At 47.1% G+C, this 72089-nt stretch overlaps 1 protein-coding gene across 5 annotated transcripts; it reads right to left on the reverse strand.

Annotated features, from left to right (window-relative positions):
• Positions 1-4402: 4402 nt before the first annotated feature.
• On the reverse strand, positions 4403-36941 carry LOC142466722 (uncharacterized). Of its 5 annotated transcripts, none has more exons than XM_075572049.1 (7): positions 36612-36941; positions 32139-32321; positions 25180-25296; positions 17509-17558; positions 16642-16831; positions 7891-8091; positions 4403-6166 (listed from the first exon to the last, which is right to left on the reverse strand). In XM_075572049.1, exons 6-7 carry the CDS (start codon positions 7967-7969, stop codon positions 4797-4799), a joined length of 1449 nt encoding a protein of 482 aa, XP_075428164.1. In that variant the 5' UTR covers positions 7970-8091; positions 16642-16831; positions 17509-17558; positions 25180-25296; positions 32139-32321; positions 36612-36941; the 3' UTR covers positions 4403-4796. The 5 variants fall into 5 exon arrangements, with proteins under 5 accessions (XP_075428164.1, XP_075428163.1, XP_075428162.1 ...); XM_075572048.1 differs by having other exon boundaries at positions 17498-17558; XM_075572047.1 differs by lacking the exon at positions 17509-17558.
• Between the last annotated feature and the right edge of the window lie 35148 nt (positions 36942-72089).

Here is a 72089-nt window from a genome sequence, read left to right on the forward strand (position 1 = left end):
TCTCTCCGTCCCCCTACCCCCCCCTTTTTTTTTAAAATTATTATCATTTTACCTCTGTCCCTCACAATACGAATGACGATTTCCTCTCACGTGGTTAAGTAGGGCTCGAAAAACCACGTGGGCTTGTTATGCTTACGTTATTTTACATTTAATGCTACCCAGTTCAATATGCATCTGATTTGTTTTTTATGTATACCATGCATTTATTCACTAATAAAATACAAGTTATAAAAAAAAAAAGGTGAACACAGCAATATAGTACAATTAACAGGCAAGAAGGTAACACTTACTTAGGGTTGGGGAATGGAGAAGTATCAGCTAGCAATTCTCCAGCAATCCGGTGACATTCAAGATGGAATCAGAAGAACAACTAAAAACTGTAGGGTTGACACAGTTTATATACCTTTGTAACCCTATTCTTAACATTGAATACAGACTATTGGTGAACAATTATCTGTATCAAAACCCTAACGTGGAGACAAAATGTAACCCATGCCCCCCAGCTAGTTAGCCCATGCGTACTGGGACTCTGAGGGTCTTATTTCTGTAGCCACATAATTAAATCAGGGGCGACGACCAGTCTACCAAATGAAGTATCTGGCAGGATCTTCATTGTTTGTAGGTGTAAATATAACACTTACAAACCACTCCAGTTTGATGCTTCTCTGCCCTCAGGTAAACAATTAGAGTGGCAGAGTCTTTTGATCAGTACTTGGTTCCTAGTGTAAACAATCAGGGCTGTTAACTTTTGATCACAGGGCTTATGCTAAATCATCCAGCTGCCCTTCCTGACCTATTAGCATAGCAGATGGAGTCTGCATTTTCAGAGCAGATCCAAAATACCATATACACTTTAATATCTTCTCATATTAATAAGTTCCGTTCTGGTGGACCCAGTGGGTCGAAATTTGCCAGTTTTTAATGCCTACAGTGACTCTAAATATTGGCCAAATTTCAACTCTCTGCGACCTCCAGAACCGGAGATACAGAAATGCACTTTAAAACATTAAAATACAGGATTATAATGAAACATGGGAACAGGGGAACATACATTTTCCTGACATGACAAGGTGTAAGCCACATTCCTGGACCGCAGTCCAGTTAACCCCTTGCCTCCCTGGTGAGGTCAGGGGGTGGCCATCTGGGGTGCAACCCCTTTAATACCGGGCCAACCCCCCTCTCCCTCTACACACACTTCAAATGCTCAGTGTCTGCTGCTCAACCCCTGGAAAGGATCTTCCCACGATCCTCAAGAAAACATAGGTAGAAAGAGAGACAGAGGGGCGCAGACAAGGGTCAGAGTTAATGTCAGACCAGTAGTTGAAAACACATACAATAGTAAACCAATGGATAAGAGCACAGGGGTGATAAGAGTATAACGTAATATGTACTCACACGGGCCTGTGTGGTACTCGGTAGTACTATAGGTATCTTTATTTTCTTTCCCTCCTTCTTGCTAGTCAGTCATGCTCCTTCTGCCTCTGTACATCTTGGATGGGCCACATGTAGTGGAAGACAGCACCACACAGATGAATAAAAATAAGTTTATTTGTCAAAGAATGTGAGACAACAATTCACTCACATGTAAAAAACTGCTCAGGGACGCCGACATCAACCTCCCGCTCTCCGGTGCAGTGTGCTCCTGTTCGCCGCGTCCAGTCTACAGGACTGTTCACCGTCAGTGCAGGCTCCTGACGAAGGATTCAATTATCCGAAACGCGTTGTGTGTGCAGAGACCTGGACCAGAAGTTGTGTGTCTGCTCTAGGACGCCCGTAGCTGGCGCCTGCACTGACGGTGAACAGTCCTGTAGACCGGACGCGGCGAACAGGAGCACACTGCATCGGAGAGCGAGAGGTTGCCGTCGGCGTCCCTGAGCAGTTTTTTACAAGTTAGTGAATTGTTGTCTCACATTCTTTGCCAAATAAACATATTTTTATTCATCTGTGTGGCGCTGTCTTCCACTACATGCGCCCTTGTGTGCTGTCTTGTTTTTGCTGCACGGCTGTCCAGTGAAAACACCTTATATATCTTACCTCTAAGGGATAAGCACCATCTACTCCAACCCCACGTGAGTGACAGCTGCCTTACTGACATATATACTGTGTATATATATATATATATATATATATATATATATAAAAGGAATTTCAGTAGCGCCACTCGTGAATTCAAGTATCAATAGAAATAATTAAATATAAATTATTAAAGTGCAATTGTTATGTGCAATATAACGCAATATAAATCAATCTAAAAGATATGACAAACAGTAAATTTGGGTATGAAAAAATATATATAAAAAAAGGAAATAAAGTGATATAAGAAATGTGCTAATAATCAAACAGGGAAAAAATGGGGAGAGGATACAAAAATAGAGTAAAGTCCAACCCTTGATGGAAATCTAGTGTAAAGTCAATGATGATGTATGATGCTGTTCAGGGATCCACGGCTGCTCTCAGAAGGAATAACCAATTCCAACAGGAAAACTATAGAAAAAGAAGAACAGAGAGCGCACCTCCCATAGTGTAAAACAGTACATTTAATCAATAAAAAGCACAAGGGGATTAAGGATACTCACAAGGATAGGAGTTAAAAAGGCAATTTGTGATATATACTGCTGCGGCCAAGTTTATTCGAGCATTTGCCCGTTCTTGGCCGCAGCAGTAGCCTGGCGCGCGCCCGAGAGTGACGGGCGCGCGCCGAAGCAGCGGAAGAGCGCCCTCCGATCGGGGCGCTCTCCCTACCGCTGCCGGGTCCGCCGGGTCCCCCGGAACCCCCTGCCGCCGTCACCCACATCGCGGGACACCAGGGCTCCCTCGGGTAGCCCTGGACGCGCGTGCAGGGGGCGCAGGCTCCCGAAGACGCGTGACCGCGCGTCATAGCACGCCGAGGGGCGGCCACTAGCAAGCCGGGAAATCTCCCGGCTTGCGGATCTGGCCGCACTGCAATTAAGTGTGTCGGCAGTGTATAATCACCACCAGCAAAGCCACACCGTCCAGGAACACATCTGATTGGTATAGGGTCCCTCCGGTGTATCTGCAGCAGTAGTAGGTGATAGGGAACAAGCTCTCTCAGCGTCCGTGCAGTATAGAGATTTTTCAGCCTCTCCGGCCGTAAAGCGCACACTGCGTGATGACGTAATGTCGTGGTTGCCTCCCTGACTACTACTACTACTGCTGCAGATACACCGGAGGGACCCTATACCAATCAGATGTGTTCCTGGACGGTGTGGCTTTGCTGGTGGTGATTATATATATCACAAATTGCCTTTTTAACTCCTATCCTTGTGAGTGTCCTTAATCCCCTTGTGCTTTTTATTGATTAAATGTACTGTTTTACACTATGGGAGGTGCGCTCTCTGTTCTTCTTTATATATATATATATATATATATATATATATATATATATATATATATATTTATATTTGTGTCAAAAGGAGTGCTACTGAGCATGGCTAAATGTATACAACAAAAGACAGAAATGCCCAATGCTGTATCCAATGTGAAAAAATATATAGTAAAATACTTAATTACTATTCTCGTGAGTAAAGGTTATTTAATTAAACCCTTTGGCCAAAGCGCTATAAGCCTGCTGCCACATCACGGCATGACCAGTAAAGTAAGTTAATGTGACAATTCTCATTTACCTCAGCTGGAGGGAGAATGACCGCAGTGGGTCTGTCTAACACAGAAACATGAAAAACCTTCTACTTTAAAAAGTGGGGTGACCTTTAACCCTGGGAGGAGGGGACACTAACCTTTTTAAAGTGGAAGGTTTTTCATGTTTCTATGTTGGACAGACCCACTGCCCAACTCTACCCTGGCCCCAGTCAGTATCAAATCATTAATAACCACAGAATGATGCTAAACAGCATTAGCACTTTTAACCCACTGTCGCCATGCTGCGACAGCATAAAACACTAAATATAGTATATAAAGCTATTATAATTATAACACATAGGGATGGGAGTGGGGCAGCCATGTGTCCCACACCTGCCTGGTAACACAAAGCTCACTTTCCCGACAAAACGAAACTAGCCCCAAACAAAACCCAGAGGTGAGCGAGGGGCTTCCAGTCCTGGGCTCTCCCACAATCCCATGGTCCCCCAGTCCTGTGCCCCCCCCCCCCAAAGTCCTGTACCCCCTCCCCCCCCCAGTCCCTTCACCTTTATTATGAAAGCCATCACAACCCTCTTACCCTAAAACCCCCTACCCCAAGCACTTACCCTAAACCCCTTCAATTAACCCCATCCACAAAACAGTAATAAAACTTACATTAGAAGTGGCTGGTGGCGGAGGGTCCATCTGCGGCCTAATAGCGACTGCAAATTGGTCGCGGCGAAACTATTCCAATTCACAGCTAAGTGAGGCTACAGACAGCTCCAGCATAATGTGGAATGCACATTTTATTAGGACAAACAGCATCGAAATCTAAAACATTATTAAGAACAACATTTTTCTTTAAATAAAACTACAATAAAAATGATACAAATAACCTGCATTTAAAACGTTACAACTTTTTAACATTTTAAAATGCTCGTTTTATGTCACATACGCTAAATTACAATGAAAAGTGACTTTAGTTTAACACAGATACACGTGTACACTTATATGTGAGCATCTTAGTTACTGGTTATCCCTAAACATACCTTGCTTTAGAGATAGGTCTCTCAACTGTGTGTGTCCTCTTGTGTCTCCTCAGGTTGGCTGACACACTAAATCCCTTCCCACATTCCCCACATACATGCGGTCTCTCCCCTGTGTGTGTCCTCTTGTGTTTGTCCAGGCTGGATGAAACACTAAATCCCTTCCCGCATTCCCCACATACATGCGGTCTCTCCCCTGTGTGTCCTCTTGTGTTTGTTCAGACTGGATAAGTCCCTAAATCCCTTCCCACATTCCCCACATTCATGCGGTCTCTCCCCTGTGTGTGTCCTCATGTGTGTGTTCAGGCTAGATGACACACGAAATCCCTTCCCACATTCCCCACATACATGCGGTCTCTCCCCTGTGTGTGTCCTCTTGTGTGTGTCTAGGCTGGATGACACACTAAATCCCTTCCCGCATTCCCCACATACATGCGGTCTCTCCCCTGTGTGTGTCCTATTGTGTGTTTTCAGGCTGGATAAGTCCCTAAATCCCTTCCCACATTCCCCACATACATGCGGTTTCTCCCCTGTGTGTGTCCTCTTGTGTGTGTTCAAGTTGAATAAATTACTAAATCCCTTCCCACATTCCCCACATACATGCGGTCTCTCCCCTGTGTGTGTCCTCTTGTGTGTGTTCAAGTTGAATAAATTACTAAATCCCTTCCCACATTCCCCACATAAATGCGGTCTTTCCCCTGTGTGTGTCCTCTTGTGTTTGTTCAGACTGGATAAGTCGCTAAATCCCTTCCCACATTCCCCACATACATGCGGTCTCTCCCCTGTGTGTGTCCTCTTGTGTGTGTTCAAGTTGAATAAATTACCAAATCCCTTCCCACATTCCCCACATACATGCGGTCTTTCCCCTGTGTGTGTCCTCTTGTGTTTGTTCAGACTGGATAAGTCCCTAAATCCCTTCCCACATTCCCCACATACATGCGGTCTCTCCCCTGTGTGTGTCCTCTTGTGTGTGTTCAAGTTGAATAAATTACTAAATCCCTTCCCACATTCCCCACATACATGCGGTCTCTCCCCTGTGTGTTTTCTCTTGTGTGTGTTCAGACTCGATAACTGACTATATCCCTTCCCACATTCCCCACATACATGCGGTCTCTCCCCTGTGTGTGTCCTCATGTGTGTGTTCAGGCAGGATAAGTAACTAAATCCCTTCCCACATTCCCCACAAACATGCGGTCTCGCCCCTGTGTGTGTCGTCTTCTGTAGGTTCTGGTCTGATAACCAAGTCAGACTCTTCCCACTTTCTCCAATATCTTTTCCTCTGGCAGCAGTTAATATATATATTTTGGAATGAGAAGCAGTTACATTGTTTACTAATTGCCTTGACTGGTTGAAAGATGCATTTTCTGTCATATTTATTGAAATGTTGCAAGATTGTTCTGTCCTCATCTTTTCCATATTCTCATTTGGGTGTTTGAACTTCAGATGTTTGAGGAGGTAATCCTGACTTCTAAAAGCAACCTTGCAGTGTTGGCATGGGTGGATTATTGGTGCTTGTCTTTGTACTAGACGAGACAAAAAAGTCACAGTTACACAAACTGTCTTACAAAAGGCCATGCAGGAGAGGTAAGTTGGCATATCACAGAAAGTTCAGGATGAAAGTAAACTGTAGATATACATTGTAAAAATGAAGGGTTTAGCACAACATGTGCAGCATTAGGGCCGGGAGAGTAGATGTAGTGGATCATACATTTAAAGTGGATCATATTATTTAACGATTTTAAAGGAAATCTCACTAGCTGCAAAACACAAATTAAAGTGGCAGACATATTTTCAAATCCTTTGATAGATAGTAAGTTGATAGTTTCAGTTGTGAAGTATAATTAAAAAAATATTTGTACCATGAATAGAATATGTGTCTCATTAAAACCTCACATATCGAGCGGCGCATGCGCGAGGCTGAGGTGGGTGGCAGCATAAACTGAGTGCTCCATCCCCCACCTCCTAAAAAACAATAAAAAAGCAGCAAGTAACCCGCATAAAACCAGAAAAAGTTACAGAAGCACAGCGGCAACCCCCGCAATGGCCCCGCTGAACCCCCCCTCCCAAAAAAAGGAGGGGGATCTCCGAAATTATATCTGGGCCGATCTGCCTCATGGAGCGCCGGGGCAGGAATGGCGACAGAATCAGCAGCAGGATCAGAATCAGACGGTGAAGAAGACCCCCCAGGAGAGCCGGCACAGCTACCGGTTCGCCGGTGTGACTTTGACCGGCTGTACCGAGATATGAAGGCACTAATCCATGTAGAGATGCAGGATTTGAAAAAGAAGGTGCATGGCCTGGGGGAAAGAACAGGGGCCCTGGAGGATAAAATGATGACCACCTCGAAACACATGAAAAATGCAGACAAAAGAGCAGCATAGATGCAGACACAAATCAATGAACTCACAGACCGACAAGAGGATGCGGAAAACAGGGATCGCCGCAACAACATCAGAGTTCGCGGCATCCCTGAGGCTATCACGGACGTGGAGGGATTTGTGACCAGGTGGCTCAAATCACTGCTCCGGAGTTGCCGTCTGCCGAATTACAGATGGACCGGTGCCACAGGGCCCTCAGAAGCCGCCCTGCAGCAACGGAGCAGCCACGCGATGTCATCGCTAGGCTGCACCATTACAAGACCAGGGATACGGTCTTTCACAAAGCAAAAACTGAGGGTTCCTGCCGCTTTGAGGGAACATCCATGCAACTGTTCCAGGACCTCTCTCCGGTCACCCTGGCCAGACGATGGAAGCTACAACCCGTCACCAAGGTGCGAAGAGACCGGGAGATCCGCTATAGGTGGACCTTCCCGTTTGGCCTGCTGGTAATAAAAAACGGGAAGGCCATCTCTATGAAAGAAATTGAAGAAAGCGAGGACTTCCGAAACAAACTGGGGGTGAAAGAGGGCCCTGCAAGAAGCCCCAGGAGAGACCAACCGGAGGAGCCGGAGTGGAGGACAGCCGGTCCGTCCAAACCCAGCCGGGATCCGGTGGACCCAGAAGGGAACTGAACTATACACTAGTGCATACACACTGAAAATAAAGTTGTTGGGCTATAGTTTTCCCGGTTCTGGAACCTTATATCGACATTCCCAAAGAAAATCCCCTTACACCGAATTCCCCAGCTGATTCCGAACCTCGAGTTAACAAGCGGAATCCCCACATGAGCCTCATACCAAAGAAGCACACGATAAACCTAAAAAGCAAGGGAAAGACAAAAGCAAAAGTCACCAACATGAAGTTCCTACCTGGAGATGGAATGGCGGCCAGCGGTGGAACGCATGACGGCCAAGATGGCGCTGCAGCACCAGCCAGACCGCGTGGCATCTTCCCGGAAGCAGAGCCTACCCTGTCAGGAGAACTGGTAAGGAGACTTCTTCCTCCGCGGGCTCCACCAGGGAAAATGGCGTCCACCGGAAGGACGTCACAGGAAGCGGAGCGGCCGCCATCTTGGAGGAGGAAAAGCAGCAAAAGCACAGAACGTCATCCTGCGGCGACGGGATCAGCCGAGATTTCGCAGACAAACATGGAGGCACCCTGACAGTAGCCAGGAGCCCGAGCTGCAGCAAAGAGGGACATGAGAGGTCCCGGACAAAACCTACAAAACAGAGCCTCTTTGGTTGGACAATTAACATGTTCCAACGTTTCCCCTGCAATATTGAGCCCCAGAATTATTCTTTACACAGCTAATACCAAAGTTGCCTTTTCTGCCATGCGTAATATGCCCATGGCTCAAATGCCAAGCAACTTCGGTGCAAATAATAGCGCTGCCTCTTTCAGCAACCATGGCCCTACAGAAGTGGTGGAAAGGATAGAATACCAGAGAGGAGATAAGCAGCAGGGGAGGGGCCAGGAGGGATAAAGGTTAGAAAGGTGATAGTGGCAGGAGAGGATGGGACAAAAATAGTTACCCCCCGCTAGTAGCCGCGCCTGGGAATAGGGCGCAACGGGACCACAAGCATTAAAATAAAAGGGGTCTGAAACACTAAAGAATGGGAAACACAGCGCCACCCGAGTGATCTTCAGGGGGGGGCAGGGGGAATGTATATGATAATAGGAGGCTGTGAAGCAGCGAAGTAGCTGGACACAGATGTGGGGGATGAGTAGAAATACGGCAATACGGGGTACTAGAGGCGGGAGTGAAGGGAAGTCGATTACCCATAGTTAACAGGTTAATGTTAAAAATAAAGTTGAGGGAGAGTTGGTTTGCGGTTGATTTGCAGCTTAGCTTAGCTCAGGTAAAGAAGGGGGGGGGAGGGCGCTGCCCTCCGCACCTGCCTTGAGCATGAGTCTCCACATGGGCACAGGGGGGAAACCCTATCTGGGGCTCATGAAAGTCCCCACTGGGCCAGCCACGAGGGGCGGGAGAGGGGGAGGGAGAGCCATCCCGGACTCTGCCCAGGCTGAACGCCCAGGAGAGGCAGAGAAAGCGATATGGGGAGTTGGTTCTTCCCCATGCGCCGGATGTTCAATAAAGTTAAATTTATGTGTTGTGATGAGTGTCTATGTGCTCCCCCTGTGTATTTCCCTTTGTTTCCCTGGGCTGCAGTTAATAAATTTGGAACGCACAAACCGGAGCTCGAAGAAGAGAGGAGTGTGCAGGGTACATCTACTCACCTGGACGATACATCACACTGGCGATCTAAAAGAGGTTTGGATTTCCACACATGGGTAGGGAAATTGTGATCCTTTCACACAATGTGAAAGGCTTTAATAGCCCAGGGAAGAAAAAACTGGCCATGATGGACTATAAAAAAACTGACCCGGATTCCAACCTCTAACTAATTTTGAAAGACTATGCAGGAAAGGATATTACTGTAAAGGGCTGATTTCAGAAATATATATGGGCCTGGCGCGATCAGCGGGCTGTTCCCCACATAGCTATATGACCAAATGGGCAGAATATCTGAATACAGAGATCGATCGAGAAGACTGGGAAGACATTTGGGAGGTAGCTGCCAAAACGTCAATCTGCACCACGATCAAAGAGAATATCTATAAAATTCTATTTCATTGGTACCTAACCCCGAGCAGGCTGGCCCAGATCTTCCCCGGGTCCCCGGATTTGTGCTGGAGGGGATGCGGGCAAAAAGGAGATATGGTTCATATTTGGTGGAGTTGCCCAAAAATTCAGGTATTCTGGGTCATGATACAAACATTGATCAGAGAATACCTAGGGGTGGAGGTTGAGGTGGAACCATTGACCATGGTGCTGGCCAAGCCAATAGATGAATTAGGAACGGCAGAAAGTAAGATGATCACTCATGTAATGACGACTGCCCGCTGTGTTATTGCAGCTGCCTGGAAAAAGGTGAACGCGCCTTCTAGGCAGACGGTCCTACGGAGACTAAGGGAAATAAAGATGATGGAGCTCCTCACAGCACAGTTGAATCAAAAAACTGACAAATTTCATAAAATTTGGGAAATATGGCCAGGAAATTAGGGACCCAAGAGAAATAAACACAGAAAGACCAGACAAATGGGCTCTTCTCCCCCCCCCTTCCACCCCTCCCCCCCCCTTCCACCCCTCCCCCCCCATCTTTGTCTTCTTTCCTATGCTCTTCTCTTTCCTTTGTTAAGTTCATGAGAGACGCTTACGGAAGCGGCTGCTTCCCTAACACAACCGGAAATAAGAAGATAGACCACACTTGCTCAAAGACCGTGTTATAGGATTTTTTTTTATTTAAGTAGCGCTGACAAACTGTGAATGCTTTTTGCTGTATGGACAAGCGACACTGTTAAAACATCACATGTATTCCAAGATCATATATTTGTTATGTCTCTCCAAAATAATAAAAAAAAATTGAAACAAAAAAAAACTGACCCGGACATCTTAATGCTACAACAGACACACTTTTCTAAAGATAGCTCCCCGAAATACATTGATTATAAATATAAAAAATGGTTCTCGGCCTCTGCTAGAAAGAAAAAAAGAGGAGTAGCTATATTATTTCATGATAGATTACCACTAACAGTTCACACAGTCAAAAAAGACAAAAACGGCCGGTACTTGATCATCCAAGGGGAATTACAGGGTCAACCTATCACCGTTGCAAATGTATATGCCCCGAGTGATAATGCAGAGGCTTTCCTAGAGAAATTCTTCTCCGTACTCAGCAAACTGGCACAGGGGTGTGTTGTCCTTGGGTGGGACATTAATCAGACTCTTGACCCGCTGCTGGATAGATGCACCCCTGGGGGCCACAGCCGGTCAAAAGTCAGGACAGCGTGGAACAGAGGACTGAGAACTAATAATCTCTTGGATGTTTGGCGTGAGCAACATTATGACGAAAAGAGTTTCACATTTTATTCCCACCCACACGACAGATACAGTAGGATTGACTACCTCTTTGTATCTAGCAGAATGGTTTCGCAGATCTCCCACTCGGGAATCCATGATATTTCGTAGTCAGATCATGCACCGGTCGAGCTGCGGTGCACGAGATTCAGTCTAGACAGACCAGGAGCGAACTGGAAACTTAACGAGGTATTGTTAAAAATCCCCGAAATCTCACAAAAAGTGGGGGACAGAATCAGGGTATACTTTCAGGAGAACATGGGAAGTGTGGTTTCACAGTCCACCCTATGGGAAGCCCATAAGGCTACTCTGAGAGGAGAGCTCATAGGGATCGCGAGTAAGCGGAAGAGGGAGAAGGACAAAAAAATTACCCAATTAAAATCAGAGCTGTCGGTCCTATCCGCCCTTCATAAAGATAACAAAAATGCAGTGACCCTCAAGGAGTGGCTGGACACCAAAACTAAACTAAATTTACTGCTGTCCTCCCGTGCTGAGAAGGAGCTGTCTTGGTCGAAGCGGAAATTTTACGAAAAGGCAAACAAGCCAGATACCCTACTTGCCAATAAGCTTAGAGACAGAACCTAAGTCTCCCAAATTCAGGCAATTCGGATGGCACAGGGAAATCTCACCTCTGACCCCAAATTGATAGTAGAGGAATTTAAATCATATTATGAGACCCTGTACGATGGAGCGAAAGTGGTCCACAATGCAACCACGCAAGCACGTCTAAAGACATTTTTAAAAGAGGCTCAGCTACCTAAATTGACCAGAGAGGAGAGGGACGCACTACAGGCAGATTTCACTATGGAGGAGCTTCTGGAGGTAATGAAGTCACTGAAAGCATCCAAGGCCCCAGGCCCGGGTGGCTTTTTCAATCTGTACTATAAAAAATTCCGTAATATTTTGGCTCCTCACCTCCTAAAGCTATGTAATTCATTTATGGACAGTGCCCCCATCCCGGGCTCGATGCTCCAGGCGTCTATTTCTGTGATCCCCAAACCGGGAAAAGACCCAGCGGACTGTAAAAGCTATAGACCCATCTCACTGATTAATTCAGACACCAAATCTTTTTCCAAATTACTGGCTAACCGCCTTAACCAGGTGTTGCCGAGGTTGGTCCACCCCTATCAAGTGGGGTTCATATGCGGAAGACAGGCATCAGATATCACTAGACGGATCATAGATTTAATCGATTTGGCCCACAAAAAACAGATCCCGTCCATGGTGCTTAGCCTCGACGCAGAGAAAGCATTCGATAGAATCGATTGGCCCTTCTTGAGGGAGACGCTTGGGGAGTTTGGCCTGGACGGGAGAATTCTAGAGGCAGTTCTGGTTCTGTACCAGGGACCGACGGCGAAGGTCAGGCACCAGGGCTTCCCGCCGGGGGAATTCCTGATAAAGAGCAGCACCAGACAGGGATTCCCCCTATCGCCTCTTCTGTTTGCACTCTGCATTGAGCCTCTTGCGGCACATATCCACCGCAGCCCAAATATAACAGGAATCCAAATAGGAGATCAGCCACATAACGTGGCCCTGTACGCTGATTATGTGATATTAACAATATCACAGCCCCTCACCTCTCTGCCAAATGTCTTTAGTATTCTAGGGGAATGCAATGCGATATCAGGCTTCAAAATCAATCAGGCAAAATCAGAGGCCCTAGCCATAAACCTACCAAAAGTCATGGAAAAACTGATTATGGTCAACTTTAATAATTTCAAATGGCAAACCTCCTCCATTAAATATCTAGGGGTAAATATCACGAAACAATTTGGCACCCTTTATAAAGCAAATTACCCCAGACTGATACAGACTCTGAAGGAGGATCTCAGGAGGTGGGCAGGGTACAGAATATCCTGGATCGGCAAAATCCAGACGCTTAAAATGAATCTCTTTCCCAGGATTCTGTACCTTTTTCAGACCCTACCGATACCTATAATTAAGGAAGATATCCTCCGGCTGCAGTCTGCAATGGTGAAATTCGTCTGGGGTAATAAAATGCCCCGCATTAAAACTAGCACTCTTATTCGGCTCACATCACGAGGAAGGTTAGCGGTACCTTGCTTGTTATCATATTTCAGAGCGGCCCAATTATCCCAAATTACTCAGTGGCACACCCAACCGAGGCTAAAGCGCTGGGTGGAACTAGAGTCCGACTGCTGTGCCCCGGTGGCACTACAGGACTTAATTTGGCTACCAAAAATGGTGCATAAACCATAAGCATCCCGCTCTCCGCAATCAGCAGCTCGTTAGCAGTATGGGATAAGAGCAGATATAGATTTGCCCTTACACGGCAACACTCCTTGATGACCACAATTTTGGGAAACCCTGATTTCGCTCTGGGCCTTCATATCAAAGACTTCACAATTTGGAGACAAAAAAGCTATACTCGGCTACTACATCTGGAGGGACGAATCTCAATAAAATCTTTTGAGCAAATTAAATCTGAAAAAGCAGTACCAAATTCAGAATTTTTTTAGGTACCTCCAGTAAAGAGCATTCTATGCAAAAGCCCCAGGCGAACCAATTTCGAACAGCTTTGTTCCAGAGGAACAGATACAAGGGGACTTATCTCTGGTATATATAGAGAGGTGGTCTGCCCAGCGACAGACAAGGACGTTACACTATGCTACTGGATCAGATGGGAGAGAGATTTAGGGGAGACATTAGAGGACGAGGACTGGAACTTTATTGTTACAGCAGCATCTAAGTGCTCCATTTGCACCACATTAAAGGAGAATGCGTATAAAGTCCTGATGAGATGGTATCTGACCCCGCTACGATTATCTACGTTTAGCAGGAATGTGTCCCAAACAATGTGGGGAACAGGCAGACTTGCTACACATGCTGTGGGGTTGCCCAAGATACTCCCAGTCTGGGATGAGATCAGGAATTGGCTCCAGAGAATTCTCGGTCACACGATCCCTTTGGACCCCTGGGTGTTTCTGCTGGCCAGACGCACCCCGGGGCTAAACAGATCGATGCACAAATTAATTGCACATTTTGCAACTGCCCTCAGGTGCGAAATCGCAGCATTGTGGAAGCAACCAGAGTTACCCGGATGGAGCAGTTAATGAGTCTGGTTAACGACACCGGCACAAATTTTCTAAAAGTTTGGGCGCCTTGGCTGGCACAAATAGATATCCCGGGGGTCAGTGCCGCTAACATATTGCTTTAATAGTAACGGACGCATTCTCCTCTGACGGAGAGACAATTAGGGACGTATACAAACAAAGCAGATGGGACTTAACGCTAGGCCGGACAGGTAGGGAGATGGGATAGATAGGTCTAATATGGAGCTATGGGCAGATAAAGGCAGGGAATCGTTGTCCTGAACCTCATCCCTGGTGTCAACAACAGTGAGCCCACCCTGCGACTCACCGGAGAACGGAAACATCTGAAGACTGCTGCCCCCCTCTCCCCACTTTTTGTATCCCTGTCTAGAGTCTTGTTTGTCAGTGCGACTCCCCAGTGAGTCAATGTTGGTACAAGTTCAACAAAAGAGGGCGTGTGGTTACATTTATGTATGACATTGGGTTGGCAGACATTGTGATGAATGTACCATGCTCTCAATAAAAACACTTTTGGTTGAAAAAAAAACAAAAAACCTCACATATCAGTCACCGGGTGTTCCCGTTGCCGCACCATGTACCAGGTCTCTAATAGTTCTAGGATGACCTAACTTTCTGCTATATCTCCATTGTTAAATCAGGAACCAAATGTACAATTATTGTATTTTAACATAAATACATATACAATGGTGGTGGGGACAATGCAAACAAAAAAACGATGCAAAATCATGGAATGTGATTCCAAAAAAAGGAAGGTGATTCCCTTCCTTTAAGGTGGCAACCAAGCACCCAAAAAAAGGCCATTCATAACATGGTACATCAACCAACTCCCTTCATTACCTTAGCAGTTAGCCACTGAGGGGGGTTATAAATGTATTTTTATAATGTTGATGTATTTATTTATTACTGAGTTAACATTTATTGCCAATGTGGATATTTTGGCCGCCCATTACGAGGGACTAGTTATCCACAGTGATAATCAAATGTTCTATGCGTAAGATGAATTTTGAATGTTCTTTTATGTTTTGTTTTAAACGTGTATATAATTTTTTGTTAATATTTAAAACCATAATTGTCTAATAGGGATATTGGGCATTAGTCTAGAAGGGGGGCGGAAGTAGGGGATGTGGGGGATGTGGGTGATGACGGTAGTTGCCCTAGGGAGGGTGGTTAGACTTCCCGTGGGGGGAAGGAGGGGATAAGTGGTGGTGAGAGGGGTTAACCCTTTAATTACCTAAGCGACTAGAATGGCAATGCTTTACTGGCCACTAACAGAGTCAACAGGGTTAGGTAATGTTTTTAAAATAAAGTATTAACCCCTTTGGTGCCTGTGGTATACCTTGTAACTGTGGGCATGAAACGGGTTATGTTATTTTGATCATAGGTTTCTGTAATAACAGACATTACAGAAGCCTATGATAGAAATATTAAGCCAATGTGATATGTAACATATTATTAACGCTCCCGTTAATTCCCATATCGCGAGATTGGCCCAAATATCATACCCAGTAAATTATTACCACAATCTTGATATATACAGCTGAACCCCATTATAACGCGGTCCTCGGGGGCCACCCGATCAGACCGCGTTATAACCGTGGTCGTGCTAATTTTTTTTAAATGGCTGCCGCGCACTCGAATGGAATGAGGAAATGGAGGCAGGAGTGAGGCGCCGGCAGCCCCAACCGGGGTTGCCACCTCTCCGGTTTTCACCCTGAGACTTCGGGTTTGGCATCCCCTTCTCCGGGCTACGGGTTTGTCCCTGAAATCTCCGGGTGGGCGGGTGGTCTGGACGGCAGTGAGCAGTGGCTAGCTCATGTGAATGAGTGCTTTATGTAGATTAGAAAACAGAATATAACTTGCTGCAGCTTTCTGTGGGAGGGGGAGTGTTGTGGTTACCGCAGCTATGCATTGATTAGTTGAATCATTATGATGTCACAGTTTTGCACAGGACTCTGGGACTTGCAGGTCACATGTCTGTAAATAAAATACAGGGGGGGTGTGTATGTGTGTGTGTAAAGTTTGTAATAAAACCGCGTTATAAGCGGATCCGCATTATAGCGGATCGCGCTATTACGGGGTTGAGCTGTACCACCTTAAAATTGCGGTAATGCCACCCGTTAGTTTATTATTTCCTTGTGTGCAATATTAACTCCACTTTAACAGAATTTGATGTATCTGAGCCGTAGTATTTTGTTTATGCCTTCGGGACAAACCAAGAACTAACCATGCTTTACTAGCCACTAAGGTGTAATGTAGTGTTTATATTATCCTCTTTGTGGTCAGCTAGTCTTCGACAGCCTGGAGTAGGTGATACAATATTTGCGGTATTTCTGCCGTTCATCCCGTTCCGATAAATATCGGGTCCAATAAAAAGTGCTTTATTTTTGGTGCTGAAACACTGATTCATTGAACAATAATAAGGCACTTTTTATGGGCGGTAATATGGAATTTTTGGTTATTGCAGCTTGATGTATCTGGCCCTTTGACTCAAGTCAGGTTTAGTGATATTAAGTTCTAGATGACCCGAAATGGTCTATGCAGATCTATCACTATTTGCAATTTAACATCAGTAATAAGACAATAGAGATGTAAAAACCACATACAGTAACACACATATTCCTGATTACCTTGTGCTGGCGCGTTACTTTGCCACAGCGTACCCCCTTGATACCAAGCTCTTTCCCATATTCATCTCCATACCAGACCAGGAGCTCTGTGTGTGGGGGGAGGTCTGTGCAGGTTCGGCAGTAGATTTCCCTGTGGTACTGGAACGCCACAAGGTTCTGTTCTTCCTCGTTTCTCGCACAATTTACAAACCTAAAATTGGGACAGGTAGTGAGGTCTCAAAGTAATGTCTATTTTATAAAGGGAGAGCTGAAAAGATACAAGTTGTTTATAATGTGACTTGTCTTTTCTTTCTTCTCTACAGTTTTTGAGGATAACAGTAGTTAATGGAGAGCAATGTATATACGAAGGCTCACTTGTATGTACCCACAGTTTGATTGGAATGGGAGCCACAGGCCACACCAGTTACTACTTTCTTATTACTTAAAATAAAAATAAAAACACTGTTGTAATTAAAAAATCCCCAACAAGATGACACAAGTGACACAAAGGTGAGTTTTCTTCCGATGGAACTAAACAGAAAGTGGGGTTGATGTAACAATGTGTTGTAGCAGGAATGTGTTCCATTAGCAACCTGAGCTTACAACATGCCCTGGACTGATTTGTAAATTGGACTATAGAAAAAGCTTATGCCACAGTCTAATGAGGTAACAATGTCAGTTTGGGCTTGAAACTCCCCCCTGTCATGGCCACGCCCCCCGCACATCCCATTTCTCCATATGGACCAAAGATTGCGGATTTTACCCTTGCACGTGCCGCCAGGCAATCAGACATGCATGCAGCAGTGACCACTGTGGCTGTAGCCTAAGTCTAGGTCCCCGCTGCAGCCAGCGGAGCGCATGCGGCCATGCCGCTCACCTGCTCCTTACCTCCTCCCTAGCTGTCCCCGGTGACTCCTCGCTTCCTGGCTCACTGCATACTGTGATATAACAAAGAGTAAATGCTGCATACCACAATATGATAAAGAGTGATACAATTACCAGTGCTCCCATCAATGTATGATCGGCTGCATCCAATCCACGGCATTCAAAAAGGAATGAGGATGGGACACACGGATTTCCAAAATAAAGAGATTTATTAAAGCATACACAACGTTTCGACCCTAAGGTCGTAGTCAAGTGCAAAAAGTGGCTTAATGAACAGAACACCAATGAATCTTAAATAACACCCATAATTACCCACAGTGCTTCCTGTTCTAATTGTTCACGTGGAACTGCCTACTCATCATCCATTGACATAATTAAGGCTCCACCCCCCTTCCCTTCATAATTATACATGCAGCAATAAGTCATATCATCAATGAGTCACCTAACCCTAATACTCCATCATTTTAGCTTCTGGCAAGCATTGCATATTATTAACAGTGTTCAAGAAAATTCATATTGACTGCAAAAACTTAATCCGGCTAGCATCTATACTATCGTCGTGACACATCAGCCAGCAGGGGATACAACAGACTTGTGTTCCCGTGCGGTGACGTGTCACATGGTGCACCAGGGAGCCAATGAAGAGGGGAGATCTTACTTCCACAAGTTAGTCTAGGCGGGGATCTTAAAAAATGCATATACTTGTTAAAAAATTCTGTGCAGAGTTCTGGTATAATTGTTGCAAGCTGTACACTTTCTAATGTATTAAACTAAAATACATAGAACTGTCCGATTATATTTACAAAAAGAACTGTATTCCGATTATATTTACAGAACTGCCTTACACATGTTGACAAGTACCAAACCACCTTTACCAGGCTTCCCACTCCAATGTTTTTCCGTGATTTATTAAGCTTGTAATGTTAGAAACATGTTGTGCTCCAGTGCAGCAAACCGACTGTTTCAGATGCATATCCTTCTGATCAACCCCCTCCCATCATAGACATGACCACGCCCACTGACCCATTTTGGCCACGCCCACCCCCCCACCGGAAAAAGGTGGCAGTGGATGTTCACAGTTGAGTGCAAATAGCCGCACGGCTATTCACAGTTGAGTGCAAATAGCCACACAGCTATTCGCACTCAGTAGGAAATAAAATGGAAAAAAAATGGGAAAAAAATAAACATCTCAGCCTGGAATTGAACCATGGTCTACTGTGTTAATGGCCTGGAGCATTACCATTAAGCTATAAGACTTTCTGATGCTTTCGTAGTGTATAAAGGCATAGAAGCCTATTGACATTACAGTGTTCATAGCAGCTCGGCTATTCGCACTCAGTTAAGTTGAGAGCAAATAGCCGCACGGCTATTCGCACTCAGTAGGAAATAAAAGGGGAAAAAAAAGACAGAACACTCTCCTATTGATATTGTATACCCCCTGCATCTGTAATCAGCGCGGCTTTAAGCTGAGTCCCCAGTCAGCAATGTGGCACGCGCCTGGCGGGGGGGCGGCGCATGCACAGCGCTAGACCGTGATCTGCGGTCTGAGGGGAGAGAGAACGTTTGCGACGGGAGGGGGCGTGGTGGTAGGTTTGCGGGGGCGTGGCCATGACGTCCCGCGGCTGGTTCGCCCTCATTGGCCGAACCGCCGGCGGGGGCGTGGCCACGCCTCCGTCGCAAATGCCAATCTCAAACTCCCCTGCCTGCCTGAAAACCTGTTGCGCACCGCTGGGGAAAGGTACGCGACAAGGTAGAGGCTGGGACCTGAGGAACTGGGTGGGCGGGGCTTGATCGCACAGGCGTGCGCTGTAGTAGTTAGTGGGGCCGCAGCCTTAGGAGCCGCTTCCGCATGCGTGCGGAGGAGTGTGGAAATGCAACGGAGGAGCGGTCATGTGACAGCAAACATCCAATGGGGATGAGGGTCTAGCCCCGCCTCCCGCCCCACCTCTGCCCTGCCCCCAAAGCACACTCACTGCCTCAACCTGTCAGGCCACAAAAAAGCACCAGCTTCTGCAGGCGAGGCTGAGCAGGAGCGCGGCCCGAGGCACCATGCCCGAGTCCTTAGGCCTCGGGCATGGTCATCGCTTAGGCGCTGACCCATGCTGAGGCGCGCTGCTGCTCGGCACTGAGCCCCTGCAGCCACAATAATAGCGGCTTTAGCAGGGGCTCGCGCACGCTTCTGCACACCTGCGGAAACGTGTCTTAAGAAATCTTTAGTTTCTTAGCTTGCCGGAGCGCAGGGCCGGTCACGTGAGTGGTTCACCCAATGAGGGCGAACCAGCTCCGTGAGGTCACTGGCCCGCCCCCAGACACACCCACGGACTGCGCGCACTCTAAGGCCAGGGAAAGCACCACTTTCCCTCAGCCTCAATGCGCCTGAGAGGGAGCGTGGTGTGCTGGCACACGAGCGCTGCGCCCTGCTCGGCCGTGCAATTTGTGGCTAGGTGCACGCTCATCTGGGGGCGCGGCCACAAAGGCATTGAGCTAGTTCGCGCTCATTAGGTGAACCGCTTACGTGACGTGCTTGGAGGCGGACAATTCAATTTTGCTTGCTCTGCAAGCGTCTCAAGCCCCGATGCTCACCCTGGCCAGGCACATAAGGCCTCGGCCAGGGTTCCTGCTGGCGTGCAGAGGCGCGCTGAGGCTCAAGGAAAGCGGGTGCTTTCCCTGGCCTTAGACAGCGCGCCATCGGGGGGCACGACGGGGGCGTGTCGGCGGGTGGGCCAGTGACGTCACGGAGCTGGTTCGCCCTCATTGGGCGAAACTCTCACGTGAACAGCCCTGCGCGCCAGCAAGCGGGGAAATGTAAAATTTCCCTAAGACCTACACTTCTGCCAGCGCGCGGAAGCGTAGGCGAGCCCCTACTAAAGCCGCTCTCATTGCGGCTGTAGGGGCTCAGTGCCGAGCGGAAGCGCATCTCCGCCCGCAAGCACTAAACATGGACGCGGTTACGATATATGTGCTGTACACCATTGATCTTAAACAGGGCCGCCAACAGCGGGGGGGAAAGGGTACTGGCGCCTGTTAATTAAAAAAAAAAAAATAACTGCAAAAAAAATTGCGGTGTCTCCCTGTGGTAGGGCCAGAAGTAGTCTGGGTTAAGCTCGGCGTCAGAGGGAGTTCTGTTTCGCGTGGGAGCTGCATCACGAGACAGGTGCTTCATGGCTGGTGTCAACTGCTGTGAAAAGCCTCGGGCCCCCTGCTGCACCACCCCTCACCCCCCGCATGACAGGGCTGTCCCGCCACCCACTGCAGCCGCTAGACAACCCACGCAGCCGCGGGAAACTCCCGTACCGCCCCCCTCCCCCCCCCCCCGCAGCATTGTTCCCCTACCCCCAGTACTGCCATAAAAATTATGGAAACAAGAAAAGTATAAATATGAAAAATATTAAAAGTTACCAAAAAATAATTCAGGTCACTTGCAATTCAGTATCGAAATGTAGGTGAGCTACATTCCAAGTGTTCGGGAAAATGGCCCTCAGGCGACCATCTATATATACGTGTCATTTATTGTACTTAAGTATTGATCAGCAGTTGTCCTTTTTTCGGCTATGAAACATGTTACTTAGCTGAAATTAAAGTACTAATAAAACATGACGGCTAGACATTAATTGTGAAATTGCGTTCTTCTAGTTTTTGAAGTTAAATTCCTTTAGCGGCACCTAGCACATTAGCAAAATCCAGTGCCAGTAAATGGAGTTCATTTGAAGCGGAAGTCAGGGGTGACAGAAATGACATCACCGCTGGCAGAAGAGGTCATCGGCAACATTCGCTGACACCTGCAAGAGTAAGGAGGAACTAACACACACACCACCGTGACTGAGCTGCATGAGTTGGAACAGAACGCTTTGGAGCCGACATAACGCTCAGCCAGTGAGACAAGAGCTAGGCAACGTTCACACACGTGGCTTCACAACGCAGCGTGCGCGCGTTGGTGCCTGTCTGCTGGGCGATGTGCAATCATCCCCAGCAGACAGAATGATCCGACATACCACGCCCCCACGTGACGCGCTCCCTTCTGACGCCCTGTCATTTAGGAGACTAGTGAGTCTGCAGCGTCCACATTCAGCGCTGGCTATTGAAGGTGCAATCTCACATAGCCATCCAAAGAATAAACACACTTTGGTATACTGCGATCTGATTGCTTTCTCAGAATAATGTCAACATGCTAAAAGCAAAGATTTGGCTTCTATTGTTTCCCTGCAAATTACTTATAATCGACCGCAACTTGCTCCCCATCTGCCGGAACAAGGCGACATCCCGGGAGAGAGTGTGTGGGGTGGGGTGGTGTGTGGGTGTCCATTTCTCCGCCGCTGTTGGCGACCTTGATTAAGATCAATGGTGTACAGCACATATATCGTAACCCAGTTTATAATTGGTATACATCATTCTGCATAATGTGTCTGGCCAGGGTGAATATCGGGGCTTGAGAGGCTTGAAGAGCAAGCAAAATTGAATTTGCCGCCTCAAGCGCGTCACGTTAGGCTGCGGTCCCAGACACAACTGTGACAATCGCGCCCGGCGGGGGTTGGAGCGTGCACAGCGCTAACCGCGCTCTGACTTGGACAGAGTGTCACGGGAATATAGGAGTGCTCACCACAAACCGGACTGGACCGCGAGGCCGAGGTGGGGATACAGGAAAACCACCGCCCTACAGCCGCGTGAGCGGGTCCGGTTAGCAGAGTCGTGTAGATAGCCTGGTTCGGGACAGGAGAGTGTAGAGTCGTAGAGGTACTTGCCAGATCCGGGGTAGGAGAGATCAAGAGTAGTCGGTGTCCAAAGCCAAAGTCGAGGAGAGGGTAGAAGTCCGTAGGGCGAGCCGGGGTTCGAGGGTGCCAGAGCTCGGAGTCCAGGTTCAAGCAAGGGTCTGTAACGGAAGACAAGAGCAGACTGCGAAGTAGCTTGTAGCAAGCACAACTAGAGACTGACTATGCTCAGCAATCAGCTCTGGGCTGGTAGCACTACATACTGACAGGAGCCAATGAGAACCTCCAGCGGTGATGTCAGATGAAGGTAGAGCACTGATAGGCTGAGGCAGGATGCAGGACAGGTGGGGCCGGAACAAGTACATTGGCGGCAGTGGAGATGGACATAGTAGCGCGCGCGCGACGCGCGCGACTGAAGGGGCGGGTTGAGTTCGCCAGGCGGAAAAGCAGGAACAGTAGGCGCGCGCGCACGGGTCTACCACGGCGGCGCGCATGGGTAGCAGGAGCTGCCGGGAGAGAAGGGAAACCATGTGAGCGGGTGCCGCGCGTCCCGACAGTGGAGGTAAGAGCCGCAGCAGGCGCCGTGGGTAGCGGCCTTATACAGAGGGAGCTTGCGATGGGAGGGGGCGTGGTAGGGGATTTGTGGGGGCGTGGCCATCACCTCACACATCAGGTTCGCCCTCATTGGGAGAACCGCCGGTGGGGGAGTGGCCACGCCGCCGTCGCAAGTTTTAAAATCAATTTCATTGTGTTTAAAAAATCTTGCAGCACGGCGCGGCTGCACCTTCAGCGTGAAGGTGCGTACTGGGCCCTTCCCCATTGAGGGGCGGTGCTTACACGCACAGCGCACGCCAAGCCGTGCGCTGTGGCAGTGACTGGGACCGCAGCCTACCTAAGCGGTTCACCTAATGAGGGCGAACCAGCTCATTGCCGTTGTGGCCGCGCCCCCAGATGAGCATGCACCTAGCCACAAATTGCACGGCCGAGTAGGGCGCAGCACTCGTGTGCCAGCACGCCATGCTCCCTCCCAGGCCGCAGCCTAAGGACTCGGGCATGGTGCCTCGAGCCGCACTCCTGCTCTGCCTCGCCTGCAGAAGCTGGTGCTTTTTTGTGGCCTGACAGGTGAGGCAGTGAGCACGCTTTGGGGGCGGGGCGAAGGTGTGGCGGAGGCAGGGCAGAAGGCGGGGCTAGTCCCTCATCCCCATTGGATGTTTGCTGTCACGTGATCGCTCCTCCGCTCCCCTCAGCGCGTATATTTAAACTTGCCTGTCGCCATGCATTTCCATTAACTACTACAGCGCACGCCTGCGCGATCAAGCCCCACCCACCCAGTTCCTCCGGTCCCAGTCCCTACCTTGTCGCGCACCTTTCCCCAACGGTGCGCGACAGGTTTTCAGGCAGGGGAGTTTGAGTTTGGCATTTGCGACGGAGGCGTGGCCACGCCCCCGCCGGCGGTTCAGCCAATGAGGGCGAACCAGCCACGGGATGTCATGGCCACGCCCCCGCAAACCTACCGCCACGACCCCTCCCGTCGCAAACGTTCTCTCTCCCCTCAGACCGCAGATTGTGGTCTAGCGCTGTGCATGCGCCGCCCCCCCCCCCGCCGGGCGCGTGCCACATTGCTTACTGGGGACTCAGCCTAAAGCCGCGCTGATAACAGATGCAGGAGGTATAAAATGTCAATAGGAGAGTGTTCTGACTTTTTTCCCCATTTTTTTTCCTACTGAGTGCGAATAGCCGAGCTGCTATGAACACTGTAATGTCAATAGGCTAATGCTCAAGGCCATTAACACAGTAGACCAGGGTTCGATTTCTGGCTGAGATGTTTATTTTTTTCAATTTTATTTCCTACTGAGTGCGAATAGCCGTGCGGCTACTCAACTGTGAATATCCGTGGCTATTTGCACTCAACTGTGAATATCCACTGCCGAAAAAGGTACCTACAGACCGCAGATCGCGGAGAAGCGCTGTGCACACGCTGCCAGGACGCAAGGCGGGCATGCAGGCGCGTGCACTGGGGCCTTAGCCTAAGGCTACATACGGGCAGCAATGGTGCTGAACAAGGCTGTGAGAAGAAGACAGGCGTGAGGGGAGAGGTGCAAAGAGCTGCTGTGATCCCATGCTCATTGCCATTTACCTGAGTGGCTGTTAAAGTGCAATTGAAGCTATTGCACTTTAGTGAATCTAGTGTTTGGTAAACAGAGGAGGCAAAGTGGATAAGGAAAAATAACCCCCTGCAGATCAGTCCCTGGGAGGCAAATAAAGGGTGCCGAACTCCTGGTGCCTTCGCTCACGGACAGGGATAGCTCTACCCTATGCCTTTCGTGACATACTGCGTCACTTCGTCATTGGTCATGGAGCTCTATAGTTGTACAAAAGCTTTAATAGAGCCTGGTTAAACAACCTATTTAACCTTTTCAGAGTTTTTCTTGAAAAGGCCATACTGGGTAGCCCTTGTGCTTAAAATATAAAATATGTGTATAGATGTGGGATCTCTGTATTTGGGGTCAGTCACATCCTTCACCGTTTAGTTATAGCTTTATGAGTACACTAGGTACGTTTGCCCAACAGGTATTTTTTAGGCTAAGCGCTTTATGTATGTAAATAGTTCATTTATTGCAGTAAGGTGGGAGGAGTGGTTCAGTGAGTAAAGACACTGACTCTGGCGCTGAGTTTGAAGCAGGGGAACCTGGTTCAATTCCCGGTGTCTGCTCCTTTTGACCTTGGGCAAGTCACTTTATCTTCCTGTGCCTCAACACCAATAAACATAGATTGTTAGCTCCACTGTTAGCAGGGACCTGTGCCTGCAAAACGTCTCTGTAAAGCGCTACGTAACAGTAGCTGGAGCAGTGCTATACAAGAACATACTATAATAATAATGGTCTGAGGAGAGGATGTGTCTGTCCAGAAAGGCCACGTGTTTGCATATACCTGCCCTGATGCTTTGAATAAATAGTAAGTTACTTACAGAAAAGTTTCCTGTGTGCTTCCTCCACCACTTTATTTCTTCATCTTCTCTTTCCCGGAAGTGGAGACACTGACTACTTCCAGGTCACAGCTCTGTGTCCTACTGCGCATGCTCACACTAAGGGGATCATGGGAGTTGTAGTTTTTAGACTCCATAACGGATCACGTGTCACATACAGTACTGTGTAGATTAGAAACAAGACAGTAACATTTCCCAGGCACTGTGCTAGGGAAAAATAGTTTATTCTGCATGTAGATGTGTATACCCCTCCTGGTCCTTAATATGTTTCAGTAAAGCTGCTTCAGTTCTGCATACACAACACATCACAGCTCACTTATAACCGCCCCCCCTTCTTATCTGTTCTCTCTGTGTTCTCACAGAGGGCTGAGGCAGCACAGGCAGGGCTGCTGGTTTTGTCTTTGAAATGCAGACAGATTGTCCTGATTTTATCATTTACTTTACTTTGCAAGGTAATAACAAGTGCCCCCCCCCCCCTGCTCCCTCACACAGAGTCCCCGCTGCTCCCTCATGCACCCGTGTGTGTGCTGCGTGTGTCTTCTTTCTCAGAGTGTGTGTGTGTGTGTGTGTGTGTGTGTCTTCGTGTCTTCTTTCTCAGAGGGAGTGTGTGTGTCTTCTTTCTCAGAGTGAGGGAGTGTGTGTGTATATGTGCTGTGTTTTCTTCCGTTGTGTGCTGAGTTTGTGAATATGTGTGTGGGTGTTTGCTGTATTTTCTTATTCGTGTGTGTGTGTCTTCTTCCTCAGAGAGAGTGTGTGTATTGAGTGCTGTGTTTTCTTCATTGTGTGTGTGTGTGTATGTGCGCGCGCGCTGTGTTTTCTTCTTCCTGTGTGTGTCTTCTTCCTCAGTCTGTGTGCTGTTTTCTTCTACCTGTGTGTGTGTAGTGTGTGTGTCTTCCTCAGTGTGCTGTTTTCTTCTTCGTGTGCATGTGTGCGTGCGTGTGTTGTTTTCTTCTTCCTGTATGTGTGCTGTGTGCGTGTCTTCTTCCTCAGAGAGTGAGTCTGTGTGTGTGTGACGGTGAGATGGTAACCAGGCTAAGTTACTTGGTTGCCCCTGAGTTATGTTTTGGGGTCCTAGAGTGTCAGCTCTTGGACCTGACTGTTGTATGTGTACGGTGATGCATTGTATGAAAATATGCAACAATAATGAATTTGTATCCATTTGCCTTTCCTGGGGTTCCAGCAAGCCGGGAGTTTCAGGAACTTTCAAAGATGGGATCCTGATGGGGGCTAGCGGGCTACCAACGTCTGGTGCCGCTACGTCTACCAGGGTCTGTACTTGAAAGTCACAGATCTTGCGAAGGTGTGAACAAGCCATCTGGGCAGGGTGGCTGACTTGATTGCCCACGTCCTGGGATGAATACGGCCATCCTGGCCAGTAGTCCCCTCCCGAGACGTGGAGGCACAGAGCCCAGCAGGTGGCTTCTGAGTGATAGTGGGCTAGAGGTGACAAACTCACGTTGCCCCTGTCACATTTTGAAGAACCCGCTGCCCGGCTTGGAAAGACTGGCAATCGTCTGATTGGCTGGTTGGAAAGTTCCAGGGTCGGATTAGCTGGAGTATTTCATGAATGAATGTGAAATACTATAAGAAACCCAGCAGCCAATCCGGTCCTCAGACACTAAGCGCCAAGACAGCAGCGGCAAATTTGAAACCACCAAAAGATGCTCTGAAAGAAATAGCAGCGACCGGCTTCAGGGATTTTTCAAGCCTAAATATTTTCGAAGTCCAGCTTTTCTGGGACACGTTCTCAGAAAAGAACGTAGCAGTCGCGGCTGGAATTACAAGCCGAAAAGAGTATCAAGACGGTTGGTACTCGCTCCCGGTCAAGCGATTTCAGCACCTCCAGTGTGGAGAGAATGGTGGCGGCTGGAATTGAAAGCTGACTTCAGTTCCAGGACTTTTGGGTTACATACCGGTAACCAAAAGTCTGTGTAAAGACTTTGTTCTGTGTACTATGTTCTATAGGAAAGTGTAGTTTTCCCCAGATCCTCCAGTCAGTGTGTTTTCTCATGTCAATTGTAATTCATTGTTTTTATGTCTGTTTCAAAGGAATAAATCACAATTAGTTTTACCTCCTTGGTTTTGCTCAGTGATATGATCCCGGTATGAAGGTGTTAAAAGACCTGGTCTCCAGTGACTGTGTGTGTGTCCGTAGGGTTGCCAGGTGTCCGTTTTTGAACCGGACAGCCCGGTATTTTGCCCCTGCGTCCGGTATAAAATGAAAGGTAATACCGGAATGTATGTGTCCAGTATTACCTCTCTCCCAGTCAGCTGGGCTTCTGGTGCGCCCCGGCTTGAGAGGGAGGCCCGGTGAGCGTCAGTCAGCCTCAGACACCTCGGTGTGGGACAGACAGGGAGAGAGAATCCTGCAGCAGGAGAGAGCCGGGCATGGCGACAACTGCTCTGACCAGCTGCCGGCACCCCCACATCCAATATACCCCCTCCGCAGCCACCGGCCAACCCTCTGCCCTTCCACAGCCATCGCCCCCCCTCTGCCCTTCCGCAAACCACCGCCCTCCCGCCCCCTCCCCCCCTCCCCGCAGCCACCGGACCCAACCTGACACCATCCCCAAGGTAAGTCTGTATTTGATTGGGGAGGTGGGAGTATTTTGTATATGTATTGGGGAGGTGGGGATATTTTATATATGTATTGGGGAGGTGGGGGTATATTTTTTATGTATTGGGGAGGGGGGGCATATTTTGTATGTATTGGGGAGGTGGGGGTATATTTTTTATGTATTAGGGAGGGGGGGCACATTTTGTATGTATTGGGGAGGGGGGGGGTATTTGTTATGTATTGGGGAGGTGGGGGTATTTGTTTATATGTATTTGGGAGGTGGGGGTATTTTTTATATGTATTCGGGGGCGTAGGGGCATTTTTTATATGTATTCGGGGGCGTGTTTTTTTAAAATATATATTCGTGGGCGTATTTTTTATATGTATTTGAGGGGGCGTGGGGGTATGTTTTATATGTATTCGGAGAGTATTTTTTATATGTATTGGTGTCCAGGCCCATTGTGTCTAGTATTAAGCTACCTAGAAACACTAGTGCTGTGTTTTCTTCTTCTTGTGTGTGTGTTTTCTTCCTCAGGCTGCGTCCACGCTGGCACTGAGGGCGCTTAACGTGTTTACTTATTTTAATCTTTACCTTTATGTCCAAGCGGCGCGCATGCGCTCCTGTGCGGGCACGTACGCTCTCCCAAGCTTGGTGCTTGTGGAGACAGTGTGTGACAGGGTAAATAAAAGCCACCAGCTATATGCCTGGCAGACCTATGTTTAGTCTGCAGTGTAGCAGTGACTAGGTGAACTTCAGCTGGGAACCTCAGGACAATTAGTTGGATCCCAGCTGCCTAATCAAGGTGTGTTAAAAACCCAAGGCTGTAGACACATGCAGCTAGCTGTTCAGGAGAGAGGAGATCACTGAGAGAAGGTCTGTCTGTTGTATGCTATCTGAAACAGGAAAAGCCCCTGAAACTCTGGAGAGAGAACAGCTTGATAAAAGGTCTGTTAGCAAAGAACAATTTTTATGAACTGTCTGTCTCCTGCATAAGAAAAGAGTAGCTGCCTTATTTTGACTCTGTCTGCTAAAAAGAAACTGTTTTGTCTGCTGAAGAAAAAGAAATTTTTCTTTTGTTTACTGGTGAACAACTATTTTTGTTTTATGGGCTGTATAAAGTAAGGCTAAATAAATAAGTCTTATCCAAAGAACCTGCGTGTGTAGTTGCATATACCCTGCAACATATGGTGTTAGAAGTCCTGGGATTTTCAAAAGGCTCCTGCAGTTAAAGGGCCACACACACACACAAGAATGGAAGAACTTTTGAAAGAGTTTCTGTGCGAGCAGACCAAACAGCAGGGACAGTTAATGCAGGAGCAGACCAAACAGCAGGGACTGTTAATGCAAGAGCAGGCCCGGCTGCAAGCGGAGAGAGATGAAAGACTGCAGGCAGCACAGGATGAGCGGATTGCCAAGCTGCTGACCCAATTCCAAGGGTCTGCCAGTCCAGAACTTGCAAGCAGACCTCTGATACTCCTGAGGAAAATGGCTCCGAACGAGGATCCAGAGGCTTTTTTACTGACATTTGAAAGGGTTGCCGAAGCTCAGGGCTGGGCTACAGATCGCTGGGCAACTGCTTTGGCTCCGCTCCTCATAGGAGAAGCCCAGGCCTCATATCAGGGCCTCCCAGCAGATCAGGCAATGGACTACCGACAAGTAAAAGCCGCCATACTGGATCGCTTAGGTGTGACCCCAGAGACCTACCGGCAGCAGTTGCGGAACATGAAGTACACCGCTAAGATGAGACCCCGGGTCCTCGCTCAGCGGTTATTGGACTTGTGTACGCGCTGGATCCAACCCGAGGAGTGCACTAAGGAGGCAATTCTTGAGCAGGTGGTTTTGGAACAATTTCTACAAATAATACCCCCTTCCGCACGCTCGTGGGTAAAACGCCACGCTGCTGAAACCCTAGCTTTGGCGGTCCGACTTGTGGAGAACTTCCTTGGGGCTGAGCAGCAGGCGAGTATCCTGGACCCGACTCCACCGGCACTTGCGGACGCCCAAAGAGGGATGTCGGATCAACGGGGAACCTACAGCCCGTCCCTACGCAACCGCCAAGTCCAATGGAAGGAGCAGTCGTTCCAGCAAGGACGGAGTCCAAATGCTGGCCCCCGCCGAGACCCTCATTTCCTTCCTGATGTCGGCTCATCACAAAATGAGAGAAACTTCCGAGGACATCGCCCACAGGACCCCCCAGATGCCTGATCCCCAGTATCCAGTCCAGCGGAGCGCTATCCACAGCCCCCTCCTGCGAGGGAACCCTCTCCATGTTCCGCCTGCGGAGAGCAAGGCCATGTGGACTGTCCACAGATGGATTGTTCCTTCTGCAGGACTGTCACCTCAGCCTTCACTGGAGAAACATACAAGCCCTGGCTACTTCCAACCCTGATTGGGGGGAAAACCATCCAGGCCCTTGTAGATTCGGGCTCTGGGAAAACTCTGGTCCTCCAGGAACTGTTACTGCCTAACGTGTGTTCATTTAACTCCCCATGGAGTATAGAATGTATACACGGCGATGTAAAGCGATATCCGACGGCCAAAATCCGGCCACAGGTAAAAGGCCAGGAGGCCTACCTTGAAGTAGGAGTCGCTCCTTGGCTCCCTGCCCCCGTTGTGCTCGGCCGGGACTGGCCTTTCTTTTCGGACATAATGGCTCCAGTCTCTCACGAGGAGCCTCCTTCTATGGCTCAGGAGAACCCTTGCAAACTGTTCCCCTTCTCGGGAGACCTTTTTCCCAGTACACACCGGGTTCAAAAGACTCAGAAGCAAAGACGCTCTGACAAACAGGACTGGTTGCAGAAATCTGGGTCTCAAGGTGACCATTCTAATAGCCAGAAGGCACAAGTGATGACTGGGGATGGCCAGAGGGAGGGGGATATGAGCCTTGGGGACTTACCAGACCTATACCTCCCTGTCCTTGCTAGACAGTATGACAAGGTGGTAAAAATTGATGAGCAAATTTTGAATGTACAGGGGGTGATAGTTGAAAGGAAAATCCGTTATTTCCTCCCCTGGCTTCAGCACCGAGAGGAACTTTTCCCCTGCCAGGTACACTGAAGCCTTGTGACTGGATACTACACCATCTGCACCCGTTTGCAGCAGACTCCCCCGGAGAAGTTTTACACGCCCTGCCACTGTTATCTCCGGTCTTCGGTGAACTTTTCAGGCCTGGGAGACGAACAAAATGAAACGTAACGCACGCCAGGTTTCAAATCCTTTGTCTCAATTTATTACTCATAGGGTAATGATTTTTATACAGAAAGAAAAAAAGATATTAGTTAGAGGCGTAACATAGGCGTATCATAGGCGTGACATAGGCGTATACTAGGTGTGTCTTGGGCGTAGCTTTGATTAGAGGCGTGATTTAGGGGCAGGACATATTAGTGGCGTGACTTTTGAGACGTGTCCCTTTTCAATACAAGCAATGTTCTGAATACATAGCTTATTCATTGTCTGTTATCAAAAGAGACCTTGAGTCTTAGCAACTTTTATTACATTATTCTTGCTTCTTGCAGAGAACCATTCTATTATATTCTACTAAAACACCAGGAAATTGACCTCACAAAAGTATCTAGTAATATCCTGGCCAGGGAGAATGAAATGCAATTTAGCAGAGAAACTGAGTGCATTCAGGAATTATATTTCAGCAAAAGGCTGACTACAGAATCTTAACTAGTTATGACCAGACAAAATGGAAGCTTAACATGAGTGCAGACTCTGGCCTGACATACTGGTCCTAACAATCCCTCCTTTTTGTTCTCTAAAAGAACAAATACCCTTACTAGGTACGCTTCTCTATGACTATGGCCTTATGGGGACCAATAGTATCATAGACTCTGTTCATGGCCACATATGAATTATTAGTTGCATACATGGCGTGAGATGAAACTGAAGGTTTCCTTGAGACAAATGAAAGCATTGCACACTTAGCACAGTGAAAAATAACAAAAATTGCTGCGATTATACTAATCACTACAATAAAACCATAGAGAATTTTCATACCCAATTCTCCGATCCAACTAGTGAGTCCTGACATCCAATTTAAGCTAAGGCCTGAGGATTCTTTACGCATCCTTGCCTGAATTTCCTGTAACTTATCCATATCTTTATGAATAGCGCCAGACTCGTCTTCAATATAGGCACAGCACTTCTGTCCTACAAGTTTACAAACACCTCCTTATCATTATCACGACATGCAGTAATATGGCATTTTTGGTTACCTCAGCTTGATGTATCTGGCCCTTTGACTCCAGTTAGGTTTAGAGATATTAAGTTCTAGTTGACCCGTAATGGTGTATGCAGATCTATCACTATTTGCAATTTAACATCAGTACTAAGGCAAGAGAGATGTAAAAACCACGTAACCCACATATTCCCGATTACCTTGTGCTTGTGCGTTACTTTTCCACAGTGTAACCCCCTTGAGACCAAGCTCTTTCCCCACATATCCAGACCAGGAGCTCTGTGTGTGTGGGGAGGTCTGTGCAGGTTCTGTAGTAGATTTTCCTGTGGTACTGGAACGCCACAAGGTTCTGTTCTTCCTCGTTTTTCGCACAATTTACAAACCTAAAATTGGGACAGTTAGTGAGGTCTCAAAAGTAATGTCTATTTTATAAAGGAAGAGCTGAAAAAAGATACAAGTTGTTAATAATGTTTCTTTCTTCTCTGCAGTTTTTGAGTAGAACAGAAATTAATGGAGAGCAATGTATATACGATGGCTCACTTGTATGTACCCACAGTTTGATTGGAATGGGAGCCACAGGCCATACCAGTGACTACTTTATTACTTAAAAAATAAATAAAAACACTGTTGCAATTAAAAAGTCCCCGACAAGATGACACAAGTGACACAAAAGTTAGTTTTCTTCCGGTGGAACTAAACAGAAAGTGGGGTTGATGTAACAAGGTGTTGTAGCAGGATTGTGTTCCATTAGCAACCTGAGCTTATAACATGCCCTGGACTGATTTGGAAACTGGACTATAGGAAAAGCCTTGAGCCACAGTCTAATGAGGTAACAATGTCAGTTTCACGCTTCCCGAAGAAACTTAAATTAAGTGCCGGGGGAGATGCAAAGCCCTCTGTAAACCTCACTTACCTTGGCTCCGGCAGCTTCGTACACGCGTTGCCATGGCAACGTGGCGTCAACCTCGGCATTACCATGGCGATGTGATGTCATGATGCCACCGCCGGAGCAAAGGTAAGAGGAGGGGGGGGGGGTGCGGAGAGAAGGGAACTGCCGGCAGGTGGGTGCAGGGAAAAAAAAGTTTGCGCTCCCCTGCTTTAGGGAATCTAGTTGTACAAAATAATCAGCGCACCTCGTTTCATAGGAAGAAAAAGAAAGAAGAAAAAGAGCACAACAGTGAAGCAAGTTCACAACACAATACTTGTGCCTGTAGATGGTGAGATATGCACTTACCTTTATATGCCTGAGACAGGCACTGTAATGTATCTTTGCGTGTCCTCACCACAATATTCAAAGGACTTCTTTTTTTCAAGGTTCTGCTTTATATAAAATATCAGGAATGTGGTTTCATAAAACAATATTAAAATAAGGGCACCGACCAGTTCATGATATTCCGCAACCTCCGGTGTCCGCGACAGTCACTTGCCGAGCTGCTCAGCGTTCTATGTCACTTCCGGTTCCTGGTGCTTCAGTGAAACTGGTCCTCCCGGCAACCCTACGCGTTTCAACGGTGATCCGTCTTCGTCAGGGGTAAGATACTTACTTTGAATATTGTGATGGCTTCATGGTGGTGAGTTCACGCAAAGATACCTTTATATGCCTGGGACAGGCACTGTAATGTAAGTGCATATCTCACCATCTACAGACACAAGTATTGTGTTGTGAACTTGCTTCACTATTGTGCTCTTTTTCTTCCTATGAAACGAGGTGCGCTGATTATTTTGGACATCTATTGCTGCTGGGAATTGGGAACAATTCGACGCTTCATGCTGCACCACATCTACCTTATTCAAGTTTGGACTTTTATTTAGTTAGAGCGCTTCCTTTCTTTGTTGTATTAGTGAATCTAGTGTTTGGTAAACAGAGGAGGTAAAGTGGATAAACAAAAATAACCCCCTGCAGACCAGTACCTGGGAGGCAAATAAAGGGTGTGGGAGGAAGGGGGATACAGAACACAAACAGCAATAGAAACACAGTAAGAGAAACCATGTGAGACGAGTAACTCTTCTCCTGAGGGGTATAGGGGAAATAATTTGACAAGCTGTTTGGGAGAAAAATAAAATGAATATTTCTGTTTCTTCAGTAGTTTCGGGAGGTTTTGCAAGGATTTGGAAAGACAATAAGTGATGGTAATTGTCAAAGAGTAATAGTCTGGAGAATATAGATTTAACATTAGTTGCCCACTAAACAAGGTACATTAGTGTAGGCGACAGCAACCAAAGTTACCCATGTCAACAGCTGCCTCTGGTTAAATAAGGCTTTGAAAAGTGTGGCCCTGCGTTCCTAAGACGGGGAAAGACTTGTGTGGGGTGAGAGGAAAAGGAGTGCTTAGGTTGGCTAGCAAGGAGAAAAGGCTGATTGTACAATCTCTTATGGGTTTGTAATCTCAGGATTTATTTAAACTGAAGCAGAGTAGGAAAATGGTGTTTAAAAAGGGGCAGTCCCTCGTAGGAAGAACGTGAACCAACAACAATGGCATATTTAATAGGAGTTCCTTGAGAAAGCGCCAGTGCATGTTTGTGGCCATGAGGAAAGGGGAATGGTGAATTATTGTGAGTACTATTGAATACTCTAAACTGGACACACTAACTGGATATGGGTTACCAGTGGGAGCTGCAGCTGACTTGCTGTGGCAGTTACACCTCTCATTCTAGGCTTTTATGGTCAGGTATTTGCGGACAGATACCTTGTTGTTTACCCCAACATCACCTCTCATACATAGTGCCTATAACTATCTATACTCTGTCATTACATCAGATTGGAATAAATTATACAGACTACATATTCAGTTAACCCCTAGATCTTCCAGTCGGGTTTTCCATTTTTGAGGATTACTATGACGTAGCTATTATATCATGGGCCCAAACTCTGTGACAAAGCAGCTACATCAAAATTGCACCCAAAGGGTTAAATGGTGATTTCATCCTTTTCAAGGAAGTTGTGTACTCCAAGTGATTTCATGTGTTCCCATCGCCAGGTTGGATTTAAAGCAGCCGTTCAAGATGCAGTTTAAAAAAAGAAAAAAAAAATGTTTCCCTTCAATCAAAACACTTACAAGTGATTATCTAAGTTGCCGATCGATCCATTCTCCAGTGATTAATCGGCAAAGATTTGGCTCGAGGTGTCACTAAATCACTGTGTGATGCAGTCAGTGGAACACATTTATATTCATATGCGTTCCACTGACGTGTGCTCGCTCCCGAGCCCTGGTCCTGTCACATGGGGCTTCTCCAGCAGCAGAATCTCCCTGTCGAAGTAAGTATTGATGAAGTAATATTGCTGAAATCAGTATACTGTTGAAATGGACTGGGGGGGGAGGTGGGGGTGTCTCTGGAGAAGGATTGAAGGCGATGGTCCATTCCATTTTGTCTGTTCTGTTTTCAGTATCCTTTTTGTGTGTAAGAATGTGTGTGATTTTGAATGTGTTTCGCTCACAGTAGATTTACGACTGTGTCTGAAGTAACGCCTACATTCCTGGTTTCTATAGAGAGCTATTTTAATCTAGTTTCAACCAGGTTTTAATGATCTGTAAAATGATTGGTTTAAGAATTAAGGAGTGGTTAGTATATTCTGCCTGGTAACCTGTTTTAAATCAGCAAAGGAATCAAAAATGTATAAAAAGGCTGTTTGGACACTCCCTGGCAGAGAGTCTTATAGACTTTTGAATGTGTATGATCATACTGTGCAATACACTTCTCATTATCAACGAGCCCATGTTTGTGAGTTTGCAAACAACAGCAGTATTGTGACTTGAACTAAAGTGGTTCCTGGGGTAAAGTCAGTCTCTACTATTAACCCAGATATATGCGGGTGGCTATACCAGAGACACAGGTTTAAACCTCTGTCACTCTGGCCCACGACTGCTATGGATTCTACTATTCTGTTTATCCCACTTAAGTCTACTCAATTATTATCAATAAGCTACTAGTCAGTATAATTAGGTATAACTGCTCGCCTATATAATCTTAGTCCTAATTGTAAAAAGGTAGGTGCAAGGGAGGTAAACAATATATATATAGTACAGAGGGAACTCAAAAGAGATGAGTTCAAAGCACGCCACTATTTGCACTCATTACCAAAGTACACAAATAGATTCTCCTTTATGCCAAAGAATCAGATCCCTTACAGGGAACTGTGAGCGACAAACGAAAAACAAAAAAGTTTTATTACATAGATAATTATACACTCAATAGTTAAAACTAGCTGAGAGACTCAGCGTTGCCCGGAATGTAAATAGATAAAATAAATTGATGTTTAATAATATTGAATTCTTATACTTTTTATTTTAAACAACATCAGAGGGGGGGGGGGGTGGAGGGGGGCATTTATCTTATGCCCAGATAAATGTGTAATAATGCTGCTTTTGACTGTAAGCTCATAAAATTTAACCATCTTTTAACTTGCTCCTTTTCAGCTTTAACCCCTTCGTTGTGGCAGAAAAATCATCTAAGAAAGAAAATATCAGCATGGCTGCTCCCAGCTCTTCAGACTAATTTATAGTCATTAAATATCCTTTATGGCACCAATATAGTGCATACTGTACACTAATATAGTGCATACTGTACATGTTGCAGTAAGGTGTATGGTCTGAGGAGAGGACGTGTCTGTCCTGAAACGCCACGTGTTTGCATATACCTGCTCTGATGCTTTGAATACAAAGTAAGTTACTTACAGAAAAGGCTCCTGTGTGCTTCCTCCACCAATTTATTTCTTCATCTTCTCTTTCCCAGAAGTGGAGACACTGACTACATCCAGGTCACAGCTCTGTGTCCTACTGCGCATGCTCACACTAAGGGGATCATGGGAGTTGTAGTTTTTAGACTTCAAAACGGATCACGTGTCACATAAAGTGTAGATTAGAAACAAGACAGTAACATTTCCCAGGCACTGTGCTAGGGAAAGGTAGTTTCTTCTGCATGTAGATGTATATACTCCTCCTGGTCCTTAATATGTTTCAGTAAAGCTGCTTCAGTTCTGCATACACAACACATCACAGCTCACTTATAACCGCCCCCCCCTTCTTATCTGTTCTCTCTGTGTTCTCACAGAGGGCTGAGGCAGCACAGGCTGCTGGTTTTGTCTTTGAAATGCAGATTGTATTGATTTTATCATTTACTTTATTTTGCAAGGTAATAACAAGTGCCCACCCTGCTCCCTCACAGAGTCCCCCCTGCTCCCTCACACAGAGCCCCCCCCCCCATGCACCCGTGTGTGCTGTGTGTGTCTTCTTCCTCAGAGAGTGTGTGTATTGTGTGTCTTCTTTCTCAGAGGGAGTGTGGTTGTGTCTTCTTTCTCAGAGGGAGTGTGTGTGTGTGTGTGTGTATATATGTGCTGTGTTTTCTTCCTTTGTGTGCTGGGTGTGTGTATATGTGTGTGTAAGTTTGCTGTATTTTCCTATTCGTGTGTGTGTGTCTTCATTCTCAGAGAGAGAGTGTGTGTGTGTTGTGTGCGCTGTGCGCTGTGCTTTCTTCCTCCTGTGTGTGTGTTTTCTTCTTCCTGTGTGTATTTGTTGTGTGTGTATTCTTCCTCAGAGAGAGTGTGTGTGTGCGTGTGTTGTGTTTTCTTCTTCCTGTGTGTATCTTCTTCCTCAGTCTGTGTGTGCTGTTTTCTTCTTCATGTGTGTGCTGTGTGTGTGTGTGTCTTCCTCAGAGAAGGCTGTTTTCTTCTTCGTGTGCGTGTGTGCGTGCGTGTGTTGTTTTCTTCTTCCTGTGTGTGTGCTGTGTGCGTGTCTTCTTCCTCAGATAGGGAGTCTGTGTGTGTGTGACGGTGAGATGGTAACCAGGCTAAGTTACTTGGTTGCCCCTGAGTTATGTTTTGGGGTCCTAGAGTGTCAGCTCTTGGACCTGACTGTTGTATGTGTATGGTGATGCATTGTATGAAAATTTGCAACAATAAAGAGTTTGTATCCTTTTGCCTTTCCTGGGGTTCCAGCAAGCCGGGATTGCTAGGCTAGGAGTTTCAGGATAGTTTTTGCGGCGAAAATGCTTTCAGATTGTGCCTAGGTAGCGGGGTTGCAAATTTGCTGATAACCCCAATAATGTAGCCGGGAATCAGGTCGGAATCCCGGATACATGTGAGCACAATGCTCCGGTCAAAATCCTACCCTGAAAATGTTCTTGCAGCTCACTGCCGGGAGTCCCTGCTTCAGCACAGATCGGAAAGGTAAAAGGGGCATAAGGGGTGTATGGTACGGTACAGGGGTCCCTAGTATAAATGGGGATTCCCAGTTAATGCCCAGGTCATCCTGAACATGGTATAAGGGTTCATGGGGTACTCCAGCTAAGTGATAAAACTTGAGGTTTATTAAAATGGTAGTCAGGTTTTGCAGAGTGCTGGGTATATGGCTAGTGGGAATATAAAGTAAAGATTCCCATTTCTATATCTAACACCAATAAGGATATTTTATTAAATGGTATATTTAATATGTATTATACTTTAATACACTGTGTTTGTTATAAGCTGGAACTTTCAAAGATGGGATCCTGATGGGGGCTAGCGGGCTACCAACGTCTGGTGCCGCTACGTCTACCAGGGTCTGTACTTGAAAGCCACAGATCTTGCGAAGGCGTGAACAAGCCATCTGGGCAGGGTGGCTGACTTGATTGCCCACGTCCTGGGATGAATACGGCCATCCTGGCCAGTAGTCCCCTCCCGAGACGTGGAGGCACAGAGCCCAGCAGGTGGCTTCTGAGTGATAGTGGGCTAGAGGTGACAAACTCACGTTGCCCCTGTCACATTTTGAAGAACCCGCTGCCTGGCTTGGAAAGACTGGCAATCGTCTGATTGGCTGGTTGGAAAGTTCCAGGGTCGGATTAGCTGGAGTATTTCATGAATGAATGTGAAATACTATAAGAAACCCAGCAGCCAATCCGGTCCTCAGACACTAAGCGCCAAGACAGCAGCGGCAAATTTGAAACCACCAAAAGATGCTCTGAAAGAAATAGCAGCGACCGGCTTCAGGGATTTTTCAAGCCTAAATATTTTCGAAGTCCAGCTTTTCTGGGACACGTTCTCAGAAAAGAACGTAGCAGTCGCGGCTGGAATTACAAGCCGAAAAGAGTATCAAGACGGTTGGTACTCGCTCCCGGTCAAGCGATTTCAGCACCTCCAGTGTGGAGAGAATGGTGGCGGCTGGAATTGAAAGCTGACTTCAGTTCCAGGACTTTTGGGTTACATACCGGTAACCAAAAGTCTGTGTAAAGACTTTGTTCTGTGTACTATGTTCTATAGGAAAGTGTAGTTTTCCCCAGATCCTCCAGTCAGTGTGTTTTCTCATGTCAATTGTAATTCATTGTTTTTATGTCTGTTTCAAAGGAATAAATCACAATTAGTTTTACCTCCTTGGTTTTGCTCAGTGATATGATCCCGGTATGAAGGTGTTAAAAGACCTGGTCTCCAGTGACTGTGTGTGTGTCCGTAGGGTTGCCAGGTGTCCGTTTTTGAACCGGACAGCCCGGTATTTTGCCCCTGCGTCCGGTATAAAATGAAAGATAATACCGGAATGTATGTGTCCAGTATTACCTCTCTCCCAGTCAGCTGGGCTTCTGGTGCGCCCCGGCTTGAGAGGGAGGCCCGGTGAGCGTCAGTCAGCCTCAGACACCTCGGTGTGGGACAGACAGGGAGAGAGAATCCTGCAGCAGGAGAGAGCCGGGCATGGCGACAACTGCTCTGACCAGCTGCCGGCACCCCCACATCCAATATACCCCCTCCGCAGCCACCGGCCAACCCTCTGCCCTTCCACAGCCATCGCCCCCCCCTCTGCCCTTCCGCAAACCACCGCCCCCTCCCCCCCTCCCCGCAGCCACCGGACCCAACCTGACACCATCCCCAAGGTAAGTCTGTATTTGATTGGGGAGGTGGGAGTATTTTGTATATGTATTGGGGAGGTGGGGATATTTTATATATGTATTGGGGAGGTGGGGGTATATTTTTTATGTATTGGGGAGGGGGGGCATATTTTGTATGTATTGGGGAGGTGGGGGTATATTTTTTATGTATTAGGGAGGGGGGGCACATTTTGTATGTATTGGGGAGGGGGGGGTATTTGTTATGTATTGGGGAGGTGGGGGTATTTGTTTATATGTATTTGGGAGGTGGGGGTATTTTTTATATGTATTCGGGGGCGTAGGGGCATTTTTTATATGTATTCGGGGGCGTGTTTTTTTAAAATATATATTCGTGGGCGTATTTTTTATATGTATTTGAGGGGGCGTGGGGGTATGTTTTATATGTATTCGGAGAGTATTTTTTATATGTATTGGTGTCCAGGCCCATTGTGTCTAGTATTAAGCTACCTAGAAACACTAGTGCTGTGTTTTCTTCTTCTTGTGTGTGTGTTTTCTTCCTCAGGCTGCGTCCACGCTGGCACTGAGGGCGCTTAACGTGTTTACTTATTTTAATCTTTACCTTTATGTCCAAGCGGCGCGCATGCGCTCCTGTGCGGGCACGTACGCTCTCCCAAGCTTGGTGCTTGTGGAGACAGTGTGTGACAGGGTAAATAAAAGCCACCAGCTATATGCCTGGCAGACCTATGTTTAGTCTGCAGTGTAGCAGTGACTAGGTGAACTTCAGCTGGGAACCTCAGGACAATTAGTTGGATCCCAGCTGCCTAATCAAGGTGTGTTAAAAACCCAAGGCTGTAGACACATGCAGCTAGCTGTTCAGGAGAGAGGAGATCACTGAGAGAAGGTCTGTCTGTTGTATGCTATCTGAAACAGGAAAAGCCCCTGAAACTCTGGAGAGAGAACAGCTTGATAAAAGGTCTGTTAGCAAAGAACAATTTTTATGAACTGTCTGTCTCCTGCATAAGAAAAGAGTAGCTGCCTTATTTTGACTCTGTCTGCTAAAAAGAAACTGTTTTGTCTGCTGAAGAAAAAGACATTTTTCTTTTGTTTACTGGTGAACAACTATTTTTGTTTTATGGGCTGTATAAAGTAAGGCTAAATAAATAAGTCTTATCCAAAGAACCTGCGTGTGTAGTTGCATATACCCTGCAACATATGGTGTTAGAAGTCCTGGGATTTTCAAAAGGCTCCTGCAGTTAAAGGGCCACACACACACACACAAGAATGGAAGAACTTTTGAAAGAGTTTCTGTGCGAGCAGACCAAACAGCAGGGACAGTTAATGCAGGAGCAGACCAAACAGCAGGGACTGTTAATGCAAGAGCAGGCCTGGCTGCAAGCGGAGAGAGATGAAAGACTGCAGGCAGCACAGGATGAGCGGATTGCCAAGCTGCTGACCCAATTCCAAGGGTCTGCCAGTCCAGAACTTGCAAGCAGACCTCTGATACTCCTGAGGAAAATGGCTCCGAACGAGGATCCAGAGGCTTTTTTACTGACATTTGAAAGGGTTGCCGAAGCTCAGGGCTGGGCTACAGATCGCTGGGCAACTGCTTTGGCTCCGCTCCTCATAGGAGAAGCCCAGGCCTCATATCAGGGCCTCCCAGCAGATCAGGCAATGGACTACCGACAAGTAAAAGCCGCCATACTGGATCGCTTAGGTGTGACCCCAGAGACCTACCGGCAGCAGTTGCGGAACATGAAGTACACCGCTAAGATGAGACCCCGGGTCCTCGCTCAGCGGTTATTGGACTTGTGTACGCGCTGGATCCAACCCGAGGAGTGCACTAAGGAGGCAATTCTTGAGCAGGTGGTTTTGGAACAATTTCTACAAATAATACCCCCTTCCGCACGCTCGTGGGTAAAACGCCACGCTGCTGAAACCCTAGCTTTGGCGGTCCGACTTGTGGAGAACTTCCTTGGGGCTGAGCAGCAGGCGAGTATCCTGGACCCGACTCCACCGGCACTTGCGGACGCCCAAAGAGGGATGTCGGATCAACGGGGAACCTACAGCCCGTCCCTACGCAACCGCCAAGTCCAATGGAAGGAGCAGTCGTTCCAGCAAGGACGGAGTCCAAATGCTGGCCCCCGCCGAGACCCTCATTTCCTTCCTGATGTCGGCTCATCACAAAATGAGAGAAACTTCCGAGGACATCGCCCACAGGACCCCCCAGATGCCTGATCCCCAGTATCCAGTCCAGCGGAGCGCTATCCACAGCCCCCTCCTGCGAGGGAACCCTCTCCATGTTCCGCCTGCGGAGAGCAAGGCCATGTGGACTGTCCACAGATGGATTGTTCCTTCTGCAGGACTGTCACCTCAGCCTTCACTGGAGAAACATACAAGCCCTGGCTACTTCCAACCCTGATTGGGGGGAAAACCATCCAGGCCCTTGTAGATTCGGGCTCTGGGAAAACTCTGGTCCTCCAGGAACTGTTACTGCCTAACGTGTGTTCATTTAACTCCCCATGGAGTATAGAATGTATACACGGCGATGTAAAGCGATATCCGACGGCCAAAATCCGGCCACAGGTAAAAGGCCAGGAGGCCTACCTTGAAGTAGGAGTCGCTCCTTGGCTCCCTGCCCCCGTTGTGCTCGGCCGGGACTGGCCTTTCTTTTCGGACATAATGGCACCAGTCTCTCACGAGGAGCCTCCTTCTATGGCTCAGGAGAACCCTTGCAAACTGTTCCCCTTCTCGGGAGACCTTTTTCCCAGTACACACCGGGTTCAAAAGACTCAGAAGCAAAGACGCTCTGACAAACAGGACTGGTTGCAGAAATCTGGGTCTCAAGGTGACCATTCTAATAGCCAGAAGGCACAAGTGATGACTGGGGATGGCCAGAGGGAGGGGGATATGAGCCTTGGGGACTTACCAGACCTATACCTCCCTGTCCTTGCTAGACAGTATGACAAGGTGGTAAAAATTGATGAGCAAATTTTGAATGTACAGGGGGTGATAGTTGAAAGGAAAATCCGTTATTTCCTCCCCTGGCTTCAGCACCGAGAGGAACTTTTCCCATGCCAGGTACACTGAAGCCTTGTGACTGGATACTACACCATCTGCACCCGTTTGCAGCAGACTCCCCCGGAGAAGTTTTACACGCCCTGCCACTGTTATCTCCGGTCTTCGGTGAACTTTTCAGGCCTGGGAGACGAACAAAATGAAACGTAACGCACGCCAGGTTTCAAATCCTTTGTCTCAATTTATTACTCATAGGGTAATGATTTTTATACAGAAAGAAAAAAAGATATTAGTTAGAGGCGTAACATAGGCGTATCATAGGCGTGACATAGGCGTATACTAGGTGTGTCTTGGGCGTAGCTTTGATTAGAGGCGTGATTTAGGGGCAGGACATATTAGTGGCGTGACTTTTGAGACGTGTCCCTTTTCAATACAAGCAATGTTCTGAATACATAGCTTATTCATTGTCTGTTATCAAAAGAGACCTTGAGTCTTAGCAACTTTTATTACATTATTCTTGCTTCTTGCAGAGAACCATTCTATTATATTCTACTAAAACACCAGGAAATTGACCTCACAAAAGTATCTAGTAATATCCTGGCCAGGGAGAATGAAATGCAATTTAGCAGAGAAACTGAGTGCATTCAGGAATTATATTTCAGCAAAAGGCTGACTACAGAATCTTAACTAGTTATGACCAGACAAAATGGAAGCTTAACATGAGTGCAGACTCTGGCCTGACATACTGGTCCTAACAATCCCTCCTTTTTGTTCTCTAAAAGAACAAATACCCTTACTAGGTACGCTTCTCTATGACTATGGCCTTATGGGGACCAATAGTATCATAGACTCTGTTCATGGCCACATATGAATTATTAGTTGCATACATGGCGTGAGATGAAACTGAAGGTTTCCTTGAGACAAATGAAAGCATTGCACACTTAGCACAGTGAAAAATAACAAAAATTGCTGCGATTATACTAATCACTACAATAAAACCATAGAGAATTTTCATACCCAATTCTCCGATCCAACTAGTGAGTCCTGACATCCAATTTAAGCTAAGGCCTGAGGATTCTTTACGCATCCTTGCCTGAATTTCCTGTAACTTATCCATATCTTTATGAATAGCGCCAGACTCGTCTTCAATATAGGCACAGCACTTCTGTCCTACAAGTTTACAAACACCTCCTTGTGAGGCTAGCAGATAATCAAGAGCCATTCTATTCTGTAATAATACTGTTCGGATCTGCTCTTGTTCATTAGTCAGACGGATAATAGCATCACTTGTCTGATTAAGAGCATCATTAATATTTACCATAACATCACTTAATTTAGAATAGAGATCCATAACACCTAAACTAGGTATAAAAACCCCAGCTGCAATGCGGGTTGGACTAATGGTCCTGGTCAGATCTTTTCGATTTCTCAGCCTTCCTTGGGGTAACGTGTCAGATACATAGAAAGTGGGAAGGATGAATCCCAAATAACAAAGGGCAGTGTGATTGCAGGGTACAATCTTAGTGGCCCACATGCCACACAACCAATAGATATATATATATATCATTAAATATTTCTATAGATTAGAAAATGGCTTACATCTCAATATGTCACATAATTTAAGGGTCAGCTATTGGTGAGAATTGGTGGGGGTTCATTTCTGCTAAGAGCGACTGCACAAACATTCTTCTTGCACACATCTTTCATACTGCATTTACTCAGAATGGCAAAACGGACCAAGATGGCTGCTTTGGTCAAAATGGCTGACTTGTGATCCTTTCCTTGTGGTTGACTCACGTCCCTTTGTGACCTCCCACCTTCCTCATATCCAGTCTTCTCAGTCCCCCCATATCCTTAAGAGACAGTCTATTTAAAGAACAGAACAGTTAACCATTTCATAGTCCTGATGGACCAAGATGTCCAAGTTGTGCATAACTGCATTCCTTTCTTTTCCGGCCATTATATCAGCCCAGTTGATTTCTTCTTCGGTCTCTTCTTCTGGGGGACTGGCGACATCATCACCGCAGAGAGGCATAGCGTCGGTGGGGGTTGCAACGCACTTCTGGATCAGAGTTTTGCTGTACTTAATACATAGAGAGCAATAAGTAGGACAAACACACACATACAAAAACATTCGCTAGCTTCGCTCAAAGCAAATCAATCCAACCACCAAGTCCCCATGGTCCCTAAATCCTGGATAAAATACATAACATTGCGCTTTAACTAGGGCGCATACATGCCCCTCCTTTTGAGGCTAAAATATAGTCTAGAGCTATTTTATTCTGCGGAGCCATTAATTTAAACTAAACCTATTCTTGGTTAAATGAGTAAATGTCTGCGATTGTATGATTGAGGATATCCCTGTAAACCTGTCATACAGTAACCTAACTCCTACATTTGGGAATAAATTCCTTGAAACTTATTCTTCCCATAGACTACTTTTTAGCACTTGTGTATTGGGTGCATCTCTTCTGTTTCTTACTCTACCTGTGAGCAATTAACATAACCGTGTGTTTGACTGATAAAGCATTCTCCCACCAGGATATCATTCTGCAGGGAGATTCTATTAACCTAGAAATCCAAACAAAATAAACAAAGTTAAACAAATAATACCTTATACTATTTTGTCATCCTTATGGGACGCCACTTACACAAACATAATGGAGCATACATTGTAACTGAAAAATAATAAAAACCTGTAAAAATAAAAAGTTCAAAGTTCGTGTGTTGAGGCCTGGACATTTTTGCCTATGACCTTTTTCCCTTGATGATAAGTGGTCGGAGAGTATTGTGTCCATCAAAACACTTATTTGCAGGTGCTATGTCTTTGTCTTTATTAGCTGTTTGTGCCTAGGCTGGCACTATTTTGACGTGCGTGATGTGTATCCATGATGATAAGCAAAATGTTTACTGCAATGCTGGTGATGAGTAGTATTTAAATGGCCTTTTCATCTGGGATGAAGAGCGTGCTTGCGTAGAAAATGCTTGACCATTAACCCGTCTTGCGTAGGTGCACTTTCAGCTTTAACCTGTGCCTAGAAAGACTCAAAAATATGTATTAGTTGCATGCAATACTTATTAATTGTTTTATTACCAATAACATGGTCCTTAATTCGTTACTTTGAACTACTGATGGTCATAACTCATCCCATAAGTGTCTCATAGGGAGAGAATTTATACCTAGAAATAAATTCTTGTATTAATATGGTTACTACTATTATTAGCATCCGCAATATTAAACAGAGATATTCCCTATTAACGCTCCTCAAATTTTAAATTAAGCAACCAATATGGACTTGACTTTGCTACAATCCAAGTTCCTAAAACTTGGTACCTCAGCCTTTGCCAAACCAATTGCTTCCATAATCAACTCTATCCTGTTTGCAGGCCATATCCCTAAGACCTGGAAAACTGCTAGAGTTGTCCCAATCTACAAAAATGGGGACAAAAACACTGTCTCAAATTACAAATCAATCTCTCTTCTCCCAATACACGCTTACTCTCATTCATACCTAACTGCCATCTGCCATTTTCTCTGATGCAAATGGTGTCAACCTTTTAGTCATTTAATACTAACTAACCTTAAAACTCGCCCCACAAGTCAAGCATCCCAACAGCCTGCACTCATGGCTATTGTCCCACATCCACAGTCACTCCTGGCTTTCACTTCAAACACTCCACTGTAACTATTCTGCTAAAAAAAAAATGTGAAATGCCCTGTATATAATATATACCCTGTTCACTTATGCAATTACACTTGCAATAATATATCCCCTGTCCTTTAACTCTATTTCCAGGACATACCCAAAAACAAATAAATGGTTACAAAATTATAAATTTGGCAGATATGATATATCCCTCAACATAGGGACGGCTTGCTACCTGCTTTGCTGTGACATCTGCAAAGGTATTATTATTTACCAGGGGCCTGTCAGCTCTTGGAGTTAACATTGCTATAATACTGTAAATTCAATAACCTATGTATGTGTCTCCCCTCTTTTGTTCATATATTATCTATATATGTGAACAAAAATACAAAAATACAAAAAATTATGAAAACAGGTTGCTTGATATATAGCAAAATTAAACTGGTAAATAGATTTGTATGTGTAGTGACTATAAAAATATTTACTGCTTGTGTTAAAAGAAAAAGCCTGCAGTAGGTCTTTTAACAAATGTGGCATTTACAATATAAGAAAAAATCCTGAAATCCTGAACAAAAGATTTCCTTTTAAAATAGACAAATAATTTTGAACTCTTTGCAAAGTGCTGAGCACACGGCCAGCATTAACTTTAAAAGACACTCTGACTTTAAAAAGAAAAAAAAAATAATAATTTTCAAAGCGCTTTTTTTTTTTCTTCTGGGAAAACAGCCAGAAATTTCACAGTACAGATAACGGGTTTCGCTGTCTAATTCATATTAACTGCTGGATTAATCCTCACGCAGGGGATTGTAACATTAGTTTAATGTTAAATATGAAGCTTTCCACGCTGTCCTAAAACTGCATTTTGTATGGTCTTTCAAAGATTAAATAACGGGAATATTTTAAATTACTTATAAACACCAAGTCTATGCCAACAAGAGCATGCAACATTCTTTCATTCATTCACCTGAATGCCTTCTGCAAGAAATCTCATATTCCTGCAAACTTCCATCAATACAATTTCTATCCCGTTTTAACTATGCCCTCTTTTAAGCTAAACAAAATATCTTCAAACATGCAACAGTTATACCATGACTAAATAAACAGCAAGCTTGACCCTACCTGTCTTGTATGGCTTCTACACTGCTTATTTAACGGAGACAATTCTCGCTAAAATAACTGACCTCCATGCTGCTAAAGGCAGATATCATCACACTCCGCTCACACCACGGACACCCTCCTTTTGAAGCGCTATGTACATTGATGGCGTTATATACATATATAATACAATATATTAATTCAAACAGTGCTTATGAGCTCTTACCAGCATTTTAAACAAAAACAAACCAGACATATCTTAATCCTGTAGAAATAAAATTGAAATGTGTTATCTTACTGCTTTACGGAAAAGAAGACAGTTCTATATTACCTTGTTCTCATGAATTAACTCTTATGCACAGAGCTAGTTAATTTTAATGTGAATGCTTCACATTCTTTAAACTGTAAGGGAGAGGCTGTGCCCCTCCTTTTATTAAGATAGAAATACCACAAACAAAAAGAAATGTGTCAGGTTTAAAAAGTATCCGCCTGGCCAGGACGAATAAACCTTTCAAACTATAACCAGGGACCGAGCTGAATATACTCCCCTTCCGTTGTGAGGTATTTCTCCCTTATTCGGTGTACACCTTTTTTTTAAAACCTTTAAAATTTAGATTTCATCATGAGCAACTAATATTCATATTTTTTGTACAGATGTTAATCAGCATGACCACAGAGTATCTTTCACACAAGAAATCATTCAAGAAAAAATTCATCAGGGTTACAAACAAGCTTTACATAAAGTAGCGGTGTTTTTTTTTTTTTTTTACAGAGACTTTCACTCTGAGCCCCCACGGGCAAAGCAGCACTACCCTGCTTCTGACTGAAAGTGGCACACTCTCTGCCAATGACCAAAACCACCACAATTAAAACAGACACCATTATTCTGCCTAGAACAACCTTCTGCATATTCGACAAAACGGGTAATGACTAGCTGTCTGAGCAACAAATTCCTCAGGAATCAGACCAGATTTACACTCGCATTTAAAAATTGTACATTCCTAGGCTTCCGTCCAGAGTCATTCTTACTCATGCAAGCACCCATTAGTGGCTTAAAGAAAAACAGCTTAATTATGACAAATAATTGCAATATTTATACTTACACAATATACAATGGTCGTTCAGCTAGATCAGAGATAACAGTCCAGTCGTGCACAAAATTTACTGGACTCTAACCAAAAATTTTGTCTAAAGGGACTCAAACCCAATCTTCAGTCACAATTCATAAATTATCTGGACTCTAACCAGCATAATTTAGGTCTTTTTAAATTCCAAGAGGGGGTGAAGCATCATATATAAAAAATTACATATATACTCACCACCTCTGTGAATTTCCCACTTCTAGACACCAAAACTGAAAGGAAAATCCGTTATTTCCTCCCCTGGCTTCAGCACCGAGAGGAACTTTTCCCCTGCCAGGTACACTGAAGCCTTGTGACTGGATACTATACCATCTGCACCCGTTTGCAGCAGACTCCCCCGGAGAAGTTTTACACGCCCTGCCACTGTTATCTCCGGTCTTCGGTGAACTTTTCAGGCCTGGGAGACGAACAAAATGAAACGTAACGCACGCCAGGTTTCAAATCCTTTGTCTCAATTTATTACTCATAGGGTAATGATTTTTATACAGAAAGAAAAAAAGATATTAGTTAGAGGCGTAACATAGGCGTATCATAGGCGTGACATAGGCGTATACTAGGTGTGTCTTGGGCGTAGCTTTGATTAGAGGCGTGATTTAGGGGCAGGACATATTAGTGGCGTGACTTTTGAGACGTGTCCCTTTTCAATACAAGCAATGTTCTGAATACATAGCTTATTCATTGTCTGTTATCAAAAGAGACCTTGAGTCTTAGCAACTTTTATTACATTATTCTTGCTTCTTGCAGAGAACCATTCTATTATATTCTACTAAAACACCAGGAAATTGATCTCACAAAAGTATCTAGTAATATCCTGGCCAGGGAGAATGAAATGCAATTTAGCAGAGAAACTGAGTGCATTCAGGAATTATATTTCAGCAAAAGGCTGACTACAGAATCTTAACTAGTTATGACCAGACAAAATGGAAGCTTAACATGAGTGCAGACTCTGGCCTGACATACTGGTCCTAACAATAGTATTCCCCATTTTGAGCTATCAAATGATATCCTGTATAGGGTGAATAGGCAGGCACAAACAGGGGAGGTCACCAGACAGATATTGGTTCCCAAGGTGTTTGTTAAATCTGTGTTCACTCTAGCCCATAATGTCCCTTGGGGTGGTCACCTGGGCAGGGATAAAACATTGGACCGTATTTCGTCCCGATTCTATTGGCCAGGGATGCATAGCGATATTGCTAAGTTATGTGCGGCATGTCCGGAGTGCCAACTAACTAGTCCAAAGGGACAAAAAACAGCCCCTTTGGTTCCCCTACCCTTGGGGTCAGTTCCCTTTGAGAGGATTGGGGTAGACATGGTAGGACCTCTAGAACCTTCTGCGAAAGGACACAGGTTTATCCTTGTAATAGTTGATTATGCAACAAGATATCCTGAGGCGTTCCCCCTGAGAACAACAACGGCGAAGCAAGTAGCCAACAAGTTGTTGGAACTGTTCTCACGGGTTGGACTTCCCCAGGTTATGTTGACAGACCAAGGTACAAATGTCATGGCTAAACTGATGCAGGATGTCTTAAAGTAACTAGAGGTCAAGTCTGTTCGGACATCGGTCTACCATCCACAGACTGACGGATTGGTGGAAAGATTTAACCGAACTCTAAAAGGGATGCTGAGGAAATTTGTAGATTCAGAGAAGAGAGCCTGGGATGAACTTCTCCCTTTTCTGCTGTTTGCAGTGCGGGAAGTTCCCCAGGCCTCCACGGGATTCTCTCCATTTGAATTGCTCTATGGCCGTCAACCCCGGGGTATCCTAGACCTCCTAAAGGAGTCCTGGGAGGAACAGCGGTCCCCTTCTAAGAATACCCTGCAATATGTCCTAGACCTTAGGAAGCGCCTAGATGTGGTCGCCATTTTGCCAGGAAGAATCTTAGATCATCCCAGGAAAGTCAGGAGAGACATTACAATCAGAATGCTCGCATGAGAGTGTTTCACTCGGGAGACCAGGTGATGTTATTATTACCCAGTTGTGAGAGTAAACTCCTGGCCAAATGGCAGGGCCCATTCGAAGTACTCCGCCGCACGGGTGATGTGGATTACGAGATCGCTCAACCAGAGTCCAGGAAGGGTAAGCAAATTTATCATGTGAACGTGCTGAAACCCTGGAAGATGCAGCGGTCTCTATTCATTCACCCAGTGGAGGAGGACACAGATTTGGGTCCTCAGCCTCCACAGGAGAACATCGTGAGTGACGAAAAAATCCCAATGGGTAAACAGTTGTCCTCTGAACAAAAAGGGGACTTGTTAGCAATAATGAACCAATTCCATGATGTTTTTTCTGATTTACCAGGGCAAACTAACTTAATTTCACATGCAATCGAGACAGTACCTGGGGTAAAAGTACGTTCCCGTCCTTATAGATTGCCTGAAAGTCGTAGGGCCCTGGTAGAGAAGGAGGTACAAGAAATGTTACACTTAGGAGTGATTGAGGAATCATGCAGTGAGTGGTACAGTCCACTAGTTATGGTCCCTAAACCTGATGGCAAGGTAAGATTTTGTGTGGACCTCCGAAAGGTTAATGCGGTATCCAAGTTTGACGCATATCTGATGCCAAGGGTGGACGAATTAATTGACGCCCTTGGTAACGCGGAATATATATCCACGCTGGACTTGACAAAAGGATACTGGCAAATACCCGTAGAGGAAAAGTCCAAGTGCAAAACAGCCTTTGCCACTCCCATGGGTTTATACCAGTTTGTGACAATGCCATTTGGACTGCATGGAGCCCCAGCCACATTTCAGAGACTCATGAATAAGGTACTGAGACCCCATAGGACTTATGCCGCAGCCTACCTAGATGACATTGTCATTTATAGTAAGCACTGGCGGGCCCATCTAAATAGACTGAAAGCGGTCCTCAAATCTCTAAGAGAGGCAGGGCTCACAGCCAACCCTAGGAAATGTACCTTGGGAAAAGCGGAAACCAAATACTTAGGGTATGCAGTGGGAGGTGGAAAAGTAAGGCCACTAGCCGACAAGGTAGTTGCCCTGAAAGAAGTTCCGACCCCTGTAACAGGGGAGTAATCCCTGTTCAAGTAATGTGCCTTTAATCTAGCAGTGTGGTGGTTAACTGCTGGTAGTCAATTAATAAACACCACCTGCCTGATTTAGACTGCTTACAAAAGCCTGTCCGTTGAGACAGGAAGGGACTCCTTAGCTCACTTGTGAGCTGACCTTTGGAGACACCACATGTCTTGAGCTCTGCCAGGAGACACAGCAGAGCTGATTTCAAGACACAGGGAAAACTACTAAACCTGAAGCTGACACACCCTGAGTGAAGGGAGCTGAACCAGGAAGTGAGAAGATTTTCCCTCCAAGAAACAGATAAGACTTTTATTCTTAAGAGACTGCTTATATCTGCTTTTTTCATGCTACATGTTTTGGGGCTGCGAGACATGCTTGACTTAGGGAGTTGTGAATCAATTGCATGGTATTTTCACTAGAGATAAGCCCAAGTGAATAGAAGCTTTGTTCCCCCCCCCCTGTGTTTGGATGATTTCCTGATGAAAAGGAAAAAGGCACAATAAAGCCTATTATAATTTCACCTTATAAAGTCTCCCATTGTGTACCTCTGTGAACGTCCGTCTACATATGGTGTCTGAGGTGGGACAAGAGGTGTCTTTGTAGTTAAAAAGGACCGGAGATTTTTATGTGAAATTTTTTTTGTTATGCTTTTTGCCTACAAACAAGTCTGAGCAACTTAGAAAAAAAAAAAAAAAAAAACTCATGCAGCAGAGATCAGAGTTAAAGGGATACACACCACTGAAACTTACACTGCATTGAAACTTACAAAAACACAGATGGACTCTTTGCCCCAATCCCAAGAGGAGAGAGACTGCTGAAACAGCTAATCCTTTTTTTTTGCCTATCACAAAGTGTAATATGGTCATTGAAATAGGGATTTTGCCTTCTAGCCATAGTCAGGGTTCAAGAAGTGAGTCAGCCCTTAAAAAGGGATAGGTGTTTGTTGTTTTCAAAAGTTTCGCTGAAGCAGTGAATACAGATGGTGACCCATAAGTTGTACTGATTTTGCAAATAAAGGTTGCCACACCACATAGGGCTACCAGCTGTGAATGGAGTATATGCAGAAAAGTGTGAAAATTGATACAAAGACTGTGCTGAAGCAGGGAAATTTTTAGCAAACAAATGCTGAGTGTAAAATTCCCCTATAGGGGAAAAAGGGATTTCTGGACTTAGTAAAAAGGTTTTTTAAAGCCAATTGCTGAGTGTTGAGTCACCCTGCCGGGAATGAAAAAAATAGTCCACTGCAAAGAATGTTTTTTTTTTGCAAGTAAAAAAGTCTAGCTATATATATCTTGGGAGCAAAAACAGACACCCAAAGTGTGAAGTGTGAATGCCATAATACCCAAAGATGAGACTGAAAATTACTGAACTCAGGCAGAAAACCAAATTCTGTTGCTGAAGCGGAGGCATTTACCCTAGCAAGTAAATGGTGTAAGGCAAATAGACTTTTTTTCCCCTAGCAACTGCACATCTTGTATACCTGATAAGAGAAAATGCATGCACAGTACTGCTGATATTGGAAAACTTATCCAAGAAAGAAAAAGTCTACAGAGATGCCTGTGAGAGCTACGACCTCCACAAGCAAAATATGCCCATCTGTAGGACTACCACAATTGGGGGTTCTAGCAAATACAGTGGCAACAGCTGCAATAGCGCCTCTTGAGGTCAGGAAGAAAATGACACCTGATAGCCTAAAAATGGAGGACAAGATGCAGCGTTCCTGTAATGAACCCTACCCCACCCCTTCCAGTCCAATAAGGAGGAAGACATCTCTTACGGGGAACCCGAACCGAGTCACACCCACAAAACACCCCAAGAATGGTGGGGGTGCCTGAACTCGGCACGAACAGAAAAGACCGCTTCCTTTGATGACGAATATGATCAGCAGGAGACAGAGCGGGAGCAGTGGATCTCCGAATATTTCCATCAGCTATTACAGTTGCAAGAAAAGCCAGGTGGATCCAGTGACGCTGCTAAAACTTCAAATGAAGATGGAGACCCCAGTATCCCTGAAGGGACAGTGTCATCCAGAAGAAAAAGAAAAGTGGTTCTTCACTTACTGTGGAAGTAACAGACACGTCCGCAGATCCTGTGGAGAAAAAGGGGGACCGAGTTGCCCTGCAGCCTAGAGAAAATGGAGAATTCGTCCCGTAGTTAACCGAATATCCAGAGGGCACAAGGCAGAAATCGTGTACCCCAAAGAAGTGTCTGTCCGGTGCCAACAGTGAGGAACCCTCAACCAGTCACCCCAGGGAAGTGGAGCTGGAACCAGTGAGTGACGATCCCTTGACCAGCCCTGAAGACGCCCTGAAAATTGCCAGGCATGACTGTGATCTGCTCTGTGAAGAATTGGAAAGGGAGAGAAAAAATAATGCTGAGCTACAGAAGACTGTGCTCGCAATTTACTCTGCGGACAAGACCGAATTGGAGGATCTCAAGACTGAGCTAGATACTGCAAAGGCTACTATTTCCGCCATGGATGTAAAGCAGAGCCAATCCGATAAAATGGTGGCTACGCTAAAGCAGAAGTATGAGGAGGCACTGAAGCAGATGATAGTCTTCCAGCAAGAGGTTCACACTCTTCGCATAGAGCTGAATGCCTCACAACAGGAGGTCAACAGTGTCCGGATTGAGGCGGAAGTATCTCAGAAAGAGGTTCAGACACTCCGCAGAGCACTGGATTCCTCACATCATGAGACCAACAGCTGCCGCACAGACCTGGAAGTTTCCAGAAAGGAACTACACAGTCTCACTGAGGAGCTGGACATTGCTAAAGAAACTATTGCCAATCTTAATACAAATCTCCAAGTCTCCCAGAAGGAGCTTCAGACCCTCAACCTAGAGAAGGATGTCTCACGCCAGGAGACTGTCAGTCTCGAAGCAGATGTGCGTAAATGGAAGGAGGACTGCAAAAAGGCCCTGAATAATACAGTGTAAGGAATCCACTACTGGCTTTGACTATAGCCTTGCAGACCTATGCAGTTGCAAGCTTCCTCTGGCAATCTATGGCACATGTGCTGCTTCTCATTGCAGCTTCTGCCCTGTGCTTCAGCATTGGAGGAATACTTACACACCCTCCTCCTGTGATTGGATCTCCGCCCTTTATATCCTGGGCGTTGGCACTGAACCAGTGCCGAGCATAACTCCTACCTGGGACGTTACTGTCTCTGCCACAAACCGCCCCAGGCCTCTCTCCTAGCGTTCTTACCTTCCAAGTTCCTGAGTATCCAGAGGCCTGTTCCTGTCTCCTGTGCTGAAGCGTTGTTGCCAGCACTGGTACCTGCTGAATTCACTCCTAGCAGTGAAAACCCCTATTTCCTGGTACCTGCTGCATTCACTCCTAGCAGTGGATACCCCTAGTTTCCTGCGGCCTGCTGCTATTTCTGTGCAGTGGCCTGCCTTGGACTTCTGCGCCGAAGCGTTGGTTTCCCCGACGCTGCCCTGCGGTGTACTTTGGCTAGCCTGCTGTCTCCCCTGCTGAGACCGGCGTCCTCGTGCAGAGGCCACTACCGCGCTCACGCTCCTAAGCTGAAGCAGGGAACTCCTGTCTGCCTGTTGCCGATTCCTTGCTACGACTACGACCACCCGGATGTCTTCTATCCTGACCCTGCTTTGGCCATCGATTGTCCTGTCTTCTCCTACCCCGACTTTGGCTTCAATAACGACGATGCTGCCTTCTCCAATCCTGACCCTGCGATGTACGACTACGAACTGCGCACTCCGGATCAGTCTGCGCGGACTAAGGTCGGTGATTATATAACCCCACCTCAGCCCCGCGGTCCGGTCCCGGTTTGTGGCGAGCATCGGCGTAACATACAGAGACTGAAAAAGGAGAACATTTAAGATTACAAAAAAAAAACGTCAAACTCAAAGAAGAAAATTTTAATTTGACAAACGACGTCAAGGAAAAAAATTAAAAGCTGCACGAGCTTAAAGGAATAAATAGACTTTTGGAAGGTGAGAAGTTTGAAGCAGAGCACCGACTGCAGAACAAACTGCAAGGTCTGCGTACGCACCTCGAGAAGGCCGAGGAGAAGCAGCAAACTCTGCAGGATGACAATCTGCAGGCTGTTAATGAAATTCAAGTGCTGCAGGACCGTCTGATGACCCAGTATGTCCCCGCAAAGCAGCATGAGAAACTGAAGACTACCCTGAGCATCACCAAAGCAATGCTAAAAGCCAAGCTTAGAACCCAGGGGACGCGGCACAAAAGGGAGCACAAGAAGGTCCAGAAACTGAAACAAGTAACTGTGGCCCAAGCAAAGAAGTTCATAGTGCTTCACAATGCAATAAAAATGTGGAAGCAAGCTCAGAGAAAGCAGATAAATTCCCTGAGAAGAGACTTGCAAGACGCACTCAATAAACAGGGATCTCTCGCGGATGAGATTACAGTTCTACAAGGACAAGTATTGACCCTAACTAAGCGTCAGTATCCCACAGCCTCAAAAACCCATGAAGACAAGGGTACAGTGAGAGCTGGGAATACCGCTCATCTGAAAGACAAGGTTGCAAAATTTGAACCAAATAAACAAGCACTAGCAAAACCTTCAGCCACCCAGCAGGCAACAAAAGAAGGTACATGTGCTGAATTAAAACCAGAAGAATCCTTAGCTGATGAAGCTGAAACGATGGGACATTCTCTGGAAGTGGGTGTGGAATTGCAACTTAATCTCAAAGAGGCTGAACTAGCAACCCCATTGAGTGGGAAAAGGGCAGAGAGATAGCTTCAAGAGCAGAAAACTCAAAGGGCGGTTTTTAAACACTCTGCAACTGCTGCCATACAGTATGCCTACAATAAGACGAGCACCCGACGCGAGGGAAATCTCATGACCGCACACGTAGAAAAAAGACTATACTTGGAAAAAGTCCTCCTCGAGCGACTGAGGCGTGCTGATCTCAAACACCTTCAGGAGGAGACACGAATAAACTGGAGAAAGGGCTCCAATCCCAGCAGGACTGAGGGTTCTCTTCCTCCATCCACTCTCATTCAAGTCACTGAGATATCTAGAATGAGAGTGGAAGGATGGGCTTTGGCCGTGGCAAGCCCGAGCTTCCCACAAACAGGGTAGGTATGTAACAGGGGAGTAATCCCTGTTCAAGTAATGTGTCTTTAATCTAGCAGTGTGGTGGTTAACTGCTGGTAGTCAATTAATAAACACCACCTGCCTGATTTAGACTGCTTACAAAAGCCTGTCCGTTGAGACAGGAAGGGACTCCTTAGCTCACTTGTGAGCTGACCTTTGGAGACACCACATGTCTTGAGCTCTGCCAGGAGACACAGCAGAGCTGATTTCAAGACACAGGGAAAACTACTAAACCTGAAGCTGACACACCCTGAGTGAAGGGAGCTAAACCAGGAAGTGATAAGATTTTCCCTCCAAGAAACAGATAAAACTTTTATTCTTAAGAGACTGCTTATATCTGCTTTTTTCATGCTACATGTTTTGGGGCTGCGAGACGTGCTTGACTTAGGGAGTTGTGAATCAATTGCATAGTATTTTCACTAGAGATACTCCCAAGTGAATAGAAGCATTGTTCCCCCCCCTATGTTTGGATGATTTCTTGATGAAAAGGAAAAAGGCACAATAAAGCCTATTGTAATTTCACCTTATAAAGTCTCCCATTGTGTACCTCTGTGAACGTCCGTCTACACCCCCCAAACAAAAACGCAGGTACGCTCTCTGCTGGGTTTAGCAGGGTACTACCGGCGGTTCATCCCCAACTATTCGGAAGTGGCAGCCCCTTTAACGGACCTCACAAAAAAGTGTGCCCCTTCACAAGTGGTATGATCAAGGGAGTGTCAGAGAGCCTTTGAGGACATAAAAAGGTGTCTATCAGAGGGTCCCATACTTAGAAGCTGTTACGCCGGTGCTGCCCGCAGACCAGACCCGTCCCCTGAGCTGAAGGGGGAAGTGGTAATACACGCACCCGCAGCAAAGGGAGCGTGTCCGGAGTGTGGTATGAAGTGTTGCCAGGCCAGGTGTAGTAAGGTAGACAATACTTGCCGGTACCGGTTGTAGAGATAGAGTGAAGGATGCCTTGCCGAGGTCAGGGAGTGGAGAGTGGAGATAGGTCGTTGTCCAAGCCGTGTTCAAGGGGTTACCAGAGTGTGCGTTGTCCAAGGAGTGCCGAGATCGAGAGCCAGAGGGGGTAGTCGTACAAGCCGCGTCAGAACCTGTGAAAACACTGAGAGAATCCAGAAGTACTTCCATACAGAGACTACGTCGAGCAAAGACTGAGAGCAGAGAGGAGATAGATAAAGCAGGAAGGTCCAATTAGGAACGGAGGCAGGACAGGAAGAGCTACAGGGAGACACTGCAGATTGGTGCAGGCATAACAGGCCAGGTGAGTCTTGTTGGTAACCTGAGTATGCTCGTGCAGTGTGCGGGGGCGGAGCCTGAGGCCCGGGGGACGGGAATAAGAGTGTGCAGACTGAGCGTGCTCCGTAACTCGTGCACGCGCGTGAACCGAGCCAGTGGATGGTGCAGGTGTGCGTGCAGGAGGGCGTGGGCGCGCCCGGCGGTGAGCAGAGGAATCGCCAAAGGGAGTGATCCCGCGACGGTGGCTGGGGCGGGGAGCCGTGGAGGCCGGTAAGGCAGGATAGTTTTGTGTGTCCAGGGGCTCCCTGCGGGGAGGGAGTGCTCTGTGTGGGAAGCGTGGAGAACGCCGATTCCTGACAGTACCCCCCTCTTCAGGAACGGCCTCAGGATGGTCCAAGAATGGTTTCTCTGGAAACTTTTTCCTGAAGGACTTAAGAAGGGCCGGGGCATGAATGTCCTTAGAAGGTACCCAGGATCTCTCTTCAGGACCAAAGCCCTTCCACTGCACCAAGAACTGGAGCTGAACCCTGGATAGGCGAGAATCCAAAAGAGAATGAACTTCGTATTCCTCATTATTTTGTACAGTAATGGGATCCTCTTTACGAGTCTGATCCGGAAAGAAGTGACTGGAGATAAATGGTTTTAAGAGGGACACATGAAAGACATTGGGAATCTTCATACTGGGTGGTAGTTGGAGCCGGAATGCCACGGGATTGATTTGTTCACAAATAGGGAAGGGACCCAGAAACTTAGGTGCCAGTTTAGGAGATGGTACCTTGAGGTGGATATTCTTAGAGGAAAGCCATACCAAATCCCCTGGTTTGTAACTGGGCGCCGAACGATGACGACGATCGGCCTGTAGTTTCGATCTGCGGGAGGAGTTGAGAAGGGTAGACTGAATCCTGGACCATGCGGTTTGGAGGGAAGAAATGCGTTCATCTACGGCTGGTACTCCAGAAGGGATGTTGGGAATGGGAAGACAGGGAGGGTGGAACCCATAATTTATAAAGAAGGGCGACTCCCGGGTAGACTCGTTTATGGCAGAATTGACGGCATACTCTGCCCAAGAGAGGAGTTGAGCCCACCTATCCTGGAAATCGGATATGAAACATCTCAGGTACTTCTCCAGGGATTGATTGATTCTCTCCGTTTGTCCATTGGACTGAGGATGATAGGCGGAAGAGAAAGAAGAAGAGATGCTCAATCTCTTCGTGAAAGCTCTCCAAAATTTGGATACGAACTGAGAACCTCTGTCAGAAACAATGGACGAAGGGATCCCATGAATCCGGAAAATCTGCTCCGTAAAGATATCAGCAAGGGCGGGGGAGGTGGGTAATCCTTTAAGTGGAATGAAATGGGACATCTTCGAGAACCTGTCCACGACCACCAAGATAGTGTTCATTCCTCTGGACCTGGGCAACTCCACGATGAAGTCCATCGAAATGTGGGACCAGGGGCGGTCGGGAACTGGAAGGGGTAACAGAAAACCCTGAGGCTTTTGACGAGGAGTCTTGCTTTGAGCGCACGTGGGGCAGGCGCGGGTAAACTCCAGAATATCTTGAGACATCCTTGGCCACCAGAAATTCCGACGAATGAGATCAGTAGTCTTCTTAAAACCTGGATGACCTGCAGATTTAGAGGAGTGACCCCAAGACAGGACCTCTGGAACAAATTTGGAAGGTACAAAGAGTTTGTTGTCGGGAACGACCAAGTCCTTGGGAATGCGTCTCTGGGAGTGCAAAATCTTTTCAAGATTCTTGAAAGAAGACGTGGCGAGAATCCTCTCATGCGGAAGGATAGTCTCCAAAGATTCCTCTGGCCTCTCTTCAGAAGAATGTATTCGGGAGAGTGCGTCTGCCTTTACGTTCTTGGTCCCGGGGATATAGGAAAGGTGAAAATCAAATCGAGAAAAAAAAAGAGCCCAACGAGCCTGTCGTGGACCAAGGCGTCGAGCGTTCTCTATGTAAAGAAGGTTCTTGTGGTCCGTGAGAATAGTAAACGGCTCTTTCGACCCCTCCAGCAGGTGTCTCCACTCTTGAAGAGCCATCTTCACGGCCAGAAGTTCCCTGTTACCCACGTCATACTGCTGCGGCCAAGTTTATTCGAGCATTTGCCCGTTCTTGGCCGCAGCAGTAGCCTGGCGCACGCCCGAGAGTGACGGGCGCGCGCCGAAGCAGCGGAAGAGCGCCCTCCGATCGGGGCGCTCTCCCTACCGCTGCCGGGTCCGCCGGGTCCCCCAGAACCCCCTGCCGCCGTCTCGCGATCGCGGGACACCAGGGCTCCCTCGGGGAGCCCTGGACGCGCGTGCAGGGGGCGCAGGCTCCCGAAGACGCGTGACCGCGCGTCTATGACGCGCGGCATGCCGAGGGGCGGCCACTAGCAAGCCGGGAAATCTCCCGGCTTGCGGTACCGGCCACACTTTAATAAAGTGTGTCCGTAGTGTAGTTCCTCTCGGCAGATGAGAATTTCTTGGAAAAATATGCACAGGGATGTAACTTATCTTGGGGCGTGAGTCTCTGAGAAAGAACGGCACCAGCACCGCAATCAGAAGCGTCGACCTCCAGGACGAAGGGAAGTTCAATGTCTGGATGACGGAGAATAGGTGCGGAAATAAAGGCTTCCTTGAGTGTCTCGAAGGCGGAGATGGCTTCGGATGACCAAGCAGAAGGATCAGCTCCTTTTTTGGTGAGCGCAGTAAGGGGTGCCACATTGGTGGAAAAACTCCTTATAAACTTACGATAATAATTAGCGAACCCTAAAAAACGTTGTATGGCCTTGAGAGAGTTGGGTCTTGGCCATTCGGTGACTGCTTGAAGTTTACCGGAGTCCATCATAAACCCCTCATCGGAAATGATGTACCCCAGGAACGGAGTAGAGGTCTGATGAAAGGTGCACTTCTCCAGTTTGGCGTACAAATGGTGTTCACGGAGACGGGAAAGGACGTAGGAGGTGTGGCGTATGTGGTCCTGGAGATCTTTGGAAAAAATCAAGATATCATCCAAGTATACAATAAGAAAATTATTGAGTACCTTACGAAAGACGTCGTTGATGAAATCCTGGAAGACAGCGGGAGCATTACATAAGCCGAAAGGCATTACCAGATATTCGTAGTGTCCACTACGCGTGTTGAAGGCCGTCTTCCATTCATCCCCCTTCCTGATGCGCACCAGGTTATAGGCACCACGTAGATCCAACTTGGAAAAAATCTTGGCCCCCTGTAATTTATCAAACAGTTCGGTAATAAGGGGAAGGGGGTATCGATTTTTAATAGTTATGTGGTTTAAACCCCTGTAGTCAATGCAAGGCCTCAACGACCCGTCCTTTTTCTTGACGAAGAAAAACCCAGCCCCTGCTGGGGAATCGGAGTGATGAATAAAGCCTTTCTTGAGATTCTCCTGGATATATTCATCCATAGCGTGAGATTTTGGTAACGACAAGGGGTAGGTCTTGGACTTGGGTAGGGAGTAACCTAGAACTAGATCGATCGGACAATCGTAAGTCCTGTGTGGTGGCAAGAGGTCTGACTGTACCTTATTGAAAACGTCCCGGAATTGATGGTAAACAGAAGGTAGAATAACTTCGGGAACAGAGGTATTGGCCAGCAGTTGATGAGTCTCGCCTGACCTCGGCCTCCAGGAAATGGGAGCAGAGGAAGTCCAGTCAATGAGGGGATTGTTAAGCTGTAGCCAAGGAAGATCAAGGGTGATGGGTATCCCAGGAGCATGAATGGCATCGAGAACTAAGATCTCCTTATGCAGATGTGAGGACAGAAGCAAGGGAGCCGTCTCTAAGGAGATGTGGGCCGGGGTGAGAGGGTGTCCATCGATACCGATGAGTGCGATGGGAACCTTCTTTCTCATGAGCGGTATGCGGTTTAACCTGGCGAATTCAAGATCCATGAAGTTTCCTCCAGCTCCTGAGTCAATGAAAGCGGCGGTAGAAGTCTTGAACTTATCGCCTGAAAGGGAGACTGGAAATGTAAGTTTTTTAGGGAGTTTACCTTTAGAAAGGGGACATGGAGACATTACACCCAGAGAGAGCCCCTCTGTACTCACTGGGTGTTCCCGTTTCCCGGACGCAGTGGACACTCCCGAACCAGATGTTCCATGGATCCGCAGCAGAAACACAATCCCCCGGCGTGGCGGAACTGCCGTATCGGTGTGCGGATGTGCTGTACCCCCAATTGCATTGGCTCTGGCAACTCCAGTGCAGGACGAAGAGGTATGGTAGCACTTGGAGGAGCAGGAGTGTTGCTGGGAGTACTGGAGAACGGAACTTGAAAGTTATGGAAGCGAGTGCGCTGACGCTCTGAGCGGCGTACCTGGATACGTTGATCCACTCGGACAGCCAAATCAATGAGGACCTCCAATTGATCCGGCCTGGATTGGTGAAAGAGTTCGTCCTTGATGGGATCTGCCAGGCCTTGCCAGAATATGGAGACGAGAGCCTTTTGTCCCCAGTTAGTCTCGGCTGCTAGAGTCCGGAATTCCACAGCATACTGTGTCACCATTCGCCGTCCCTGAGTGATCTGGAGGAGAGAAACAGATGCCATCTCCCGACGAGCGGGGGAATCGAATACTCGTTGAAACTCGGCTTTAAATGCCGGGTAATCTTGGGTAAGGTCAGAACGTCGCTACCAAACCGGGGAAGCCCAAGCCAGGGCGCTACTAGTGAGGAGGTTATAATTGTAGGCTACCTTCTTGCGATCAGTATTGTAGAGATGGGGGGCCATTTCAAACTGCACCTCACACTGGTTTAGGAAACCCCTACAATCTTGCTGTTCACCTGCATAAGGCTTGGGGGGAGGAATCCTTACATCTGAGCTGCTAACTGCGCTTGCGGAGTGGGGGCTTACATCTGGCGGGGTCGCGGTCGGTATCCTGTCTGAGAGTACTGCGACCTGGCGTGTAAGTGCCACAATTTGATCGGCCATGGCCTGTTTTTGCTGAAGCAGATTAGAGAGAAACTGTTGTAGTTCGGTCTGGTCTGGGTCTTGTGGGCTCGACATAATGTTACGCCGGTGCTGCCCGCAGACCAGACCCATCCCCTGAGCTGAAGGGGTAAGTGGTAATAAACGCACCCGCAGCAAAGGGAGCGTGTCCGGAGTGTGGTATGAAGCGTTGCCAGGCCAGGTGTAGTAAGGTAGACAATACTTGCCGGTACCGGTTGTAGAGATAGAGTGAAGGATGCCTTGCCGAGGTCAGGGAGTGGAGAGTGGAGATAGGTCGTTGTCCAAGTCGTGTTCAAGGGGTTACCAGAGTGTGCGTTGTCCAAGGAGTGCCGAGATCGAGAGCCAGAGGGGGTAGTCGTACGAGCTGCGTCAGAACCTGTGAAAACACTGACAGAATCCAGAAGTACTTCCATACAGAGACTATGTCGAGCAAAGACTGAGAGCAGAGAGGAGCTAGATAAAGCAGGAAGGTCCAATTAGGAACGGAGGCGGGACAGGAAGAGATAAAGGGAGACACTGCAGATTGGTGCAGGCATAACAGGCCAGGTGAGTCTTGTTGGTAACCTGAGTATGCCCGTGCAGTGTGCGGGGGCGGAGCCTGAGGTCCGGGGGACGGGAATAAGAGTGTGCAGACTGAGCGTGCTCCGTAACTCGTGTACGCGCGTGAACCGAGCCAGTGGATGGTACAGGTGTGCGTGCAGGAGGGCGTGGGCGCGCCCGGCGGTGAGCAGAGGAATCGCCGAAGGGAGTGATCCTGCGACGGTGGCAGGGGCGGGGAGCCGTGGAGGCCGGTATGGCAAGATAGTTTTGTGTGTCCAGGGGCTCCCTGCGGGGAGGGAGTGCTCTGTGTGGGAAGCGTGGAGAACGCCGATTCCTGACAGAAGCCCAGACTTCAACAGCCCTTCTGTAGTGCAAACAGATGCATCAGAGATAGGGCTAGGGGCAGTGTTGTCACAACAGTTTGAGGGAGTTGAACACCCTATCCTGTTCCTGAGTAGGAAATTGTTCCCGAGGGGAAAAAAACTACTCAGTGATTGAGAAGGAGTGCCTCGCAGTAAAGTGGGCAATCGAGGCTTTAAGGCATTACCTGGCAGGAGTCCATTTTACTTTGGTGACGGACCATGCTCCACTAAAGTGGTTAAATAGTATGAAGGATTCCAATGCTAGATTGACTAGGTGGTATATGGCCCTCCAACCCTTCTCATTTGAGATTCAGCACAGGCCGGGAATAGAGAATGCAAATGCTGACTTCTTTTCTAGAGAAGGGGTGGATGGTCGGGCTTCAGCCGTGCGTAGCCCCAGCCACACACTAACAGGGGAGGAATGTGACAGGGTAAATAAAAGCCACCAGCTATATGCCTGGCAGACCTATGTTTAGTCTACAGTGCAGCAGTGACTAGGTTAACTTCAGCTGGGAACCTCAGGACAATTAGTTGGATCCCAGCTGCCTAATCAAGGTGTGTTAAAAACCCAAGGCTGTAGACACATGCAGCTAGCTGTTCAGGAGAGAGGAGATCACTGAGAGAAGGTCTGTCTGTTGTATGCTATCTGAAACAGGAAAATCCACTGAAACTCTGGAGAGAGAACAGCTTGATACAAGGTCTGTTAGCAAAGTACAATTTTTATGAACTGTCTGTCTCCTGCATAAGAAAAGAGTAGCTGCCTTATTTTGACTCTGTCTGCTAAAGAGAAACTGTTTTGTCTGCTGAAGAAAAAGAAATTTTTCTTTTGTTTGCTGATGAAAAGCTATTTTTGTTTTGTGTGCTGTATAAAGTAAAGCTAAATAAATAAGCCTTATCCAAAGAACCTGCGTGTCTAGTTGCATATATCCTGCAACATAGTGTCATTTGACTTTCGAGTGCAATTTCACTTACATGAAAAACACTTCCGGCACCAGAAGTCACTTTGAGACTCTGAGGCCGATTCACTAAGCTCCGATAAGTGGCTTTAAGAGTGCAAAGTGCCCTTTAAGGCCGATTAAAGGCAGCAGTGCGATTCACTAAGCAGTGATAACAGGGAATTTGCTCCTAACCCCTTAATCAACTTAGCGGTTACTAACCGCTATAGTAATTAAGGGGTTAACCCACCCTCCCCCACAGGGCCGCCAACAGAAATTGTGGGGCCCGGGACAAACATTTTAAGCGGGGCCCCCTCACCCCCCCCCCCCCCGGTATCGGCGGTATTGTCCGCCGCCCCCCCCCCATTTCACACCTCACGAGCCCCCTCCCCATGTATTTCTCTCCCTTCTGTCTCACTCTCCCGACTCGCATGTATTGCTCTCCCCTGCTTCTCACTCTTAGGCTGCGTCTATGGAAGGACATGCAGAGCTGAGCCCTGCGGACACTCCGCGCTGATCCCCGGCATCCTCAATGAGGATGTCTTGAGAGGGGACTCACGTGAGCGTCCGCGGGCATACTGAGGCGTTGGGGTTTTCAGCCGACAGCCGAAACTGTTTTTCAGCGCGCAGTCGGCTGAAAACCTCCAATCACAGCAAAGCAGTGTCAACGTCACGGTGACGTCGGCGCCGTGACGTTGATGTCGGTGTATCGTGGGCTATTGGCTATATATATATATATATATATATATATACATATACACACACACACACACACACACACCCGCCCCCAGGCCCGCTTTAAAAAAAAATTGAATAACATTTGTTTTTGACATTAGTTTATTTATTGTATTACATTATACTACAATTAGTCCTTGTTACGTGTGTGTGTGTGTGTGTGTGTGTGTGTGTGTGTGTGTGTGTGTGTGTGTGTAAATGTCGGATTTAGAAAAAAAAGCCAGATGTGAATGACTAGTTTCCTGCACCCTTTAACCAGTGTCTAGATGCCCCCCCTTAACAATAACTAAAGCAGCAATCCCACCTGGGATCTTACCTGATCCGCAGTCCCTCAATGTCCAGATACCCTCATTCCCACAATGTTATAAATTGGAGGGGAGGTGTTCCTTACCTGTTTTCTGGGTAATGGGGGATTCCGATGTCTCCCATGTGAAGTTTGAATCAGATCTGGAAGAAAGCAGTATAGGTTATTTCGGTGGAGGTATAGGGCAGTTAAGATATATAGGGTTAATAAGAAATCCAGAGAGTGAGACAGAGAGAGCGTGAGAGAGAGCAAGACAGAGAGAGCGTGAGAGAGAGAGAGAGACGGAGAGAGCGAGAGACGGAGTGAGCGAGAGACAGAGAGAGCGTGAGAGAGAGCGAGAAACAGGGAGAGCATGAGAGAGAGCGAGAGACAGGGAGAGCGTGAGAGAGCGAGATCGTGAGAGAGCGAGAGACAGAGAGAGCGAGAGACAGAGAGAGCGAGAGACAGAGAGAGCGAGAGACAGAGAGAGCGAGAGACAGAGAGGGCGAGAGACAGAGAGGGCAAGAGACAAAGAGAGAGTGAGACAGAGAGAGCGAGAGAGAGGGAGACAGACAGAGCGTGAGAGAGGGAGACAAACAGAGCGTGAGAGAGAGGGAGACAGATACTGGGTGGGAGGGTGACTGGGTGGGGGGGGGGGTGACTCACTGGGTGGGTGATTGAGGGGGGGTTGAGGGGTGTTGCTGGAAGAGCGCATCTGCCTCCATAGATCAGCTATTAGGAAAGCTCTGACCGACAACACAGGACTTGAAGACTATAAATTACAACCGGTTGCGAGGCACTTAAAAAACTTTAAACATAGTCTCGCAACCTTGTGATGTATGCCTGTCTTGCAAGAGCATACCCCCACTCGTGGTGGAGATAGAGGGAAACTGCTCCTACAATTGGAAGTGAAGCTCATTTATGAATTAGACACTATGGCACCCAGAGGGTTAAATGAGGACTTCAAGTTGGGGTGCTTTTTATAATAATAGGGGGATATCTACAGGTATACTAGTTTATGCTGGGGATCCCATTGATATTTCCCTCTCTGTGTGTTTTACATTCCCTGTTCTCTCACCCCTGTTGGCTCTATCCTGTTTTCCCTTCTGTTCTCCATTCCCTTTCTTTTGTTCTTTTGTTCCTTTATCTGATTTTACTTTTTCTCTTTTTCTCGTCTTCCTTTTGCTCAACAATAGCCACTGTGGTTTTTGACTTGATTGTGGTAGCTTGGTGTAGTTATGATAGATCATTTATATGCACTTACTATTGTTTTTGTTGCAGTTACTCAAGTAATACCATGCATCTGGAATATGCTTTTAAATCTTCAATGTGGTTTTAATTATGCACTTTTATGTATGTTATAGGGATTGTAACGAGTGGTGAGGTGACGTCATCGCATTCGCACAGTTCTGTGCTCCTGCTCTCTGCTGCAGTCTGCTTCTGCCTTCACATCCCTGGTTAAAGACACTTCGGTTACGTCGCCATGGCAACGGGGGACGCCTTAGAGGTAAGCTGTGCTTACTGGCTCCGCCCGTGGACGCGCATGCGCGGTGTGTATGGCATCTGACAGCCGGATGTAAACAGAACAGCCGTGAAGCCTGGCTGATGCGCAGTGATGACGGGGCTCCTGTAACGGATCCGCACCTTAGTTTACTGTTTGCCTTGCCTTACAGACCTGTGCAGCCCTGGAACACTGCTCCTGATATTTACTGCAGCTCCACCCTGGGTTCACTCATTAAAGCAATGCTGTCACACGCCCCTTCTGCTATTGGTTCACTGACCTTTAAAGACAGCCTTCCCCACAATGCTCCCTGCCGAGCATAATCCTTCCTGGATGTCACTAGTGTTCTGCCACAAGCCCTAGGCTTGGCTCTGTTGTGTACTAATCTCTCTAGCTCTATTCCCTTCTTCACGCAGAGGTCTGTTCGTGTCTCCTTTGCTGAAGCGGAATACTCTCCATGTTGACTTCAGCTCCCTGTTTCTTGAGGCTTGCTGTGCTTCCATAGTATAGGCCTATCTACTGGTTCCTGAGGCCTGCTGCTCGTTTCACGCAGAGGCCTGTTCCTGACTCCTGTGCTGAAGTGGAGTACTCTCCATGTTAACTTCAGCTACCTGTTTCCTGAGGCCTGCTGTGCTTCCATAGCAGAGGCTTATCTACTGTTCCTGAGGCCTGCTGCTAGTCTAGTGCAGAGGCCTGTTCCTGACTCCTGTGCTGAAGCAGAGGACTCCAGTGTGTACTTCAGCTCCCTGTTTCCTGAGGCCTGCTGTCCTTCCATAGCAATGGCCTGTTTACCGGTTCCTGGGGCCTGCTGCTCTCTCTCCATTGCAGAGGCCATGTCCAGGTTCCTGTGCTGAAGCAGAGCACCTCCAGTGTATACTTCAGCTCCCTGTTTCCTGTGGTCTGCTGCCCTACCCTTAGCAGAGGCCATTCTACGAGTCCTGAGGTCTGTAGCTCACTCTCTCCTTGCATAGGCCCGCTCTGGACTCTTGCGCTGAAGCACTGGTTTACAGGTGCTGCCAGGCGGTGTGCCCACTCCGGTCTAGCTATCCCTTTCTGAGACCGGTACCATGGGCCATGGTCGCCGCATGCGCAGAACCCACGCCCACACTCCTAAGCTGAAGCGGGGAACTCCTGACTACCTGTTGCCGAAACTCCGCTTGGATAACGTTTACCCTGATCTCTCCAGTCCCGACCATGGCTTGTCCACTGATGTTGCTACCTTCTCCAGTCCCGACCCTGCTACGTACGACTACGAACTGCGCAATCCGGATCAGCTTGCGTGGTCTAAGGTCGGTTCTTATACAACCCCACCTCAGCCACGCAGTCCGACATAGGTTTCTGGCGAGCACACCCGTGACAGTATGCTCTGCCCCACAAACTCGGACCGTCCTGTGGTGCGGGTTGGTATGTTTCTCTCTGAATTCCTGCCCCGGTCTGCCGACCAGTCCCATTTTCAAACCAGTATCTGTGCGAAATACTACCTCGGATTGAAGGTCTGTATATGTATGAAGGTTTAACCCCTTTGCAAAAGAGATGCCGTTTTGATCTCATTAGTAAGGCTAATTGCCTCAAGGACTTAAAACAATCTCTGGCCGCTTGTGTTCGCTCCCCTGGTTCCCCTTTAACCTGGGATAATGTGAACCCTATCTAACTGGCCGACGCCCAAGATGCACTCTATGCCCTGGCCTTATCACTGGACATTCTTATAGTAAGAGAGGACCCTCTCTTCACGTTGGCTCAAACACAAAACACACTCTGTGTACTTTCCCTGACTTTGGACATTTGCATAAAGGAACAGGACCCTCTCCTCGCCAGCTACGCTGCCACTTGGCAGTTCCCCTGTGCTGCCAGTCCTGTTGCTAAACCTGGGGATGTATCTCCCTCTCCAAGAAATGACCAAACTGTCCCACTATCACTGCCCCCTAACGTAGAAGCTGCCACGGTCCCTAGCCCTGATTGTATGCCCGGTTACTCTGACCCCAATGATATGTCTACGTTAACCCCTGCCGATCAGCCCTGTGATGTTCCCCTGGAGTATACGTATATTTCTCTAGCCAACACTAAGGCTCTAGTATCCGAGAACGAATCCCTTTTTCCCTCTATTTCTAGCTCAGAATCCCTAACTTCTGTTCTTGAGCTTAGTCCTGTCTTAACCCCTGCTAGTCAGGCCTATGAGTTTCCCACTGTAAATCCCTGTATTTCTCAGGTCTGTGTGTCTCTCTCACAGTGTAAGCTCTCTTTACCCTCACTTTCTAACTCGGAATCTCCCATTCCAGCCTGTGACAGGACAGCCTGTAGCCGAGGTCAGGGAACAGTCCACACGTGTAGTTTCAGGATAAATAAAAACATTCAGTGGCTTTATTTCTCCACAGCAACATAACATGCGGGTACACTGTCCCTTTAAACAAATAAATCCTGCTCCACGTTGGGAGAAAAACTGACTAACACAGCAGGCCTATCTAGCAGGCTGGCTGGCTAAACCATAACCAAACCGTAAGAGTCTTTTAAGCAGTCATGAAAACAAATGAAGCAAATCTTACTTTGGTTGCAGTAAGTAGTGTGCTGTATCCGTCTGGCTAGCAGCACATATATCCATGTGCTCTGGTCTGAGAGAGCCAGCTACTGCTAGTAGCAAGATCCTTTTCTACCTTGCTGGCTCTCAGGTGTCAGATTACATCCTGACTACCTAACTTCCACCTGAGTTAACCCTTATGAGTGCTGGATGAAGCACTCAGACATATGTCTCCCAGGCGTAACTGATAGGAGTCGACTTCACTCTGTCACATACCTCCCCTGTTTGTGTGTGGCTAGTGTCCCACATGGCTGAAGCCTGACCCTCCACTCCTTCTCTTGACAAAAAATCAGCATTTCCATGGTCCTTTCCAGGTCTATGCTGAATGTCAAAAGAGAAGGGTTGGAGGGCCATATACCACCTGGTCAATCTTGAGTTTGTGTCCTTCATGGTGTTTAACCACTTCAAGGGCGCATGGTCAGTGACCAGGGTGAAGTGTACTCCGGCGACATAATGTCTCAAGGCCTCAATTGCCCATTTTACAGCGAGGCACTCCTTCTCAATGACGGAATACCTCACTTCCCTTGGGAACAGCTTCCGGCTGATGAACAGTATGGGGTGTTTAACACCATCAAATTGCTGGGACAGCACTGCTCCCAGTCCTACCTCTGAGGCATCCGTCTGGATGATAAAAGCTCTTTAAAATATGGGCTCCGAAGAGTGGGGCCCTCTGACAGGCACTTTTTAAGCATGTCAAAGGCGTCTTGGCACTCCCAAAACCATTTAACTTGGGTCGGGGCACTCTTTTTTGTCAGATCCGTTAGGGGTGCAGACATTTCTGAAAAATTGGGGATAAACCGCCGGTAATACCCTGCTAACCCCAAAAGGGCGTGGACCTGTGTCTTTGTCTGTGGGGTGGGGACTTCCTTTATGGCGGCCACCTTGCTAGCTAGTGGCCTTACTATCCCTCTCCCAACGGCATAGCCCAAGTACTTTGTAGTGGATTTACCCAGGGCACATTTTTTTGGATTTGCAGTGAGCCCTGCTTCTCTTAAGGACGTTAGGACTGCACTTAACCTTTTTATATGAGACTGCCAGTGTCTGCTATAGATGACAATGTCATCCAAGTAGGCCGCGGCATATGCCCTAGGGGTCGTAGTACCTTGTCCATTAACCTTTGGAACGTGGCTGGAGCCCCATGTAACCCAAATGGCATAGTGACGAATTGGTATAAACCAAGAGGGGTGGCGAAGGCAGTTTTGCATTTGGATTCTTCCGCTAGAGGTATCTGCCAATATCCTTTCGTGAGATCTAGGGTGGAGATATACTCTGCTTTACCAGGCGAGTCAAGCAATTCATCCACCCTAGGCATTGGGTATGCATCAAATCTGGATACAGCATTTACCTTTCGCAGATCCACGCAAAACCTCACCTTCCCATCTGGTTTAGGGACCAACACTATAGGGCTACACCATTCGCTGTGGGACTCCTCGATCACGCCCAATTCCAACATGTCTATTATCTCCCTCTCTACCAGGTCTTTTCAGCCCTCTGGCAATCTATAGGGACGGGACCGTACTTTTACGCCAGGTTCTGTCTCAATCCTATGGGACACTAAATCAGTCTGCCCTGGCAGCTCAGAAAAAACATCTGGGAACTGGTCACATACATCTAGTAGGTCTGACCTTTGTTCCGTTGTTAACTGCCCTCCCATGGGAACCTGATGGTCATTGTACGTACTACCCTTTGGAAGCTGTGGACCCAAATCCGTCTCTTCTTCCCGAGGGTGAATGAACAGCGATCTCATCGTTTTCCAGGGTTTCAGGAGGTTCACGTGGTAGATTTGTTTACCCTTCCTGGACCCTGGTTGAGAGATCTCATAGTTCACCTCCCCGGTGCGGCGGAGAACTTGGAAAGGACCCTGCCACTTCGCAAGGAGTTTACTCTCTGATGTCGGTAGTAGTAGCATCACTTGGTCCCCAGGTTGGAAGACCCTCAAGCGAGCATTTTGGTTGTACTGCCTCTCTTGACGTTCTTGAGCCAATTTGAGGTTTTCCTTAGCAAACCGACCTATCATGTCTAGGCGGTTTCTAAGGTCTATGACATACTGAAGGGTATTCTTGGAGGGGGAGGGCTCCTCCTCCCAGGATTACTTCAGTAGGTCGAGAATACCCCGAGGTTGGCGTCCATATAGGAGCTCAAACGGGGAGAAGCCTGTGGATGATTGGGGAACTTCTCGTACCGCAAACAACAGGAAAGGGAGAAGTTCATCCCAAGCTCGCTTTTCAGTGT

The sequence above is a fragment of the Ascaphus truei genome, chromosome 15 (genome assembly GCF_040206685.1).
Source record: "Ascaphus truei isolate aAscTru1 chromosome 15, aAscTru1.hap1, whole genome shotgun sequence".
Classification (NCBI taxonomy): domain Eukaryota; kingdom Metazoa; phylum Chordata; class Amphibia; order Anura; family Ascaphidae; genus Ascaphus; species Ascaphus truei.

Coding starts and splice junctions, on each gene's coding strand:
- LOC142466722 (XM_075572050.1), bottom strand. CDS start 7,969: ATGCCACGCGGTCTGGCTGGTGCTGCAGCGCCATCTTGGCCGTCATGC. Junction 6,167..7,890: donor GGCCGCCATTCCATCTCCAG/GTAGGAACTTCA, acceptor TGTCTCGTCTAG/TACAAAGACAAGCACCAATA.